General features: G+C 38.7%; 2 protein-coding genes across 4 annotated transcripts; both read right to left on the bottom strand.

The window, feature by feature from the left end:
• Positions 1 to 2,981: 2,981 nt before the first annotated feature.
• Positions 2,982 to 57,076, bottom strand: cop1 (COP1 E3 ubiquitin ligase). Of its 3 annotated transcripts, none has more exons than XM_062070643.1 (20): positions 56,450 to 57,074; positions 53,862 to 53,921; positions 53,111 to 53,208; positions 46,283 to 46,347; positions 46,106 to 46,225; positions 33,462 to 33,530; positions 33,277 to 33,336; positions 29,283 to 29,362; positions 26,967 to 27,021; positions 26,776 to 26,890; positions 23,691 to 23,826; positions 23,466 to 23,609; positions 9,677 to 9,785; positions 9,526 to 9,607; positions 9,343 to 9,459; positions 7,650 to 7,767; positions 7,408 to 7,532; positions 7,169 to 7,329; positions 5,272 to 5,316; positions 2,982 to 3,227 (listed from the first exon to the last, which is right to left on the bottom strand). In XM_062070643.1, exons 1-20 carry the CDS (start codon positions 56,734 to 56,736, stop codon positions 3,210 to 3,212), a joined length of 2,064 nt encoding a protein of 687 aa, XP_061926627.1. In that variant the 5' UTR covers positions 56,737 to 57,074; the 3' UTR covers positions 2,982 to 3,209. The 3 variants fall into 3 exon arrangements, with proteins under 3 accessions (XP_061926627.1, XP_061926628.1, XP_061926626.1); XM_062070644.1 differs by lacking the exon at positions 56,450 to 57,074 and adding an exon at positions 56,087 to 56,100; XM_062070642.1 differs by having other exon boundaries at positions 46,106 to 46,347; positions 56,450 to 57,076.
• An 8,845-nt stretch (positions 57,077 to 65,921) lies between these two features.
• LOC133664281 (golgin subfamily A member 6-like protein 22) lies at positions 65,922 to 67,343 on the bottom strand. Its single transcript, XM_062068793.1, is given in 3 exon segments — positions 65,922 to 65,968; positions 66,130 to 67,187; positions 67,189 to 67,343. Coding segments are annotated over 3 exon segments (1,260 nt in total).
• Positions 67,344 to 67,420: the final 77 nt, after the last annotated feature.

Below are 67,420 nucleotides of genomic sequence, written 5' to 3' on the forward strand. Positions count from 1 at the left end.
CCTGGTCGTGGAACTATGGACCAGCGCTATACTCTCGGCAGGGTCCTTGAGGGTGCATGGGAGTTTGTCCAACCAGTCTACATGTGCTTTGTGGACTTGGAGAAGGCATTGGACCGTGTCCCTCGGGAAGTCCTGTGGGGAGTGCTCAGAGAGTATGGGGTTTTGGACTGTCTGATTGTGGCGGTCCGCTCCCTGTATGATCAGTGTCAGAGCTTGGTCCGCATTGCCGGCAGTAAGTGGGACACGTTTCCAGTGAGGGTTGGACTCCGCCAAGGCTGCCCTTTGTCACCCATTCTGTTCTGAACTTTTATGGACAGAATTTCTAGGCGCAGTCAAGGCGTTGAGGGGATCTGGTTTGGTGGCTGCAGGATTAGGTCTCTGCTTTTTGCAGATGATGTGGTCCTGATGGCTTCATCTGGCCAGGATCTTCAGCTCTCACTGGATCGGTTCAAAGCAGAGTATGAAGAGACAGGGATGAGAATCAGCACCTCCAAGTCCAAGTCCATGGTTCTCGCCCGGAAGTTGGGGAGGAGATCTTGCCCCAAGTGGAGGAGTTCAAGTGGTTGGAGTCTTGTTCACAAGGGAGGGAAGAGTGGATGGTGAGATCGACAGGTGGATCGGTGCAGTGTCTGCAGTGATGTCGACCCTGTATCGATCTGTTGTGGTGAAGAAGGAGCTGAGCCGGAAGGAAAAGCTCTCAATTTACCGGTCGATCTACGTTCCCATCCTCACCTATGGTCATGAGCTTTGGGTTGTGACCAAAAGGACAAGATCACGGGTACAAGATCTACGTTCCCATCCTCACCTATGGTCATGATCTTTGGGTTGTGACCAAAAGGACAAGATCACGGGTACAAGATCTACGTTCCCATCCTCACCTATGGTCATGATCTTTGGGTTGTGACCAAAAGGATAAGATCACGGGTACAAGTGGCTGAAATGAGTTTCCTCCGCCGGGTGGCGGGGCTCTCCCTTAGAGATAGGGTGAGAAGATCTGTCATGCAGGAGATCAGAGTCAAGTCACTGCTCCTCCACATGGAGAGGAACCAGGTGAGGTGGTTCTGGCATCTGGTCTGGATGACCTCGGATGCCTTCCTAGGGAGGTGTTTAGGAGGAGACAATGGGGTAGTCCCAGGACATATTGGGGGGACTATGTCTCCCAGCTGGCTTGGGAACACCTCGGGATCCCCAAAGAGAAGCTGGACTAAGGGAAGTCTGGACTTCTTTGCTTAGGCTGCTGCCCCGCGACCCCACCTCGGATAAGTGAAGAAGATGGATGATATTCTTTCAACAATGACAGTTTTTTTTAAACTCACACTATCCCTCCTTAGACAGACAAGGACACACAAGTCATAGATTATTTTTAAACAGCTTCAGACCTTTACAAACATTTGTCATATATTTGTAATGTTTTATGTTCTTTTTGTGACAGCAAGTAAACATGATGTCATACTTCTTCACTAAGTCACAAGTCAGTGTAAGGATGTAAACATCATGTCATACTTCTTCACAAGTTAACATGATGTCATACTTCTTCACAAGTAAACATGATGTCATACTTCTTCACAAGTAAACATTATGTCATACTTCTTCACAAGTAAACATGATGTCATACTTCTTCACAAGTAAACATGATGTCATACTTCTTCACTCAATCACAAGTCAGTGTAATGATGTAAACATGATGTCATACTTCTTCACTCAGTCACAAGTCAGTGTAATGATGTAAACATGATGTCATACTTCTTCACAAGTTAACATGATGTCATACTTCTTCACAAGTAAACATGATGTCATACTTCTTCACAAGTAAACATGATGTCATACTTCTTCACTAAGTCACAAGTCAGTGTAATGATGTAAACATCATGTCATACTTCTTCACTCAGTCACAAGTCAGTGTAAGGATGTAAACATGATGTCATACTTCTTCACTCAGTCACAAGTCAGTGTAATGATGTAAACATGATGTCATACTTCTTCACAAGTTAACATGTCATACTTCTTCACACGTAAACATGTCATACTTCTTCACTCAGTCACAAGTCAGTGTAATGATGTAAACATGATGTCATACTTCTTCACAAGTCAGTGTAATGATGTAAACATGATGTCATACTTCTTCACTCAGTCACAAGTCAGTGTAATGATGTAAACATCATGTCATACTTCTTCACAAGTTAACATGATGTCATACTTCTTCACAAGTAAACATGATGTCATACTTCTTCACAAGTAAACCTGATGTCATACTTCTTCACTCAGTCACAAGTCAGTGTAATGATGTAAATATGATGTCATACTTCTTCACTCAGTCACAAGTCAGTGTATTTATTGATGTAAACATGTCATACTTCTTCACAAGTAAACATGATGTCATACTTCTTCACAAGTAAACCTGATGTCATACTTCTTCACTCAGTCACAAGTCAGTGTAATGATGTAAACATGATGTCATACTTCTTCACTCAGTCACAAGTCAGTGTATTTATTGATGTAAACATGATGTCATACTTCTTCACTCAGTCACAAGTCAGTGTAATGATGTAAACATGATGAAATACTTCTTCACAAGTAAACATGATGTCATACTTCTTTACTAAGTCACAAGTCAGTGTAATGATGTAAACATGTCATACTTCTTCACTCTGTCACAAGTCAGTGTAATGATGTAAACATGATGTCATACTTCTTCACTCAGTCACAAGTCAGTGTAATGATGTAAACATGATGTCATACTTCACAAGTCAGTGTAGTGATGTAAACATGATGTCATACTTCTTCACAAGTCAGTGTAATGATGTAAACATGATGTCATACTTCTTCACTCAGTCACAAGTCAGTGTAATGATGTAAACATGATGTCATACTTCTTCACAAGTCAGTGTAATGATGTAAACATGATGTCATACTTCTTCACAAGTCAGTGTAATGATGTAAACATGATGTCATACTTCTTCACTAAGTGATGGAGTCACAAAAGAGTTGAAATAATTTATTCACTTGCACAAATAGAAAACACTATGATAAAATAGATCTGCTGCAGGGGGCGGGGCATCTAGAAAAGTCTCCAATCAGCAGCAGGCAGAGTGTGACATCACCAGCAGTAATATGAGGAGGAGGAGGAGGAGCTAACACATTGATGATTGTTCTATTGATACTGTCACCTTTATTGCTGAGTCACCCGATATCATCCTGCCTGGATCACTTCACACCAGCTCAAGGACCTGCAGGACGACACAACATTCACACGTCTTGATATCATCTTGATATCACAAGTCACTTCTACTGCATCTAAGGATGTCCCCATCTACATCTTTGTCCTCACAGCTGATCCCGTATCAGTCCTGCTCCCATCTTCTGACTCAAGACGATACATGTTGTCTACCTGAGGCTCAAGTCGATACATGTTGTCTACCTGAGACTAAAGACGATACATGTTGTCTACCTGAGACTAAAGATGATACATGTCGACCTGAGACTAAAGACTATACATGTTGTCTACCTGAGACTAAAGACGATACTTGTTGTCTACCTGAGACTAAAGACGATACATGTCTACCTGAGAATAAAGACAATACATGTTGTCTACTTGAGACTAAAGACGATACATGTCTACCTGAGACTAAAGACGATACATGTCGACCTGAGACTAAAGACTATACATGTTGTCTACCTGAGACTAAAGATGATACATGTTGTCTACTTGAGACTAAAGACGATACATGTCTACCTGAGACTAAAGACGATACATGTTGACCTGAGACTAAAGACTATACATGTTGTCTACCTGAGACTAAAGACGATACTTGTTGTCTACCTGAGACTAAAGACGATGCATGTCTACCTGAGACTAAAGACGATACATGATGTCTACCTGAGACTAAAGACTGTACATGTTGTCTACCTGAGACTAAAGACGATACTTGTTGTCTACCTGAGACTAAAGACGATACATGTTGTCTACTTGAGACTAAAGACGATACATGATGTCTACCTGAGGCTAAAGACGATACATGTTGTCTACCTGAGACTAAAGACGATACATGTTGTCTACCTGAGACTAAAGACGATACATTTCTACCTGAGACTAAAGACGATACTTGTTGTCTACCTGAGACTAAAGACGATACATGTCTACCTGAGACTAAAGACAATACATGTTGTCTACTTGAGACTAAAGACGATACATGTCTACCTGAGACTAAAGACGATACATGTCGACCTGACACTAAAGACTATACATGTTGTCTACCTGAGACTAAAGATGATACATGTTGTCTACTTGAGACTAAAGACGATACATGTCTACCTGAGAGTAAGACAATACATGTTGACCTGAGACTAAAGACTATACATGTTGTCTACCTGAGACTAAAGACGATACTTGTTGTCTACCTGAGACTAAAGACGATACAAATCTACCTGAGACTAAAGACGATACATGATGTCTACCTGAGACTAAAGACTATACATGTTGTCTACCTGAGACTAAAGACGATACTTGTTGTCTACCTGAGACTAAAGACGATACTTGTTGTCTACCTGAGACTAAAGATGATACATGTTGTCTACTTGAGACTAAAGACGATACATGTTGTCTACCTGAGACTAAAAACGATACATGATGTCTACCTGAGGCTAAAGACGATACTTGCTGTCTACCTGAGACTAAAGACGATACATGTTGTCTCATTGAGACTAAAGACGATACATGTTGTCTACCTGAGACTAAAGACGATACATGTTGTCTACTTGAGACTAAAGACAATACATGATGTCTACCTGAGACTAAAGACGATACATGATGTCTACCTGAGGCTAAAGACGATACATGTTGTCTACCTGAGACTAGAGACGATACATGTTGTCTACCTGAGACTAAAGATGATACACAAAGTCTACCTGAGACTAACGACGATACATTTTGTCAACATAAGACTAAAGACAATACATGGTGTCTACCTGAGACTAAAGACGATACATGATGTCTACTTGAGACTAAAGACGATACATGTCTACCTTGGACTAAAGACTATACATGTTGTCTACCTGAGACTAAAGACGATACATGTTGTCTACTTGAGACTATTAATAAGAAGTATGGTAGAAGAGTGTGTAAATATAATGTATGATGATGATACCAAAAGTACAGTCATTAAGTATATTTGAAGAGTGTGTAAATAGAATATTTGATGATGATATCAAAAGTACACTCAAGTATTAATCAAGTATATTAGAAGTGTGTATTTCCAGAAGATGTTTCCTCACCTTGATAGTTCCTTGACTGTTGGCAGCAATCAGCACATTAGACTCCTGGACACAAGTAGAGGAGATGATCATGTCCATCACATGAGCAGTGATATCAATATTGATACACAAGTAGAGGAGATGATCATGTCCATCACATGAGCAGTGATATCAATATTGATACACAAGTAGAGGAGACGATCATGTCCATCACACACACACATCATCACATGAGCAGTGATATCAATATTGATACACAAGTAGAGGAGATGATCATGTCCATCTCACACACACACACACACATCACATGAGCAGTGATATCAATATCATATCCTGCTACTTTTTTATATTTCGTCAATTTACATTGAATATGGGTATGACGACATTTGAAGCCGACTAGATAATAAAGTGCACTTACTCCATGTGGCACACTGTGAATGTGTGGGGAGAAGCAGACTAGATAATAAAGTGCACTTACTCCATGTGGCACACTGTGAATGTGCGGGGAGAAGCAGACTAGATAATAAAGTGCACTTACTCCATGTGGCACACTGTGAATGTGTGGGGTGAAGCAGACTAGATAATAAAGTGCACTCACTCCATGTGGCACACTGTGAATGTGTGGGGAGAAGCAGACTAGATAATAAAGTACACTTACTCCATGTGGCACACTGTGAATGTGTGGGGAGAAGCAGACTAGATAATAAAGTGCACTCACTCCATGTGGCACACTGTGAATGTGTGGGGAGAAGCAGACTAGATAATAAAGTACACTTACTCCATGTGGCACACTGTGAATGTGTGGGGAGAAGCAGACTAGATAATAAAGTGCACTTACTCCATGTGGCACACTGTGAATGTGCGGGGAGAAGCAGACTAGATAATAAAGTGCACTTACTCCATGTGGCACACTGTGAATGTGCGGGGAGAAGCAGACTAGATAATAAAGTGCACTTACTCCATGTGGCACACTGTGAATGTGCGGGGAGAAGCAGACTAGATAATAAAGTGCACTTACTCCATGTGGCACACTGTGAATGTGCGGGGAGAAGCAGACTACATATTAAAGTGCACTTACTCCATGTGGCACACTGTGAATGTGCGGGGAGAAGCAGACTAGATAATAAAGTGCACTTACTCCATGTGGCACACTGTGAATGTGCGGGGAGAAGCAGACTAGATAATAAAGTGCACTTACTCCATGTAGCACACTGTGAATGTGCGGGGAGAAGCAGACTAGATAATAAAGTGCACTTACTCCATGTGGCACACTGTGAATGTGCGGGGAGAAGCAGACTAGATAATAAAGTGCACTTACTCCATGTGGCACACTGTGAATGTGTGGGGAGAAGCAGACTAGATAATAAAGTGCACTTACTCCATGTGGCACACTGTGAATGTGTGGGGAGAAGCAGACTAGATAATAAAGTGCACTCACTCCATGTGGCACACTGTGAATGTGTGGGGAGAAGCAGACTAGATAATAAAGTGCACTTACTCCATGTGGCACACTGTGAATGTGCGGGGAGAAGCAGACTAGATAATAAAGTGCACTTACTCCATGTGGCACACTGTGAATGTGCGGGGAGAAGCAGACTAGATAATAAAGTGCACTTACTCCATGTGGCACACTGTGAATGTGCGGGGAGAAGCAGACTAGATAATAAAGTGCACTTACTCCATGTGGCACACTGTGAATGTGCGGGGAGAAGCAGACTAGATAATAAAGTGCACTTACTCCATGTGGCACACTGTGAATGTGCGGGGAGAAGCAGACTAGATAATAAAGTGCACTTACTCCATGTGGCACACTGTGAATGTGCGGGGAGAAGCAGACTAGATAATAAAGTGCACTTACTCCATGTGGCACACTGAGAATGTGTGGGGAGAAGCAGACTAGATAATAAAGTGCACTTACTCCATGTGGCAGGGCCCTCCAGCAGACGGCGCTGACAAACTCGTTGGTGTCGTCCTCCTTCTTGTCCTTGTCCAGCACACTCTTCACCGTGTCAAACTTGAAGGTGAGCAGGGTCTTGGACAGTCCTTTGTAGTACAGGTAGAGGGAGTTGTTCTCACTTCCTGCGCAGACAGGAAGCAGACATTAGTACATAGTACAGGGGAGCAGCGTAAGGCAGGTAGGAAGGTAGGAGTGTTTACCACAGGCTACATAGTCTCCATTGGAGGCCAGGCCTACAAAGTTCTTCTCGTTGATGTGACCTTTGAAGGAGCGCAGGCAGTGAGGCTTGTTGACGTTCCACAGCTTCAACTGGCTGTCAGTAGACCTGACATGATCACATGACCACACACTTCAAGGAGCCAGCACACTCAACACAACACCTACCTGTCATCAACATTATATATATATATATATATATGTTTAGTAAGATGAGCAGACTCACGCAGAAACGATCTCCTCCCCGTTGACAAACTTGGCGTAGGACACGGCCTTCCTGTGGCCCTTGAACACCATGATGGGCTGCTTGGTGTTGCGCAGGTCGTAGTAGTGGACACAGTGGTCTGCAAGGACAACACGCCTCATCTCAGTCACCTTCAATAAAGAGTATTCATGACTCTTGTCTTCAAACCTGCACTGATTATAGCAGACACTAAAACCAGTCACTATATGCTAAACATAACATCCACGTCACCAACTAAACATGTTCTACATAACTATGTCCTAAACAAAGACCACACCAAAACTATCACAATCACTATCCTGGCTCAGCCTCAGCCAGCATTACTAACACCAGCATGCTACCTTCACTGCTTGTGGACCACCGTCTGTGTACAAACTACACAAGCAGTCAAGTTGTCACCTTGTGTAAATGCTCAATAAAAAGAGAATCATTTTCAACTTATATTCAATTGAATAGACTGCAAAGACAAGATATTTCATGTTCACACTGACAAACTTTGTTCTTTTTGGCAAATAATCATGAACTTGGAATTGAATGGCAGCAACACATGGCAAAAAAGGCATTTTTACCAGTGTGTCACATGGCCTTTCCTTTTAACAACACTCAGTAAAGGTTTGGGAACTGAGGAGACATTTTTGAAGTGGAATTATTTCCCATTCTTGCTTGATGTACAGCTTAAGTTGTTCAACAGTCTCCCTTCTCATATTTTAGACGCCACACATTTTCAATGGCAGGCCAGTCTAGTACCCACACTCTTTTACTATGAAGCCACGCTGTTGTAACACCTGGCTTGGCATTGTCTTGCTGAAATAAGCAGGGGCGTCCATGGTAACAACATATGTTGCTGTATGTACCTTTCAGCATTAATGGTGCCTTCACAGATGTGTAAGTTACCCATGTCTTGACCACTAATACACCCCCATACCATCACACTTTCACCCTAGAACATGTCTTGACCACTAATACACCCCCATACCATCACACTTTCACCCTAGAACATGTCTTGACCACTAATACACCCCCATACCATCACACATGCTGCCTTTTACACTTTCACCCTAGAACATGTCTTGACCACTAATACACCCCCATACCATCACACATGCTGCCTTTTACACTTTCACCCTAGAACATGTCTTGACCACTAATACACCCCCATACCATCACACATGCTTCCTTCTACACTTTCACCCTAGAACATGTCTTGACCACTAATACACCCCCATACCATCACACATGCTGCCTTTTACACTTTCACCCTAGAACAGTCCCCATGCTTCTTTTCCTCTTTGGTCCACAGTTTCCAAAACCAATTTGAAATGTGACCACAGACCACAGAAGACTTTTCCACTTTGCATCAGTCCATCTTCGATGAGCTCGGGCCGAGCCAAGCGTTTCTGGGTGTTGTTGATAAATGGCTGTGGCTTTGCATAGGAGAGTTTTAACTTGCATTTACAGATGTAGCGACCAACTGTAGTTACTGACAGTGGTTTTCTGAAGTGTTCCTGAGCCCATGTGGTGATATCCTTTACACACCGATGTGGCTTTTTGATGCAGTAGCGCCAAGGTGTGTAATATCATGGCTTATGTGCAGTGATTTCTCCAGATTCTCGGAACCTTTTGATGATATTACGGAGGGGGGGGGGCGCAAGCATAAGGAGGTGTGTGGGTTTACCTGCGCAGCCAAAGGCCAGGTGATAGCGGGAGGCTGGACTGAACTTGACACAGCAGACGTTGGCCTTGGCTTCGATGCTGGCCACAGAGTTGTCCAGGTTGGTGGACCACAGCTTGACTACAGTGCAGACATCTGGTGTGAGACACCTGAACAACATGGCTGACACCACCACTGGCTCGTTACCTTTGGCATCATCAGAACCAGACGCCAGCAACTTGGGGTCCATCAGGTTAAAGTCCACACTCCAGCAGCGCTTTTCATGTTCCTGTCAATCAAAGACAAGATCTTCTCCTCACGTCCTCAAACACAAAGTGTCAGCGACTCGGGCAAGTACCTGGTAGACTTTGGACCTCTGGCCGGTAAATCCATCCCATAATATGACCGTGCCCTCGTAGTCGCTGCTGGCCAGGAGGTTCTTGTGATAGCTGCTCCAGCTGATACAGCTGCAGCCACATGACATCATCATTAGTATTTACACATGAATATTGTATGACATCATCATTAGTATTTACACATGAATATTGTATGACCACAAGACATCATCATTAGTATTTCCACATGAGTATTATATGTCTTTAAGGTAGACCACATGACATCATCATTAGTATTTCCATATGAATATTGTACGACCACATGACATCATCAATAGTATTTACACATGAATATTGTATGACATCATCATTAGTATTTACACATGAATATTGTATAACCACATGACATCATCATTAGTATTTACACATGAAATATTGTATGACCACATGACATCATCATTAGTATTTACACATGAATATTGTATGACCACATGACATCATCATTAGTATTTACACATGAATATTGTATAACCACATGACATCATCATTAGTATTTACACATGAAATATTGTATGATCACATGACATCATCATTAGTATTTACACATGAATATTGTATGACCACATGACATCATCATTAGTATTTACACATGAATATTGTATGACCACATGACATCATTAGTATTTACACATGAATATTGTATGACCACATGACATCATCATTAGTATTTACACATGAATATTGTATGACCACATGACATCATCATTAGTATTTACACATGAGTATTATATGTCTTTAAGGTAGACCACATGACATCATCATTAGTATTTACACATGAATATTATATATCTTTAAGGTAGACCACATGACATCATCATGAGTATTTACACATGAATATTATATGTCTTTAAGGTAGACCACATGACATCATCATTAGTATTTACACATGAATATTATATGTCTTTAATGTGTTTATGTACATGATCTTGTAGACCACATGACATCATCATTAGTACATGAATATTATATGTGTTTGTGTTTATGTACATGATCTTGTAGACCACATGACATCATCATTAGTACATGAATATTATATGTCTTTAATGTGTTTATGTACATGATCTTGTAGACCACATGACATCATTAGTACATGAATATTATATGTCTTTTATGTGTTTATGTACATGATCTTGTAGACCAGCCATGTTGTGTTTAATTGATCATCAAACACCTTCATTAGGTGTGTCTAAGAGGAGCGTCAACATTTACATGTCTAAATATGGAACATCTCCTGGGAAAATAGGTCAAAACATGACATTTGTCTACTTCATAATAACTATACACTTTATGGATGAAATACATTGGAAGGTTTCCTCCCGGGGAACATTTCAATAAAACAATTCATGTAGATTATAATTCACTTCTTCCTGGATGTTACAGAAAGTATGAGAATGTGTGAGCTGCTGCCTGCTCTTCTTTACTCATATCATCATCTGATATCTTTTCTGTCGTCTTCATTAGTCATGTGTGGATCAATACTGAAATATTGACACCACCGATCTTTGTACTGTAATATCCATTCTCAAATCAAAGTATTGCTACTTAAGTTCAGGGGTGTCCAACCCTTTTCCACCCAGGCCACATACTCAACATGTGTTTTAAAACACATATTGTGTCAGCTATGTATTATAGCTGTATATTATTATTATTATTTCAGCTTTTGCTCATTACATGCCCATGTTTTACTCCCTTTTCTAACATTATTACTGCTGTCTGCTGCCATGTAAGAATACAACTATAACAACTAGATGAGTGTGCTGAATGGAAGAATAGTTGGAATGTAGAAGACAGAGGTGGGACCAAGTCATTGCTTTGCAAGTCACAAGTAAGTCTCAAGTCTTTGCCCTCAAGTCTCGAGTCAAGTCCCGAGTCAAGACAGGCAAGTCCCGAGTCAAGTCCAAAGTCAAGACTGGAAAGTCTCAAGTCAAGTCACAAGTCCTGCATTTTGAGTTTCGAGTCCTTTCAAGTCCTTTTAACCACAGACTAATATTTTTACACAGATTGTGTATGCTTTTAAACCGCTGTATTTATTTATTAAAACAAGTGCATTTGAAATAGCAGGAAAAAAAACAGTACTGACATTGCAATTCATAATAGCACTATTAACCAGTCATTTTAATAGTTTAAACAATTTTAAACATTTAACTCATTCCTTTACAGAATAAACACATTTGCAAAAACAAGTGCAACTGTACTTATTTGTACAAAAGTGTTAACATTGTATTTCCATGGCATATTGCATTTGAACTAGTTCCACAGCACTTTCTATCCTGTTCTTACCTTATCTCATCTCATACTGTATGTGTGTTGATGTGTGCATACACATGAAAAACATAACAAAAACATGAACATAACAATGAACAGAGTTGTACTTTTTACATGTCAGGGCCCTATGCAATATGTACACATATTCTTAATATAGTATACATTTTACTGACCTTTATTTGACTATGTTTGTCTTTTTGTAGGTGGCTAAAATACGCGGTGCTGCTGACCGCCGTCTAACGTTACGTTACTGTGTGTGATACATTGACTAACGTTACGTTACTGTGTGTGATACATTGACTAACGTTACGTTACTGTCTGTGATACATTGACTAACGTAACGTTATGTGCAGGTACCTCATGCCAGAGGTGTGGACTCGAGTCACATGACTTGGACTCAAGTCAGACTCGAGTCATGAATTTGATGACTTTGGACTCGACTTGACAAAATGTAAAGAGACTTGCAACTCGACTTAGACTTTAACATCAATGACTTGTGACTTCACTTGGACTTGAGTCTTTTGACTTGACATGACTTGCTACTTTCCCCAAAACCCAAAGATTAAAAAGTTATTTGGGAGCGCGCCGCTCCGTATTTTTCCTTTTCTTCGTCTGTGTCTACCAGCGTGTTGTTCCTGTCAGCTGGTGTGCTCTCAGTACAACAGCCAATCAAATTAGATCTACGCTGTTTTCATCCCACAGCTCTCATCCAATCAAATTGCAGGACAACCAATGAAGAAGAATTGTCAAACAATGCGGCAGTGAGAAACAATTATGCCAAAGTTAATTTCGTTCGGGTATTAAAACTACGACTCGGTCAACAAAAAACGAATAGCCCTATGCAAATCATGCAGTTCGAATATTATAGACGGAGACGTAACAACTTCCAACTTCGTTCGACATTTGAAGATGCACAAAGAAGGGTAAGTTTTGAATGTAAGCTAACGTTTATTGGCTAAGTAACGTGACTTTTATTTGCTGTGTAGTTAAATCAGTGAGGCTGTAAACTCACTGCTAACGTTATAACCATAGACATCTTATAAGTCAGACCTGGGCATTGTACGGCCCGCGGGCCGCATCCGGCCCTTTGCGCATCCCTGTCCGGCCCGCGTGAGGCCAATCATAAATTACAAAATAAATTTAAAAAAGTATCTATGTCGAGTGTGCAATACAACGGTGCTGCTTTTGTTTTGAAAAGCGTTATTTGTATTACTTCCGTGTGGACGTATGCGCGTGTGCGATTGTGAGTGAATTGAACGGTGCAATTACAAATTACAAAATAAAGTTTAAAAAACATCTATGTCGTGCGCGCAATACAACTGTGCTGCTTTTATTTTGAAATGTGTTATTTATGCCGTATGTCCGGGGGGAACCTGTGAGTGAAGGTGCATAGAGACAAGTGATGAGACGCTAAAAAGAGAAAAGTTGATGAGGAATGGCGTGTTTCCAACAAGAGATGGACTGCCAAGTATTTCTTTACATAAATTAATGGTAAAGCCGTGTGCTTAATGTGTGGTACACAGGTTGCTGTGTTTAAATATCATTTTAATCGCCACTACACGAAGAAACACGAGGGAAAATACCGGAATGTGTCTAATGAAGCGCGCGCAAGGGAGGCTGATGCGTTGATGGTAAAACTGCAAACCCAACAAGGACTTTGTGCCATATTTCACACCCCCAGAGATGCAGCCGTCAGGACAAGTTTCGTCATTTCTCACAAAAGCGCCAGAAAAAGTAAGGCGTTTTCTGACGGAGAGTTTATTAAGGAGTGCTTATTGGACTTTGTTGCGCTGATAATGCCCGGAGACTTGGACTGTTTTTCGCTAACTTTGGATGAGAGCTCTGATGCAGTCAATTAAAGAGACAACCACAGGTAATGACTTGTTCACAGAGGTAAATGCGTGTTGGGACACGCTGGCAGGTGTGACAATCCAATCCACTTTATTTATATAGCACATTTAAACAACAAAATGTTTCCAAAGTGCTCCACAACAATATTACAAACAATATTCAAATATTATCCTTAGCTCCACCAATGACTGCATAAAAAGAAAAAACAATTACATATAAAACCAATATAAAAAACAATATAAAATAAATATGATTAAAAACTATTTTTAACAACAGATGGTTGTCCAAATCTGATGGGGAAAAATGTTGGATAATGCAGGATAAAGTGACCATCAAAAGCAATCTGCTTTTGTATAAAGTTAAGTTAGGTTAAATTAAATTATTATTAATTATTATTATTATTATCATCATTATTATTTATCTTACGGTATATCAAAAATAATATTGAGCAAAATTTAATTGAAATATTGTCGTGTGGCCCTCCAGCAGTGCTCGGGTTGCTTATGCGGCCCCCGGTGAAAATTAATTGCCCACCCCTGTTATAAGTAGACGCAGCATCGCGCGCTACTGCCTACAGGCGCAGACGAGACGCGGGGCCGCCATCTTGGAGTGGTGATCCGCTCCACTAGTGCAATTCATTTGGCAGGAGCAATGAACTGTCAGCGCATTTAATTCATTTTACCTCACTGAATACCACTCATTTTCACGCGCTTTTTTGTTATACGTGTAGCTATGATAAAGGACACATGTTTTGGCGTGTTTTATTATTCATAGTTTGCTTAACAGTAATATAATATTCTTATACGCTATAAGTGACCAGACGTCCGAGATCAAAACTGGGAATATAATCCCAGAGAAAGGGGAAAAAAACGGTCAGCTATTTTTAAATTGAAGAAATAATATGATTAGGTTATATATACATGCGTATATCCTACATAAACAATGTATGAATACATTAGATATCTATATATCTTATAGACTGTATCTCTGTTGCTGCAGCAGCAGAGAGTTTATTCTGTCTTGACACTTTGTATTGATATTTTGTATTACATTCTTCCCTTAAATGATCATGTTTACAGTGATTGTTTTATATGTATTTTTTATCTATGTCGCTTTGGATAAAAGCGTCTGCCAAATACTTCAACATAAACATATATAAACACCTGTAAGTCTTTATATCAGCTAAAACCACCAATCTGTTTCACTGGATTCAGAATAAAACCAAATTCTGTCTTACCCAACAATGTTAGTATTTGAATATTGTTACTTGAAGACGTATTCCTGGTTACAATTATACTGTTAAGAAAGTATTGTCTTATATTTTGCCTAAAATGAGAATGCATCATAATCAGTGGCGGCTGGTGAATTTTGTTTTAGGTGGGGCTGAAAGTTTGTAAACCAAACCCCTGTAGGGGCGTCATCCTCCCCCAGGTGATTTTCACATACAAATATTAAAGATCTTTGCTCCTTCTCAACTCTGTGGTAATATTATTTTCATAAAATACAACCAATAGTACATTAATGTTAAATCTTACTTGTGAAAAGTAATCACCCGATTTCTATTTTCAACAGTCCGCTCATTTGAGTTGGAAAACGCTGAACACCATCTTTGTTTTCTACCTGTCAACTGTCAGATTAGGCTGCTCGCCGGCTCCTCATCACCACTTCAAGATGGCGGCCAAATTGCTCGTGTCACAGCAGCCAATGCTGCGTCTACTTATAAGATGTCTATGGTTATAACGTCATTGCAAACACGGCAATATGTTGCGTCCACTGCAGTTCGCTACCTTATTCATACTTTTTGTCAAGTGATTTTTTTTAAGCAGGGTTGCATGAGGTACCTATACATAACGTTACGTTAGTCAATGTATCACACACAGTAACGTAACGTTAGACGGCGATTAGCAGCACCGCGTATTTTAGCCACCTACAAAAACACAAACATAGTCAAATAAAGGTCAGTTAAAATGTATACTATATTAAGAATATGTGTACATATTGCATAGGGCCCTGACATCTAAAAAGTACAACTCTGTTCATTGTTTTGTTCATGTTTTTGTTATGTTTTTCATATGTACGCACACATCAACACACATACAGTATGAGATGAGATCAATGAGATAAGGTAAGAACAGGATAGAAACTGCTGTGGAACTACCGGTAGTTACAATGCAATGTGCCAAGGAAATACAATGTTAACACTTTTCTGCAAATAAGTACAGTTGCACTTGTTTTTTCAAATGTGTTTATTCTGTAAAGGAATTAGTTAAATGTTTAAAATGACTGGATAATAGTGCTATATGAAGTGCAATGTCAGCACTATTTTTTTTCCTGCAATTTCAAATGCACTTGTTTTAATAAATAAATACAGCGTTTTAAAAGCATACACAATCTGTGTAAATATATTAGTCTGTGGTTAAAAGGACTTGAAAGGACTCGAAATTCAAAATGCAGGACTTAGGACTTGTCTTGAGACTTTCCAGTCTTGACTTTGGACTTGACTCGGGACTTGCCTGTCTTGACTCGGGACTTGACTCGAGACTTGAGGGCAAAGACTTGAGACTTACTTGTGACTTGCAAAGCAATGACTTGGTCCCACCTCTGCCTCATGCAACCCTGCTTAAAAAAATCACTTGACAAAAAGTATGAATAAGGTAGCGAACTGCAGTGGACGCAACAGATTGCCATGTTTGCAATGACGTTATAACCATAGACATCTTATAAGTAGACGCAGTATTGGTTGCTGTGACGTGAGCAAATTGCATCTTGAAGTGGTGATGAGGAGCCGGCGAGCAGCCTAAACTGACAGTTGACAGGTAAAAAACAAAGATGGTGTTCAGCGTTTTCCTGCTCAAATGAGCGGACTGTTGAAAATAGGAATCGGGGGATTACTTTTCACAAGTAAGATTTAACATGAACATGAATGGTTGTATTTTGTGAAAAGAATATTAGCACAGAGTTGAGAAGGAGCAAAGATCTTCAATATTTGTATGTGAAAATCACAAATAAATCTTCTGGGGGAGGATGACGCCCCTACAGGGGTTTGGTTTACAAACTTTCAGCCCCACCTAAAACAAAATTCACCAGCCGCCACTGATTATGATGCATTCTCATTTTAGGCAAAATATAAGACAATACTTTCTTAACAGTATAATTGTAACCAGGAAGAAGTCTTCAAGTAACAATATTCAAATACTAACATTGTTGGGTAAGACAGCATTTGGTTTTATTCTGAATCCAGTGAAACAGATTGGTGGTTTTAGCTGATATAAAGACTTTCAGGTGCTTATATATGTTGAAGTATTTGGCAGACACTTTTATCCAAAGCGACATACATACGAAATACATATATAACAATCAGTATAAACATGATCATTTAAGGGAAGAATGTAATAGAAAATATCAATACAAAGTGTCAAGACAGAATAAACTCTGCTGCTGCAGCAACAGAGATACAGTCTATAAGATATATAGATATCTAATGTATTCATACATTGTTTATGTAGCATGTATATATATAACCTAATCATATTGTTTCTTCAACTTAAAAATAGCTGACCGTTTTTTTCCCCCTTCTCTGGGATTATATTCCCAGTTTTGATCTCGGACGTCTGGTCACTTATAGCGTATAAGAATATTATATTACTGTTAAGCAAACTATGAATAATAAAACATGTGTCCTTTATCATAGCTACACGTATGACGTGAAAATGAGTGGTATTCAGTGAGGTAAAATGAATTAAATGCGCTGACAGTTCATTGCTCCTGCCAAATGAATTGCACCGAGTGGAGCGGATCACCACTCCAAGATGGCGGCCCCGCGTCTCGTCTGCGCCAGTAGGCAGTAGCGTTCGATGCTTCGTCTACTTATAAGATGTCTATGGTTATAACGTCAGCAGTGAGTTTGCAGCCTCACTCATTTAACTACACAGCAAATAAAAGTCACGTTACTTAGCCAATAAACGTTAGCTTACATCCAAAACTTACCCTTCTTTGTGCAACTTCAAATGTCCAACCAAGTTGGAAGTTGTTGCGTCTCCGTCTGTAATATTCCAACTGCGTGATTTGCATACGGCAATTCCTTTTTTGTTGACCAAGTCGTAGTTTTTATACCCGAACGAAACCAACTTTGGTATAAATCTTTCTCACTGGCGCGTTGTTTGACAACTCTTGTTCATTGGTTGTCCTGCAATTTGATTGGCTGAATGCTGTGTGATGAAAACAGCGTGGATCTAATTTGATTGGCTGTTGTACTGAGAGCACACACGCTGACACGCAGCACACACGTACAAAATGAAAGCTACGGAGCGCTCCCAAATAACTTTTTAAACTTTAGGTTTTGGGGGAAGTAGCAAGTCATGTCAAGTCAAAAGGCTCAAGTCCAAGTGAAGTCACAAGTCATTGATGTTAAAGTCTAAGTCCAGTTGCAAGTCTCTTTACATTTTGTCAAGTCCAGTCTAAAGTCATCAAAATCATGACTCGAGTCTGACTCGAGTCCAAGTCATGTGACTCGAGTCCACACCTCTGGTAGAAGAGTTTGAAAAGGGGAATTAGGTTTGGAACTTGTGAAAGTGTTAGTTGGATGAGTGGAATGTGTTGATGTTGGAATGGTTTGAATAGTTTGAAAAATGTGGGAATTGTGCAACTTGGAAAAATGTCCCATTCATTTCAATGGCAACTTCCTGGAAATTTTGGGAAAAGCGGGATTTTTGTGAAAATGATTAAGAGCATGAATGTTCTGAAAGAGCTGAATCGGTTGGTGTTGGAATTGGTCAAGAAATGTTGAAGCAGTAACAGTTTTCTAATTGGAAAATGGTATAACGGAATTTGGGGAAAACTGGGAATTTTTCAAGTTCTTAAACCAACTTGTTTTTTTTGTCCTGACTAAGAGGAATGTTTTGACGGTGGAACGCGTGAAGTGGGATGAAAAGGTTGGAAATAAGGTTAGAAAAAACCAGGAATTCCTGGAAATTTAATGAACGTGGAAAAACACACCACATGACTTTACCACCATCTACTATGTCATTATACACACATACAATGTTTGAATTTCCAGGATGAGTTGAATGTGTTGAAGGGGGGATGGTTTGAAAAATGTTGGAATTGTGGACATTTGAAAAATGGCCAATTCATTTTGAATGGGGAAAATGTACCCTTAAAACTGGGAATTCTAGGAAATCTGGAATTTCTTTTTAGAATTGGTGAAGTAGAGCACACAATTCCTGAAAAGGCTGAATATTTTGAAGTTGGAACAGTTTGACATGGATGAAAAATGTGGGAGTTGTGCAACTTGGAAAAATGTCCCATTCATTTCAATGGCAACTTCCTGGAAATTTTGGGAAAAGCGGGATTTTTGTGAAAATGATTAAGAGCATGAATGTTCTGAAAGAGCTGAATCGGTTGGTGTTGGAATTGGTCAAGAAATGTTGAAGCAGTAACAGTTTTCTAATTGGAAAATGGTATAACGGAATTTGGGGAAAACTGGGAATTTTTCAAGTTCTTAAACCAACTTGTTTTTTTTGTCCTGACTAAGAGGAATGTTTTGACAGTGGAACGCGTGAAGTGGGATGAAAAATGTGAAAGGAGTCTTTGCACTAAAAAAGGTTGGAAATAAGGTTTAAAAAAAAAACCCCCCAGGAATTCCTGGAAATTTGTTGAACGTGGAAAAACACCACATGACTTTACCACCATCTACTATGTCATTATACACACATACAATGTTTGAATTTCCAGGATGAGTTGAATGTGTTGAAGGGGGAATAGGTTGAAAAATGTGGGAATTGTGGACATTTGAAAAATGGCCAATTAATTTTGAATGGGGAAAATGTACCCTTAAAACTGGGAATTCTAGGAAATCTGGAATTTCTTTTTAGAATACTTGAAGTAGAGCACACAATTCCTGAACAGGCTGAATATTTTGAAGTTGGAACAGTTTGACATGGATGAAAAATGTGGGAGTTGTGGAACTCTGAAAAATGTCCCATTCATTTCAATGGGAATTTCATGGAAATTTGGGGAAAAGCGGGATTTTTGTGAAAATGATTAAGAGCATGAATGTTCTGAAAGAGCTGAATCGGTTGGTGTTGGAATTGGTCAAGAAATGTTGAAGCAGTAACAGTTTTCTAATTGGAAAATGGTATAACGGAATTTTGGGAAAACTGGGAATTTTTCAAGTTCTTAAACCAACTTGGTTTTTTTGTCCTGACTAAGAGGAATGTTTTGACGGTGGAACGCGTGAAGTGGGATGAAAAGGTTGGAAATAAGGTTTAAAAAAAAAAAACAGGAATTCCTGGAAATTTGTTGAACGTGGAAAAACACCACATGACTTTACCACCATCTACTATGTCATTATACACACATACAATGTTTGAATTTCCAGGATGAGTTGAATGTGTTGAAGGGGGAATGGGTTGAAAAATGTGGGAATTGTGGACATTTGAAAAATGGCCAATTCATTTTGAATGGGGAAAATGTCTCTAAAAACTGGGAATTCTAGGAAATCTGGATTTTTTCTTTAGAATTGGTGAAGTAGAGCACACAATTCCTGAACAGGCTGAATATTTTGAAGTTGGAACAGTTTGACATGGATGAAAAATGTGGGAGTTGTGGAACTCTGAAAAATGTCCCATTCATTTCAATGGGAATTTCATGAAAATTTGAGGAATTTCGGGAAAAGCAGGAATTTTTTGTGAAAACGCTAAAAAATTGGAATGTTCTGAATGGTGTTGGAATTTTTCAAATCGGTCAAGAAATGTTAACATTTTTAATTGAGAAATGGTATTGTGGAATTCCAGGAAAACAGGGAATATTTCCACTTTAAAAAAAAAAATACAGTTTTTTGTTCTGATTAAGAGGAATGTTTGGACAGTGGATCGGTTGAAGTGGGTTGAAAAATGTGGGAGGAGTAGTCCATAGAAAAAAGGGTTTGAAAAAAGGGAATTCCTGGAATTGTTTTGAACTTGGAACAATGATAGTTTGAATGTCCAGGATGAGCGATATGTTGAAGGAATGGTTTGAATCGCTTGAAAAATGTGGAAGGTAGAGTGTAGAGTGCGCCAAAACCTGGAGAATAATAATAATAATAATAATAATAAATAGATGAATTTTGCTGTAGAAAACCATGTGTGAATGTTTTGGAACATTCACACAATAATAATAATAATAAATACAATAATTTTGCTGTAGAAAAGCATATGTGTGAATGTTTTGAAACAGTCACACAATAATAATAATAATAATAATAATAATAATAAATACATTAATTATGGTGTAGAAAACCATATATGTGAATGTTTTGGAACAGTCACACAATAATAATAATAATAATAATAATAAATAGATTAATTTTGGTGTAGAAAAGCATATGTGTGAATGTTTTGGAACAGTCACACAATAATAATAATAATAATAATAATAAATAGATTAATTTTGGTGTAGAAAACCATATATGTGAATGTTTTGGAACAGTCACACAATAATAATAATAATAATAAATAGATTAATTTTGGTGTAGAAAAACATATGTGTGAATGTTTTGGAACAGTCACACAATAATAATAATAATAATAATAATAATAATAATAATAAATAGATTAATTTTGGTGTAGAAAACCATATGTGTGAATGTTTTGGAACAGTCACACAATAATAATAGTAATTAATTAATTAATTTTGGTGTAGAAAAGCATATGTGTGAATGTTTTGGAACAGTCACAGAATAATAATAATAATAATAATAAATAGATTAATTTTGGTGTAGAAAACCATACGTGTGAATGTTTTGGAACAGTCACACAATTATAATAATAATAATAATAAATAGAATAATTTTGGTGTAGAAAATCATGTGTGAATGTTTTGGAACAGTCACACAATTATAATAATAATAATAATAAATGGAATAATTTTGGTGTAGAAAACCATATATGTGAATGTTTTGGAACAGTCACACAATAATAATAATAATAATAAATAGATTAATTTTGGTGTAGAAAAACATATGTGTGAATGTTTTGGAACAGTCACACAATAATAATAATAATAATAATAATAATAAATAGATTAATTTTGGTGTAGAAAACCATATGTGTGAATGTTTTGGAACAGTCACACAATAATAATAGTAATTAATTAATTAATTTTGGTGTAGAAAAGCATATGTGTGAATATGTGTGAATGTTTTGGAACAGTCACAGAATAATAATAATAATAATAAATAGATTAATTTTGGTGTAGAAAACCATATGTGTGAATGTTTTGGAACAGTCACACAATTATAATAATAATAATAATAAATAGAATAATTTTGGTGTAGAAAATCATGTGTGAATGTTTTGGAACAGTCACACAATTATAATAATAATAATAATAATAAATAGATTCATTTTGGTGTAGAAAACTAAATATGTGAGGGTTTTGGAACAGTCACACAATAATAATAATAATTATAAATATAATAATTTTGGTGTAGAAAAGCATATATGTGAATGTTTTGGAACAGTCACACAATTATAATAATAATAATAATAATAAATAGAATAATTTTGGTGTAGAAAATCATGTGTGAATGTTTTGGAACAGTCACACAATTATAATAATAATAATAATAATAAATAAATTCATTTTGGTGTAGAAAACCAAATATGTGAATGTTTTGGGACAGTCACACAATAATAATAATAATAATAAATAGATTAATTTTGGTGTAGAAAACCATATGTGTGAATGTTTTGGAACAGTCACACAATAATAATAATAATAATAATAAATAGATTAATTTTGGTGTAGAAAACCATATGTGTGAATGTTTTGGAACAGTCACACAATAATAATAATAATAATAATAATAATAATAAATAATAGATTAATTTTGGTGTAGAAAAGCATATGTGTGAATGATTTGGAACATTCACAAAATAATAATAATAAATAGAATAATTTTGGTGTAGAAAAGCATGTGTGAATGTTTTGGAACATTCACACAATACCGTAATAATAATAATAAATAGAAGAATGTTGGTGTAGAAAAGCAATGTTTTGGAACATTCACACAATAATATTGTGTAACTGCATAAGGTTGTGTGTGAAAAATGTTACATGTACAAAAATACGAATGTTCAGTTACTTAACATTGTTTAATGTGGTTGTACTTTTTCTAATGATTTTAATAATCAGTTAGTATTTTATTTGTAATGAACCAACTAAACTTTGTTTATATTAGATTTTGATTTTGAGAGCTTGTAATATTTTGGATCAGGGATGTCTAAACTTATTACACCAAAGTCAAGTATGGGGGAGAATTCTGATATTTTTTAAAAATAATGTAAAAACAAAACATTGTGACTAAGTATTATCATTATTAGTATTTACCTCGTGTACATTCCCATTGGGTTCTTACATTTGACTGTTGTTTTTACAAGATAAATGTGACGGCAAGAAAATCATTGAGTCTTCATGTCCATCATCTCTGTCACCTTACTGATTGAATGATGGATCATGAAACTGGTGGCGCTCCTTGAATTAATGAGCCCACGCTGCCAGTGTTGCAGACAGAGGCTTGTCGAGCGACCCCATCATCCAAAACGCCAGGAAAGAAGGACAAAAACTGGATTTCCTGGCAAAACTTGGAACTCTTACCTGATTTTGGAATTGCAGGTCATTTCATTGACAGGATAGTGGATGTCCACCGCGTCTTGGATCACCGTGCCGTACTCAAACACCTTGATCTTCTTTGTCACGCCGGCAATGGCAAAGTAGTCACAATCTCGGTCAAACTCGATGCTGCAACATAAAAAGTAGGTAGAAGGGTTGATCTGCTGCATCATTCTTATGCTCGCCAATGAGAGCCGATGTCTTTGATACCTGGACACGATACTGGAGCCATTGTAGAGGTCGCTGGCGTAGGAGAGCGTGGCCAAGGGCCTGACAGAGTTGTAGCGCGTGAACTTGGACAGACACTCCTTGAAGTCATCCAGCTGATTCAAGGTCCTGCCTTCATCTGACACACACAAGTCACAGTAGTAGTGCACACCTTCAAAACACTAGCCATCGTTTACAAACAACTAGGAAATGAAGTGTCGCCGGGAATTTCCTGTCAACGCTGAAGAGCCAAAGCCAAAGTAGCGTCAAGTAACAAAAAAATATGAGGAAAATGAGCTAAAAGGGCTAGCATGCTAACAGTACTATGCTAATAATAGCAAATACCAAAATATATGACACTGTAGTTTATACCTGCTAAATTAGTCAGAATGTTTTTTGTGAGCAACAAGTATGAGCTCCAATCACTCTATCACAAAAAAATAAGAGTTGTAGACATTTTTGGAAACTCAAGACAGCCATGACATGATGTTCTTTACAAGTGTATGTACACTTTTGACCACCACTGTGTATATATACTGTGGAACGCCCTCCCTGACCACCTGAGGGCACCACAGACTGGGATGCTTTTAAAAAAGGCTTAAAAACCCTTCTTTTTAAAAAAGCCTTTTTTTAGATATATGCGTGCTAGTTCTACTTTTTAATTTGTATTATCTTTTTATTTATTTTTTAATACACTGTAGCACTTTGAGGTTGTTTGCTCAATGGAAAGTGCTTTTTACAAATAAAATCTATTATTATTATTATTATTACTACATACACAAACATAGTAGGGGTGTAACAGTACGTGTATTTGTATTGAACCGTTTCGGTACGGGGGTTCCGGTTCGGTTCGGAGGTGTATCGAACGAGTTTCCACACGGACATAATAAGTAGCGTAACGCACGTTGTGTAAACAATGCACACCGAGGCACAACACACGGCATGCTAGCAGCTAACGGGCTAGAATAGACTGACCATACGTCCTCTTTTCACCGGACATGTCCTCTTTTGCGGAGCTGTCAGGGCGGAGTTTCTTAAATGCCTCAAATGTCCGGCATTTTGAGTTAGGCTTGCGTGTATTTTCAATGTACGTTCAGGGTTAAGAAGGGGTTAAAAACAAAACAAACAGCAGCATTGGTGAGGGAGGGGCAGAGACAGAGAGAGAGAGAGAGAGAGAGATATGATAAACGCGCATCTGCTTTTTATCCATAGATTTATCACATTTCATTTGTTATTATCTATAGCAGGGGTGTCAAAAGTGTGCCCCGGAGGCCATTTGCGGCCCACAGCTAATGTTTTAAAGGCCCACGGCACATTCTAAAAAGACTAATCAAATAAACAAAAACATAACAAAAGTGAAATAAAAAAGCTTTCAAGGTTAAATGTCATTTAGACAAAGTTGCAATGTTGACTAATAAAACAAAGCTGTTTTTTTTTTCCTTTCAAACTGTCATTGCTCAAAACATAATATTGAATCAAAATCAATGTTATTGTGAATTATTGACCTATCCAAGGTTCCCATTACTTCACATCAAATATTACACTAAGACAAATATTTTTGGTGGAAGATTTTGCAAATTTGGTAAATAAATAACCCAAAAATGTATATTTTGTTGTTTTCTTACTGTACCGAAAATGAACCGAACCGTGACCTCTAAACCGAGGTACGTACCGAACCAACATTTTTGTGTACCGTTACACCCCTAATACATACACATACATACATATATATACTGTACATACACATATATACATATACCGGTACATATATATACACACACATATATATACATATATAAGTATATATACATATATATACATATATATATATATATAAGTATACATATATAAACACTAGGGATGTCCGATAATGGCTTTTTGCCGATATCCGATATTCCGATATTGTCCAACTCTTTAATTACCGATACCGATATCAACCGATACATGCAGTCGTGGAATTAACACATTATTATGCCTAATTTGGACAACCAGGTATGGTGAAGATAAGGTCCTTTTTAAAAAAAATAATAAAATAAGATAACTAAATTAAAAACATTTTCTTGAATAAAAAAGAAAGTAAAACAATATAAAAACAGTTACATAGAAACTAGTAATTAAAGAAAATGAGTAAAATTAACTGTTAAAGGTTAGTACTATTAGTGGAGCAGCAGCACGCACAATCATGTGTGCTTACGGACTGTATCCCTTGCAGACTGTATTGATATATATTGATACATCATGTAGGAACCAGAATATTGATAACAGAAAGAAATGGGGGGAGGGAGGTTTTTTGGGTTGGTGCACTAATTGTAAGTGTATCTTGTGTTTTTTATGTTGATTTAGTAAAAAAAAACAAAAACAAAAACAAAAAAAACCAGATACAGATAATAAAAAAGCCGATACCGATAATTTCCGATATTACATTTTAAAGCATTTATCGTCCGATAATATCTGCCTGCCCTAATAAACACACATACATATATAAGTATATATACATGTACATATATACTGTAAGTATATACATATATAAGTATATATATATATACAGTGGGGCAAAAAAGTATTTAGTCAGCCACCCATTGACAATCAATGGGTGGCTGACTAAATACTTTTTTGCCCCACTGTATATAAGCACACACACACACACGCACACACACACACACACACACGCACACACACACAGAAAGGGTATGAATAAGAATAGTGATTGGGATGTGGATGAAAGTGTGTGTGCAGCTACTATTTCACTGCATTTATCTTTGATATATTTATAAACATTTATATTGTCTTTTAAAAGTCTTAAAAAAGACTGTTATTATACATTATTATGATCATGTCAGTCTTTTCCCATGCCATGATGCCTTTATCATTGAGATGTGTGTGACATGCCAGGGGCCAAGAGGGGCTACATGTGGCCCCCCGCACCACACTTTTGCCTCGATGCTAGTATTAGCTGGTGGACGTGATGTTAACTATGGAAGCAAGCACACTTGTTGACCAAGACAATGACAGAGAGGAGTGTTATTGCAGCTGGAACCAGAAGGCAAGAGTGGGAGAATGACTGGTGTCGGACAGGAAGTGAAAGTACCTGAGATGCGTGACATTTTGTTGGAGAAGTAACACTGCTCGAGATCTTCAAAATGTGCCGTCAACCTTTTCCTGCGTGATGCTAGAGTGCTGTTGTACCACGTCTGTCTCTTGCCCTGCATGACACACGCCACATGACTTTACATATACACATACATGTATACATACATACATACATGCTGCATGATTTACCTGTGTTGTTGCACCAAATCCTGGAGGCGGGTTATAGTCCGGTGACTCAATGATGCTACAGTATAGGAACATATACTATTTTCACATCATGTATATCATTCATACATGTACAAATACACAACATTTCAAGCAAACTTGGTTGACTGAGGCCACACACTGAAGAATGAAGTCATGCGGGGGACATTTGCTTCATTCTACATTTCAAAACCAATCAAATATGTACATTTCTCTAACATTTAGGGCTCCCTTCCAGTTTGGTCCTGGGGACCCGGAAAGTCATACAAATGTTAAAAATATGTCATAATATTGTATATATTTAATTATAACTTCAGGGGCCGTACTTATCAAGCTTCTTAGAGTGCCATTTTACACTTAAGTCCTGAGAATTTGCGAAATGTAGTCCTACTCTCAAACTTAAGAATAAAAGCTTTTTATCAACGTTCTTAAGTCTAAGAATCACTCCTACTCTCCACGATATTTAAGAGACCTTCAGAGGTGTCTTAAGTGGTTAGGAGTTGCCAGCAGGGGATGGCACTGAGGCGAGAGAGACGTGCGCCAACGTTCAGGGAACGGAACAATGTTTTTTTTTTTTTTGATGACGAGCAGCTGATCAAACGGTATCGTTTAGACAGAGCGGATATTATTTTTGTCACAGATTTAATACTTTTCGATTCCTTGTTGATTTCTGCATGTGGCTGCAGTGGGCTAGTATATATAGAGCCACCCACACCAGTTTCAAATTAGTTGCCTAATTAATGAATTGGAAAGAAAATGTTATGACAGTAGCGTATGTGTGTGGCCGTGAGGTGAGTGACGTCAGTGAGTGTGTGGGCGAGAGAAGAGAGGGAGCAGTAGCGTGAGTGCCGGCGGGGACTAGTTTGTTTTGTATTATTTTGTAGTTTGTCAAAATATACACTCCCATTGTCCACTTCAATATTTCCAAGATATTTCTTTATTCTTAGACAAGGGATTCCCTTCCGTGATTGGTCATTTCTGTGGACACAGAAATGACGTCACCTAAAATTGCGTTTACGGCACATAGTAATGTCGTAATTCAGCTCTGAGTGTGACACTTAAGATTCAGTCCTACACTTCGCTGAAAGTGTGAGTAAGACGCTTGATAACTAACTTTTAAGTGCAGCTTTCAGCGAAGAATTTATTTACTCTTAAGTCAACTCTTAGCAGACTTCTTAGGAGTAATTCTAAGAAGCTTGATAAGTACGGCCCCAGATCTTTCTGTTGATTTGAAGTTGTATTCCATTTTCTTGATGTTTGAAGAACATTTTTTTTATTGACAAAAACACAAATACTTTCCCCTAAATAAATTCAAGGTGGAATATTTGATTGGAGCATTAAATATGTCAAACATAACATAACAAAATAGATTTTTATTCTTTTTTATTTTTTTCAGCAATGACAGTTTGATCATTTTGCAATGCAGTCTGTTAAAAATGATGGAAAGCGCCACTGTGACGCTGTGGTCAAAGTTGGAATTGCCACAAAACACTTTTGAAGCTATTTAACACACTGCTGCCGTCTCATGGCTAAAGTGGATAGTGCACCCCCAATGTGTCATGTTTCATGTGTCAGGTGAAGCCCGACAAATGGGGCCCTAAGAAACCTCTCCCTGCTCTATATAGTATTGGGTTTGAAAAGGAAAATATCAAAAAGGCCCCCCCGCATCATTTCATTTTTCAGTGTGCGGCCCTCAGTGGAAAAAGTTTGGACAGACCTGATTTTATATACATACATACTTACAGTACATAAATATACACACATATATACATGCATAGATATAGATATATATACACACAAATATATACTGTATATACATACACATATATATATATAGACACATATATATATATATATATTAGGGCTGTAACAACTAATCGATTAAATCGATTAAAAAAATAGTTGCCGATTAATTTTTTTTATATATAAACCTTTATTTATAAACTGCAACATGTACAAACAGCTGAGAAACAATAATCAAAATAAGTATGGTGCCAGTATGCTGGTTTTTTTCAATAAAATACTAGAAAGGATAGAAATGTAGTTTGTCTATTTTATCCGATTATTAATCGATTAATCGAAGTAATAATCGACAGATTAATTGATTATCAAATTAATCGTTAGTTGCAACCCTAATGTGTATATATATATATACACATACATGTACATATATATGTATGTATATAGATACATACACACACACATATACATATATATATATATATAAAATGGTATAAATATGAGATATTGTGGTTATGGATATTCTACATAGTAGTGCATGATATGATGTATGTAGTGTACCTGCGTGAAGGTGAGGGAGCTTCCACATTGGGCACAGTACACTCTGCCTCCATCTTTGGAGAGTACAGCCCGCTCATTTCCTTGGAAGATACACATATACATCAAATATTACTGCATACATATACATCAAATATTACTGCATACATATACATCAAATATTACTGCATAAATATACATCAAATAATACTGCATACATATACATCAAATATTAGTGCATACATATACATCAAATATTACTGCATACATATACATCAAGTATTACTGCATACATATACATCAAATAATACTGCATACATATACATCAAATATTACTGCATACATATACATCAAATATTACTGCATAAATATACATCAAATAATACTGCATACATATACATCAAATATTAGTGCATACATATACATCAAGTATTACTGCATACATATACATCAAATAATACTGCATACATATACATCAAATATTACTGCATACATATACATCAAATATTACTATCAGATGGGAAGTGATTAAAAACCTCTCAATTACAGCAAATGTTTTTCATCAACATTTAATAATAAAAGCATCTTCTTTATTAATGATATTCATTAGATGTATTACATGGTGGACACACATCATTTACCACAAGCCTTTACTCTGTCAAAGTATTCAACATGGAGGGACTTTGTGTTTGTTTCTTTCTGTTAGTTGGCTATGAAGACTTCCACTTGTGTGACAATGTGGTAGTGAGCAGTACACTGAGTACTAGTTAACAACACAGTGATTTAGTTGTGTGACAATGTGGTAGTGAGCAGTAGACATGACAATACATTTAACTAGTAGTATCTACATGTCTGAGTACTAGTTAACAACACAGTGATTTAGTTGTGTGACAATGTGGTAGTGAGCAGTAGACATGACAATACATTTAACTAGTACTATCTACATGTGTGAGTACTAGTTAACAACAGTGATTTAGTTGTGTGACAATGTGGTAGTGAGCAGTAGACATGACAATACATTTAACTAGTAGTATCTACATGTCTGAGTACTAGTTAACAACACAGTGATTTAGTTGTGTGACAATGTGGTAGTGAGCAGTAGACATGACAATACATTTAACTAGTACTATCTATATGTCTGAGTACTAGTTAACAACAGTGATTTAGTTGTGTGACAATGTGGTAGTGAGCAGTACACATGACAATACATTTAACTAGTAGTATCTACATGTCTGAGTACTGGTTAACAACAAAGTGATTTAGTTGTGTGACAATGTGGTAGTGAGCAGTAGACATGACAATACATTTAACTAGTACTATGTACATGTCTGAGTACTAGTTAACAACACAGTGATTTAGTTGTGTGACAATGTGGTAGTGAGCAGTAGACATGACAATACATTTAACTAGTACTATCTACATGTCTCAGTACTAATTAACAACACAGTGATTTAGTTGTGTGACAATGTGGTAGTGAGCAGTAGACATGACAATACATTTAACTAGTACTATCTACATGTCTGAGTACTGTGGTTGTTTTTAAAGGGCTTTATAAATAAAGTTGGTATGGTATGGTATGGTATGGTTAACAACAAAGTGATTTAGTTGTGTGACAATGTGGTAGTGAGCAGTACACATCACAATACATTTAACTAGTAGTATCTACATGTCTGAGTACTAGTTAACAACAGTGATTTAGTTGTGTGACAATGTGGTAGTGAGCAGTAGACATGACAATACATTTAACTAGTAGTATCTACATGTCTGAGTACTGGTTAACAACACAGTGATTTAGTTGTGTGACAATGTGGTAGTGAGCAGTAGACATGACAATACATTTAACTAGTACTATCTACATGTCTGAGTACTGGTTAACAACAAAGTGATTTAGTTGTTTGACAATGTGGTAGTGAGCAGTAGACATGACAATACATTTAACTAGTACTATGTACATGTCTGAGTACTAGTTAACAACACAGTGATTTAGTTGTTTGACAATGTGGTAGTGAGCAGTAGACATGACAATACATTGAACTAGTACTATGTACATGTCTGAGTACTAGTTAACAACACAGTGATTTAGTTGTGTGACAATGTGGTAGTGAGCAGTACACATGACAATACATTTAACTAGTACTATCTACATGTCTGAGTACTGGTTAACAACAAAGTGATTTAGTTGTGTGACAATGTGGTAGTGAGCAGTACACATCACAATACATTTAACTAGTAGTATCTACATGTCTGAGTACTAGTTAACAACAAAGTGATTTAGTTGTGTGACAATGTGGTAGTGAGCAGTACACATGACAATACATTTAACTAGTAGTATCTACATGTCTGAGTACTGGTTAACAACACAGTGATTTAGTTGTGTGACAATGTGGTAGTGAGCAGTAGACATGACAATACATTTAACTAGTACTATCTACATGTCTGAGTACTAATTAACAACACAGTGATTTAGTTGTGTGACAATGTGGTAGTGAGCAGTAGACATGACAATACATTTAACTAGTACTATCTACATGTCTGAGTACTGGTTAACAACAAAGTGATTTAGTTGTGTGACAATGTGGTAGTGAGCAGTACACATGGCAATACATTTAACTAGTACTATCTACATGTCTGAGTACTAGTTAACAACACAGTGATTTAGTTGTGTGACAATGTGGTAGTGAGCAGTACACATGACAATACATTTAACTAGTACTATCTACATGTCTGAGTACTACCTAACAACACAGTGATTTAGTTGTGTGACAATGTGGTAGTGAGCAGTACACATGACAATACATTTAACTAGTACTATGTACATGTCTGAGTACTAGTTAACAACACAGTGATTTAGTTGTGTGACAATGTGGTAGTGAGCAGTAGACATGACAATACATTTAACTAGTACTATCTACATGTCTGAGTACTAGTTAACAACACAGTGATTTAGTTGTGTGACAATGTGGTAGTGAGCAGTAGACATGACAATACATTTAACTAGTAGTATCTACATGTCTGAGTACTAGTTAACAACACAGTGATTTAGTTGTGTGACAATGTGGTAGTGAGCAGTAGACATGACAATACATTTAACTAGTAGTATCTACATGTCTGAGTATTTGTTAACAACAGTGATTTAGTTGTGTGACAATGTGGTAGTGAGCAGTAGACATGACAATACATTTAACTAGTACTATCTACATGCCTGAGTACTAGTTAACAACACAGTGATTTAGTTGTGTGACAATGTGGTAGTGAGCAGTAGACATGACAATACATTTAACTAGTACTATCTACATGTCTGAGTACTAGTTAACAACACAGTGATTTAGTTGTGTGACAATGTGGTAGTGAGCAGTAGACATGACAATACATTTAACTAGTAGTATCTACATGTCTGAGTACTAGTTAACAACACAGTGATTTAGTTGTGTGACAATGTGGTAGTGAGCAGTAGACATGACAATACATTTAACTAGTACTATCTACATGTCTGAGTACTAGTTAACAACAGTGATTTAGTTGTGTGACAATGTGGTAGTGAGCAGTAGACATGACAATACATTTACTCTACCAGTACTAGTAGTATGTACTAGTACTGGTAGACCTACTCAGTGGCCTAGTGGTTAGAGTGTCCGCCCTGAGATGGGTAGGTTGTGAGTTCAAACCCCGGCCGAGTCATACCAAAGACAATAAAAATGGGAGCCATTACCTCCCTGCTTGGCACTCAGCATCAAGGCTTGGAATTGGGGGTTAAATCACCAAAAATTATTCCCGGGCGCGGCACCCGCTGCTGCTCACTGCTCCCCTCACCTCCCAGGGGGCGATCAAGGGTGATGGGTCAAATGCAGAGAATAATTTTGCCACACCTCGTGTGTGTGTGTGTGACTATCATTGCTACTTGAACTTTTTTTTAATCTACATGTCTGATTAGCAAGACTCATCCCTCCTGCTCCATCTTCTTATTGTCTGGCAGAGCTAACATCTATGGAAGACACAAATAAATGAAGAATCATGTTACCTCAACACGCTTGATGTCCTCCTCAAGGAAGTTGAGCTCCTTCTGGAGCTGCTCCAGTTGCTGCCGACAAACCAAAGTGGCCTCATTTCTTACTCATTCAGAAGCAGGTAACATTTCATATTCATAAGTAGCAGTAATATTGTTTCATAATCATAAGCAGCAGTAATATGGTTTCATATTCATACCTCTCTTTTGTTCCTCCGGGCCTCGTTAAGAAACTCCATGAGGATCTGTCTCTGAGCGGCTTGTGACTCCTGCAGGACACAAAGATGGTGGATGACATCATCATTCTAAACACACTAACATGACATACTGTATATACAACTTGGGACTCCTGCATGGTGGATGACATCATCATTCTAAACACACTAACAGGACATACTGTATATACAACTTGGGACTCCTGCATGGTGGATGACATCATCATTCTAAACACATTAACATGACATACTGTATATACAACTTGGGACTCCTGCATGGTGGATGACATCATCATTCTAAACACACTAACAGGACATACTGTATATACAACTTGGGACTCCTGCATGGTGGATGACATCATCATTCTAAACACACTAACATGACATACTGTATATACAACTTGGGACTCCTGCATGGTGGATGACATCATCATTCTAAACACATTAACATGACATACTATATACAACTTGGGACTCCTGCATGGTGGATGACATCATCATTCTAAACACACTAACAGGACATACTGTATATACAACTTGGGACTCCTGCATGGTGGATGACATCATCATTCTAAACACACTAACAGGACATACTGTGTATACAACTTGGGACTCCTGCATGGTGGATGACATCATCATTCTAAACACACTAACATGACATACTGTATATACAACTTGGGACTCCTGCATGGTGGATGACATCATCATTCTAAACACACTAACATGACATACTGTATATATAACTTGGGACTCCTGCATGGTGGATGACATCATCATTCTAAACACACTAACATGACATACTGTGTGTACAACTTGGGACTCCTGCATGGTGGATGACATCATCATTCTAAACACACTAACATGACATACTGTGTATACAACTTGGGACTCCTGCATGGTGGATGACATCATCATTCTAAACACACTAACATGACATACTGTATATACAACTTGGGACTCCTGCATGGTGGATGACATCATCATTCTAAACACACTAACATGACATACTGTATATACAACTTGGGACTCCTGCATGGTGGATGACATCATCATTCTAAACACACTAACATGACATACTGTATATACAACTTGGGACTCCTGCAGGACACAAAGATGGTGGATGACATCACAATATTGTGTGTTTGTACATGTGAATATTTACCAATAATGTTGTGTATTTGCTAATATTGTGTGTGTAAATGTGAATATTTACCAATAATGTTGTGTATTTTCTAATATTGTGTGTGTAAATGTGAATATTTACCAATAATGTGTGTGTATTTCCCAATATTGTGTGTATATGTGAGTATTTGCTAGTATTGTGTGTGTGTATATGTGAGTATTTACTAATATTGTGTGGGTGTATATGTGAGTATTTACTAATATTGTGTGTGCATGTGAATATTTACAATTATCATGTGTGTGTATACTTGAATTTCTGTTAATAGTGTGTGTATATGTGAGTATTTGCCAACAGTGTGTGTGTATATGTGAAAATGTACCAATAATGTGTGTGTGTTTGCTAATATTGTGTGTGTATATGTGAATATTTGCTAGTATTGTGTGTGTATATGTGAGTATTTGCTAGTATTGTGTGTGTATATGTGAGTATTTGCTAGTATTGTGTGTGTGTGTGTAGGGGTGTAACGGTACGTGTATTTGTATTGAACCGTACGAGGGTTTCGGTTTGATTCGGAGGTGTGCCGAACGAGTTTCCACACGAACATATTAAGTAGCTGCCTAAGCCAAAGTCTTAACAAGCTGCTCCGCTTTGTTCTGCCTGTCTCTGTCAGTCCTCTACACAACATCCGGCATTGTCACACCCACACAACCATCTGATTGGTTACACGCAGAGCGGTAACAGCCAATCAGCAGTGCGTATTCAGAGCGCATGGAGTCTCGCGTCGGCATGAGCAGGTAGGTGTTTAGCAGGTAATCATCAGGCAGCGGACTCTCCCCAAATGATAATAAACACCTCCCAGTCAACTACTAGTAACATCACTATGAGCCCGTTGACCTTCTAGAAATACAAACTGCAGCTCAACTCGCTCGCAGTCCTGGCTTGAGGTGAAGGCTAATTAGCTTTTAGCGTAACGTTAGCTCATTTTGCTCTGTGTGTGTGTGTTACGAACAGCAAAGCCCTGACTGTCTGTTATTTCACTTGACCTTTTTCTGTGTTGATTGAGCTGTATTGAAGCAGCAAAAAAGGACATTATGTTAAAGGAAGAGTTTCTGTCTCTGATAGTTGATATAATAATGTAAGTGCATCATTAAGCCTACATGAACTCCATGGTGTTCAGGGATGAATAGTCTCTCCTATTGCTATTCTACTATTTTTTCAGCTATAGTTACATGAATCATTAGTAATGCAGCAGCCTAGTTTTGAATGGCAGGGTCCCTGCTATCACATGTTGATAATAATATAACATTTACATCATAAAAATCAACTACAGGCTTCCCAAATGCTGTAATAAATTAAGCAAGATGAGTTGACTTGAAACTGTTTAATGTTGCACTTTTTATATGTAGAAGAAAAGTTGTGTCATTATATTTAATCTGAGCAACAACTTGAGGCAGTTTAATGTTGATTAACGTGGGCAGAATTATTATAGTGTTCCCAATGTTAAAAGGATGAAGCCATTGTTTACAAATTTGGTAAATAAATAACCAAAAAAATTATATTTTGTTGTTTTCTTACTGTACCGAAAATGAACCGAACCATGACCTCTAAACCGAGGTACGTACTGAACCAAAATTTTTGTGTACCATTACACCCCTGTGTGTGTGTATACGTGAGTATTTACTAATATTGTGTGTGCATGTGAATATTTACAATTATCGTGTGTGTATACTTGAATTTCTGTTAATAGTGTGTGTATACGTGAGTATTTGCCAACGGTGTGTGTGTATATGTGAAAATGTACCAATAATGTGTGTGTATTTGCTAACAGTGTGTGTGTATATGTGAATATTTGCTGAGGTGTGTGTATTAGCTGCTATTCTATCCTAATATGAACGTGTGTGAGGTGTGTGTATTAGCTGCTATTCTATCCTAATATGAATGTGTGTGAGGTGTGTGTATTAGCTGCTATTCTATCCTAATATGAATGTGTGTGAGGTGTGTGTATTAGCTGCTATTCTATCCTAATATGAATGTGTGTGAGGTGTGTGTATTAGCTGCTATTCTATCCTAATATGAATGTGTGTGTATTAGCTGCTATTCTATCCTAATATGAATGTGTGTATTAGCTGCTATTCTATCCTAATATGAATGTGTGTGTATTAGCTGCTATTCTATCCTAATATGAATGTGTGTGTATTAGCTGCTATTCTATCCTAATATGAATGTGTGTATTAGCTGCTATTCTATCCTAATATGAATGTGTGTATTAGCTGCTATTCTATCCTAATATGAACGTGTGTGAGGTGTGTGTATTAGCTGCTATTCTATCCTAATATGAATGTGTGTGAGGTGTGTGTATTAGCTGCTATTCTATCCTAATATGAATGTGTGTGAGGTGTGTGTATTAGCTGCTGTTCTATCCTAATATGAATGTGTGTGAGGTGTGTGTATTAGCTGCTATTCTATCCTAATATGAATGTGTGTGAGGTGTGTGTATTAGCTGCTATTCTATCCTAATATGAATGTGTGTGAGGTGTGTGTATTAGCTGCTATTCTATCCTAATATGAATGTGTGTGAGGTGTGTGTATTAGCTGCCATTCTATCCTAATATGAATGTGTGTGAGGTGTGTGTATTAGCTGCTATTCTATCCTAATATGAATGTGTGTGAGGTGTGTGTATTAGCTGCCATTCTATCCTAATATGAATGTGTGTGAGGTGTGTGTATTAGCTGCTATTCTATCCTAATATGAATGTGTGTGAGGTGTGTGTATTAGCTGCCATTCTATCCTAATATGAATGTGTGTGAGGTGTGTGTATTAGCTGCTATTCTATCCTAATATGAATGTGTGTGAGGTGTGTGTATTAGCTGCCATTCTATCCTAATATGAATGTGTGTGTATTAGCTGCTATTCTATCCTAATATGAATGTGTGTGAGGTGAGTGTATTAGCTGCTATTCTATCCTAATATGAATGTGTGTGAGGTGAGTGTATTAGCTGCTATTCTATCCTAATATGAATGTGTGTGAGGTGAGTGTATTAGCTGCTATTCTATCCTAATATGAATGTGTGTGAGGTGTGTGTATTAGCTGCTATTCTATCCTAATATGAATGTGTGTGAGGTGTGTGTATTAGCTGCTATTCTATCCTAATATGAATGTGTGTGAGGTGTGTGTATTAGCTGCTATTCTATCCTAATATAAATGTGTGTATTAGCTGCTATTCTATCCTAATATGAATGTGTGTATTAGCTGCTATTCTATCCTAATATGAACGTGTGTGAGGTGTGTGTATTAGCTGCTATTCTATCCTAATATGAATGTGTGTGAGGTGTGTGTATTAGCTGCTATTCTATCCTAATATGAATGTGTGTGAGGTGTGTGTATTAGCTGCTGTTCTATCCTAATATGAATGTGTGTGAGGTGTGTGTATTAGCTGCTATTCTATCCTAATATGAATGTGTGTGAGGTGTGTGTATTAGCTGCTGTTCTATCCTAATATGAATGTGTGTGAGGTGTGTGTATTAGCTGCTATTCTATCCCAATATGAATGTGTGTGAGGTGTGTGTATTAGCTGCTATTCTATCCTAATATGAATGTGTGTGAGGTGTGTGTATTAGCTGCTATTCTATCCTAATATGAATGTGTGTGAGGTGTGTGTATTAGCTGCTATTCTATCCTAATATGAATGTGTGTGAGGTGTGTGTATTAGCTGCTATTCTATCCTAATATGAATGTGTGTGAGGTGTGTGTATTAGCTGCTATTCTATCCTAATATGAATGTGTGTGAGGTGTGTGTATTAGCTGTTATTCTATCCTAATATGAATGTGTGTGAGGTGTGTGTATTAGCTGCTATTCTATCCTAATATGAATGTGTGTGAGGTGTGTGTATTAGCTGTTATTCTATCCTAATATGAATGTGTGTGAGGTGTGTGTATTAGCTGCTATTCTATCCTAATATGAATGTGTGTGAGGTGTGTGTATTAGCTGTTATTCTATCCTAATATGAATGTGTGTGAGGTGTGTGTATTAGCTGCTATTCTATCCTAATATGAATGTGTGTGAGGTGTGTGTATTAGCTGCTATTCTATCCTAACATGAATGTGTGTGAGGTGTGTGTATTAGCTGCTATTCTATCCTAATATGAATGTGTGTGAGGTGTGTGTATTAGCTGCTATTCTATCCTAATATGAATGTGTGTGAGGTGTGTGTATTAGCTGCTATTCTATCCTAATATGAATGTGTGTGAGGTGTGTGTATTAGCTGCTATTCTATCCTAATATGAATGTGTGTATTAGCTGCTATTCTATCCTAATATGAATGTGTGTGAGGTGTGTGTATTAGCTGTTATTCTATCCTAATATGAATGTGTGTGAGGTGTGTGTATTAGCTGCTATTCTATCCTAATATGAATGTGTGTGAGGTGTGTGTATTAGCTGTTATTCTATCCTACTATGAATGTGTGTGAGGTGTGTGTATTAGCTGTTATTCTATCCTAATATGAATGTGTGTGAGGTGTGTGTATTAGCTGCTATTCTATCCTAATATGAATGTGTGTGAGGTGTGTGTATTAGCTGCTATTCTATCCTAATATGAAAGTGTGTGAGGTGTGTGTATTAGCTGCTATTCTATCCTAATATGAATGTGTGTGAGGTGTGTGTATTAGCTGCTATTCTATCCTAATATGAATGTGTGTGAGGTGTGTGTATTAGCTGCTATTCTATCCTAATATGAATGTGTGTGAGGTGTGTGTATTAGCTGCTATTCTATCCTAATATGAATGTGTGTGAGGTGTGTGTATTAGCTGCTGTTATATCCTAATATGAATGTGTGTGAGGTGTGTGTATTAGCTGTTATTCTATCCTAATATGAATGTGTGTGAGGTGTGTGTATTAGCTGCTATTCTATCCTAATATGAATGTGTGTGAGGTGTGTGTATTAGCTGTTATTCTATCCTAATATGAATGTGTGTGAGGTGTGTGTATTAGCTGCTATTCTATCCTAATATGAATGTGTGTGAGGTGTGTGTATTAGCTGTTATTCTATCCTAATATGAATGTGTGTGAGGTGTGTGTATTAGCTGCTGTTATATCCTAATATGAATGTGTGTGAGGTGTGTGTATTAGCTGCTATTCTATCCTAATATGAATGTGTGTGAGGTGTGTGTATTAGCTGCTATTCTATCCTAATATGAACGTGTGTGAGGTGTGTGTATTAGCTGCTATTCTATCCTAATATGAATGTGTGTGAGGTGTGTGTATTAGCTGCTATTCTATCCTAATATGAATGTGTGTATTAGCTGCTATTCTATCCTAATATGAATGTGTGTGAGGTGTGTGTATTAGCTGTTATTCTATCCTAATATGAATGTGTGTGAGGTGTGTGTATTAGCTGCTATTCTATCCTAATATGAATGTGTGTGAGGTGTGTGTATTAGCTGCTATTCTATCCTAACATGAATGTGTGTGAGGTGTGTGTATTAGCTGCTATTCTATCCTAATATGAATGTGTGTGAGGTGTGTGTATTAGCTGCTATTCTATCCTAATATGAATGTGTGTGAGGTGTGTGTATTAGCTGCTATTCTATCCTAATATGAATGTGTGTGAGGTGTGTGTATTAGCTGCTATTCTATCCTAATATGAATGTGTGTGAGGTGTGTGTATTAGCTGCTATTCTATCCTAATATGAATGTGTGTGAGGTGTGTGTATTAGCTGTTATTCTATCCTAATATGAATGTGTGTGAGGTGTGTGTATTAGCTGCTATTCTATCCTAATATGAATGTGTGTGAGGTGTGTGTATTAGCTGTTATTCTATCCTAATATGAATGTGTGTGAGGTGTGTGTATTAGCTGCTATTCTATCCTAATATGAATGTGTGTGAGGTGTGTGTATTAGCTGTTATTCTATCCTACTATGAATGTGTGTGAGGTGTGTGTATTAGCTGTTATTCTATCCTAATATGAATGTGTGTGAGGTGTGTGTATTAGCTGCTATTCTATCCTAATATGAATGTGTGTGAGGTGTGTGTATTAGCTGCTATTCTATCCTAATATGAATGTGTGTGAGGTGTGTGTATTAGCTGCTATTCTATCCTAATATGAATGTGTGTGAGGTGTGTGTATTAGCTGTTATTCTATCCTAATATGAATGTGTGTGAGGTGTGTGTATTAGCTGCTATTCTATCCTAATATGAATGTGTGTGAGGTGTGTGTATTAGCTGCTATTCTATCCTAATATGAATGTGTGTGAGGTGTGTGTATTAGCTGCTATTCTATCCTAATATGAATGTGTGTGAGGTGTGTGTATTAGCTGCTATTCTATCCTAATATGAATGTGTGTGAGGTGTGTGTATTAGCTGCTGTTATATCCTAATATGAATGTGTGTGAGGTGTGTGTATTAGCTGTTATTCTATCCTAATATGAATGTGTGTGAGGTGTGTGTATTAGCTGCTATTCTATCCTAATATGAATGTGTGTGAGGTGTGTGTATTAGCTGTTATTCTATCCTAATATGAATGTGTGTGAGGTGTGTGTATTAGCTGCTATTCTATCCTAATATGAATGTGTGTGAGGTGTGTGTATTAGCTGCTATTCTATCCTAATATGAATGTGTGTGAGGTGTGTGTATTAGCTGCTGTTATATCCTAATATGAATGTGTGTGAGGTGTGTGTATTAGCTGCTATTCTATCCTAATATGAATGTGTGTGAGGTGTGTGTATTAGCTGCTATTCTATCCTAATATGAACGTGTGTGAGGTGTGTGTATTAGCTGCTATTCTATCCTAATATGAATGTGTGTGAGGTGTGTGTATTAGCTGCTATTCTATCCTAATATGAATGTGTGTGAGGTGTGTGTATTAGCTGCTATTCTATCCTAATATGAATGTGTGTGAGGTGTGTGTATTAGCTGCTATTCTATCCTAATATGAATGTGTGTGAGGTGTGTGTATTAGCTGCTATTCTATCCTAATATGAATGTGTGTGAGGTGTGTGTATTAGCTGCTATTCTATCCTAATATGAATGTGTGTGAGGTGTGTGTATTAGCTGCTGTTATATCCTAATATGAATGTGTGTGAGGTGTGTGTATTAGCTGCTATTCTATCCTAATATGAATGTGTGTGAGGTGTGTGTATTAGCTGCTATTCTATCCTAATATGAATGTGTGTGAGGTGTGTGTATTAGCTGCTATTATATCCTAATATGAATGTGTGTATTAGCTGCTATTCTATCCTAATATGAATGTGTGTGTATTAGCTGCTATTCTATCCTAATATGAATGTGTGTATTAGCTGCTATTCTATCATAATATGAATGTGTGTGTATTAGCTGCTATTCTATCCTAATATGAATGTGTGTGAGGTGTGTGTATTAGCTGCTATTCTATCCTAATATGAATGTGTGTGAGGTGTGTGTATTAGCTGCTATTCTATCCTAATATAAATGTGTGTGAGGTGTGTGTATTAGCTGCTATTCTATCCTAATATGAATGTGTGTGAGGTGTGTGTATTAGCTGCTATTCTATCCTAATATGAATGTGTGTGAGGTGTGTGTATTAGCTGCTATTCTATCCTAATATGAATGTGTGTGAGGTGTGTGTATTAGCTGCTGTTATATCCTAATATGAATGTGTGTGAGGTGTGTGTATTAGCTGTTATTCTATCCTAATATGAATGTGTGTGAGGTGTGTGTATTAGCTGCTATTCTATCCTAATATGAATGTGTGTGAGGTGTGTGTATTAGCTGTTATTCTATCCTAATATGAATGTGTGTGAGGTGTGTGTATTAGCTGCTATTCTATCCTAATATGAATGTGTGTGAGGTGTGTGTATTAGCTGTTATTCTATCCTAATATGAATGTGTGTGAGGTGTGTGTATTAGCTGCTATTCTATCCTAATATGAATGTGTGTGAGGTGTGTGTATTAGCTGCTATTCTATCCTAATATGAATGTGTGTGAGGTGTGTGTATTAGCTGCTATTCTATCCTAATATGAACGTGTGTGAGGTGTGTGTATTAGCTGCTATTCTATCCTAATATGAATGTGTGTGAGGTGTGTGTATTAGCTGCTATTCTATCCTAATATGAATGTGTGTGAGGTGTGTGTATTAGCTGCTGTTATATCCTAATATGATTGTGTGTGAGGTGTGTGTATTAGCTGCTATTCTATCCTAATATGAATGTGTGTGAGGTGTGTGTATTAGCTGCTATTCTATCCTAATATGAATGTGTGTGAGGTGTGTGTATTAGCTGCTATTCTATCCTAATATGAATGTGTGTGAGGTGTGTGTATTAGCTGCTATTCTATCCTAATATGAATGAGTGTGAGGTGTGTGTATTAGCTGTTATTCTATCCTAATATGAATGTGTGTGAGGTGTGTGTATTAGCTGCTATTCTATCCTAATATGAATGTGTGTGAGGTGTGTGTATTAGCTGCTGTTATATCCTAATATGAATGTGTGTGAGGTGTGTGTATTAGCTGCTATTCTATCCTAATATGAATGTGTGTGAGGTGTGTGTATTAGCTGCTATTATATCCTAATATGAATGTGTGTATTAGCTGCTATTCTATCCTAATATGAATGTGTGTATTAGCTGCTATTCTATCCTAATATGAATGTGTGTGTATTAGCTGCTATTCTATCCTAATATGAACGTGTGTGAGGTGTGTGTATTAGCTGCTATTCTATCCTAATATGAACATGTGTGAGGTGTGTGTATTAGCTGCTATTCTATCCTAATATGAATGTGTGTGAGGTGTGTGTATTAGCTGCTATTCTATCCTAATATGAACGTGTGTGAGGTGTGTGTATTAGCTGCTATTCTATCCTAATATGAACGTGTGTGAGGTGTGTGTATTAGCTGCTATTCTATCCTAATATGAACGTGTGTGAGGTGTGTGTATTAGCTGCTATTCTATCCTAATATGAATGTGTGTATTAGCTGCTATTCTATCCTAATATGAATGTGTGTATTAGCTGCTATTCTATCCTAATATGAACGTGTGTGAGGTGTGTGTATTAGCTGCTATTCTATCCTAATATGAACGTGTGTGAGGTGTGTGTATTAGCTGCTATTCTATCCTAATATGAACGTGTGTGAGGTGTGTGTATTAGCTGCTATTCTATCCTAATATGAACGTGTGTGAGGTGTGTGTATTAGCTGCTATTCTATCCTAATATGAATGTGTGTATTAGCTGCTATTCTATCCTAATAGGAACGTGTGAGGTGTGTGTATTAGCTGCTATTCTATCCTAATATGAACGTGTGTGAGGTGTGTGTATTAGCTGCTATTCTATCCTAATATGAATGTGTGTGAGGTGTGTGTATTAGCTGCTATTCTATCCTAATATGAATGTGTGTGAGGTGTGTGTATTAGCTGCTATTCTATCCTAATATGAACGTGTGTGAGGTGTGTGTATTAGCTGCTATTCTATCCTAATATGAACGTGTGTGAGGTGTGTGTATTAGCTGCTATTCTATCCTAATATGAACGTGTGTGAGGTGTGTGTATTAGCTGCTATTCTATCCTAATATGAATGTGTGTATTAGCTGCTATTCTATCCTAATAGGAACGTGTGAGGTGTGTGTATTAGCTGCTATTCTATCCTAATATGAACGTGTGTGAGGTGTGTGTATTAGCTGCTATTCTATCCTAATATGAATGTGTGTGAGGTGTGTGTATTAGCTGCTATTCTATCCTAATATGAATGTGTGTGAGGTGTGTTTATTAGCTGCTATTCTATCCTAATATGAATGTGTGTGAGGTGTGTGTATTAGCTGCTATTCTATCCTAATATGAATGTGTGTGAGGTGTGTGTATTAGCTGCTGTTATATCCTAATATGATTGTGTGTGAGGTGTGTGTATTAGCTGCTATTCTATCCTAATATGAATGTGTGTGAGGTGTGTGTATTAGCTGCTATTCTATCCTAATATGAATGTGTGTGAGGTGTGTGTATTAGCTGCTATTCTATCCTAATATGAATGTGTGTGAGGTGTGTGTATTAGCTGCTATTCTATCCTAATATGAATGAGTGTGAGGTGTGTGTATTAGCTGTTATTCTATCCTAATATGAATGTGTGTGAGGTGTGTGTATTAGCTGCTATTCTATCCTAATATGAATGTGTGTGAGGTGTGTGTATTAGCTGCTGTTATATCCTAATATGAATGTGTGTGAGGTGTGTGTATTAGCTGCTATTCTATCCTAATATGAATGTGTGTGAGGTGTGTGTATTAGCTGCTATTATATCCTAATATGAATGTGTGTATTAGCTGCTATTCTATCCTAATATGAATGTGTGTATTAGCTGCTATTCTATCCTAATATGAATGTGTGTGTATTAGCTGCTATTCTATCCTAATATGAACGTGTGTGAGGTGTGTGTATTAGCTGCTATTCTATCCTAATATGAATGTGTGTGAGGTGTGTGTATTAGCTGCTATTCTATCCTAATATGAATGAGTGTGAGGTGTGTGTATTAGCTGTTATTCTATCCTAATATGAATGTGTGTGAGGTGTGTGTATTAGCTGCTATTCTATCCTAATATGAATGTGTGTGAGGTGTGTGTATTAGCTGCTGTTATATCCTAATATGAATGTGTGTGAGGTGTGTGTATTAGCTGCTATTCTATCCTAATATGAATGTGTGTGAGGTGTGTGTATTAGCTGTTATTCTATCCTAATATGAACGTGTGTGAGGTGTGTGTATTAGCTGTTATTCTATCCTAATATGAACGTGTGTGAGGTGTGTGTATTAGCTGCTATTCTATCCTAATATGAATGTGTGTGTATTAGCTGCTATTCTATCCTAATATGAATGTGTGTGAGGTGTGTGTATTAGCTGCTATTCTATCCTAATATGAATGTGTGTGAGGTGTGTGTATTAGCTGCTATTCTATCCTAATATGAATGTGTGTGTATTAGCTGCTATTCTATCCTAATATGAATGTGTGTGTATTAGCTGCTATTCTATCCTAATATGAATGTGTGTGAGGTGTGTGTATTAGCTGCTATTCTATCCTAATATGAATGTGTGTGAGGTGTGTGTATTAGCTGCTGTTATATCCTAATATGAATGTGTGTGAGGTGTGTGTATTAGCTGCTATTCTATCCTAATATGAATGTGTGTGAGGTGTGTGTATTAGCTGCCATTCTATCCTAATATGAATGTGTGTGAGGTGTGTGTATTAGCTGCTATTCTATCCTAATATGAATGTGTGTGAGGTGTGTGTATTAGCTGTTATTCTATCCTAATATGAATGTGTGTGAGGTGTGTGTATTAGCTGCTATTCTATCCGAACATGAATGTGTGTGAGGTGTGTGTATTAGCTGTTATTCTATCCTAATATGAATGTGTGTGAGGTGTGTGTATTAGCTGTTATTCTATCCTAATATGAATGTGTGTGAGGTGTGTGTATTAGCTGCTATTCTATCCTAATATGAATGTGTGTGTATTAGCTGCTATTCTATCCTAATATGAATGTGTGTGAGGTCCTTGCTTACCGCCTCAAGCTGCTTCTTCCTCTGAACCAGCAGCTCCAGCATGAGGTTGACATTGGCTAGGTCCAGGTTGTCCTGGTCTGGACTCAACACGTCCTGGAACACCTGCCACCTGGATCCGTTCTGCAGGGTGAGAGGCGGACTAGAGAGGTCCTGCAGATGTGGATGTGGTCTACTTACAGGATGGTCCAACTTCAGTCTCTTCTCTTCACATCGCTGCTTCTGTTTCAGGATCAGTTCGTTGACTGGGGAGGAGGAAGAGGGAGACCACAGTACCAGGTCAAAGTCCGTGTGTGTCACATAAAACATGATTCTGAGTAATACACAAAAATAGACTCATTTCTGTAAACAAAATATTAATAAATATTGAAAATCTTAAAGTGCATTTTTCCCCGATCACAGCATTCTCACTCCTTCATCTGTGTTGATGGGCTCATATTGCCCATCCATTTTAAGGATGAAATATTACCACACCACTTTAGATCAATGCAAATATTATATCTAAAATACATCCTGTAATAACTTTAAACTACATTTTATATCTAAAATACATCCTGAAAGAACTTTGGATCAAACTAAATACATTCTGAAAGAACTTTAGATAAAAGAAAATATATATAAAATAAATCCTGAAAGAACTTTAGATCAAAGTAAATATCATATTTAAAATATATCCTGAAAGAACTTAAGATAAATCTAAATATTATATCTAAAATACATCCTCAAATAACTTTAGATCAAACTAAATTTATATTTAAAATACATCCTGAAAGACCTTTAGATAAAACTAAATATTATATCTAAAATATATCCTGAAAGACCTTTAGATAAAACTAAATATTATATTTAAACTACATCCTGAATGAACTTTAGAAAAAACTAAATATATCTAAAATACATCCTGAAAGAACTTTGGATAAAACAAAATATTATATTTAAAACACACCTCGAAACAACTTTAGATCAAACCTAATTACATATTTAAAATACATCCTGAAAGAACTTTAGATAAAACTCAACTTTATATTTAATACATTCTGAAAATAACTTTAGATCAAACTAAATATTATATTTAAAATACATCCTGATAGAACTTTAGATACAACAAAATATTATATTTAAAATACATATTGAGAGAACTTTAGATAAAACTGAATATTATATTTAAAATACATCCTAAAATAACTTTAGATAAAACAAAATATAGTATTGAAAATACATCCTGAAAGAACTTTAAATAAAACAAAGTATTGTATATAAAATACACCGTGAAAGAACTTTAGGTAAGTGTTATTAAGTTTTGTGTAAATAAATGACATAAAACATTTCAAAAGTGACATTGTGTACAAATATTGGCCTCTTTTATTCACATCATTTTAATTGCACCATCACTTGTGTTTAATCAGGACTCATGCAATTTTAAGCTGTGATGAAACAAATCAATAATACTAATAATAAGACATAATGTGTATTTAAATACATGTATATGATGATGTCATCTGGACACACACATAGATTTATACTAATAATAAGACAGAATGTGTATTTAAATACATGTATAAGATGATGTCATCTGAACACACACATAGATTTATACTAATAATAACACAGAATGGGTATTTAAATACATGTATATGATGATGTCATCTGGACACACATATTTATACTAATAATAAGACAGAATGTGTATTTAAATACATGTATATGATGATGTCATCTGGACACACACAGATTTATACTAATAATAAGACAGAATGTGTATTTAAATACATGTATATGATGATGTCATCTGAACACACACATAGATTTATACTAATAATAAGACAGAATGTGTATTTAAATACATGTATATGATGATGTCATCTGGACACACACAGATTTATACTAATAATAAGACAGAATGTGTATTTAAATACATGTATATGATGATGTCATCTGAACACACACATAGATTTATACTAATAATAACACAGAATGGGTATTTAAATACATGTATATGATGATGTCATCTGGACACACATAGATTTATACTAATAATAACACAGAATGTGTATTTAAATACATGTATATGATGATGTCATCTGGACACACACATAGATTTATACTAATAATAAGACAGAATGTGTATTTAAATACATGTATGTGATGATGTCATCTGGACACACACATAGATTTATACTAATAATAAGACAGAATGTGTATTTAAATACATGTATATGATGATGTCATCTGGACACACACACAGAATTATACTAATAATAAGACAGAATGTGTATTTAAATACATGTATATGATGATGTCATCTGGACACACATAGATTTATACTAATAATAAGACAGAATGTGTATTTAAATACATGTATATGATGATGTCATCTGGACACACACATAAATTTATACTAATAATAAGACAGAATGTGTATTTAAATACATGTATATGATGATGTCATCTGGACACACTGTAAAGCAAATAGAACTAGATGTTTCAATCCCTTTGGTAAGTAGGAACAATCTTGACGATAGCAGTCGGTGTGGAGTGGTGAAAGGGAGGGTAAGTATGTCATTGGGGTCTTCGGGTGGGCACCCTGCTTCATCGACGTTTCGTTGATTGAAGCCCACGACGTCTCCAGAGGGCTCAACGATGTACCTAGCGTCCCAGGTACACCCCCCTCCATGCCATACCCTCCTCATCCTGTTGGACTCTGCATGGCAGGGTCGTCCTTTTCCCTGAGTCAGGCCTAAGCCTGACCGCATACCATTGTCTCTCATTTTACTGCCCAATTGGGGTCCTTGCGCTTAATCCAGAGCCAGTTGCTGGCTTTTTCGGCAGCTCTTGACATGGACTTGATAGTCTGTTGGAGGGAGCGTCCTTTCATCCCCATTTTTCTCAACAGACTGATGGTAGATGTGGCAATAAATCCCCTGCATCCCACCTCTACTGGGAAAATGCTGGTCTTCCAGCCGTTCTGGGATGCTTCAGCTGCCAGGTCAGAATATTTGGTTTTTTTCCTTTCGTAAGCCTCTTCAACCCCTTCTTCCCATGGTACTGTCAGTTCCACGACATAAGCCAGTTTTGCTGTTGGAGACCACAGGACCATGTCTGGCCGGAGTGTTGTAGCCATTATTTCTGGGGGAAACACAAGCTTTTTATCAAGGTCCACTTCCAATTTCCAATCTCGAGCCGACTGCAGGATGCTTGCATTATTTGGTGTTGTTTGACACTCTTGATGTTTGCCAGCTGGTACAAATTGTGTGAAGTGGACCTTTCCTGCTGGTGTTAGTGGGAGATTGTTTGTGGTGGTTCGCCTCTGTTCCAGTGTTGATGCAAGCTCTCTGAGTACTTGGTTATGCCGCCAAGTATAGCGTCCTTGGGTGAGACTTATAGTACACCCTGATAGGATATGCCTTAGAGATGCAGGTACTTGACACAGGGAACAGGCGGGATCTTCTCCGTACCAGGTTTTCAGATTTATAGGGGACGGTAGCAGGTCGTACGTGGCTCTGATGATAAAACTCAGTCGTGCTCCCTCCATCTGCCAGATGTCATACCAGTTGAGCTTTTTCTTCTCCAGGCTTTCCCAGTTGGTCCATCTCCCCTGCTTGGCCATTGAGACGGCTTTAGCATGTCGCTCTCCCTCCTCCTGTCTCCTGACTTCCTCTACTACTAGCCGTCTCTTCTGCTCTGATGTTGCTTTGTGCCATAGGGGAGGTTTTGGGATGAGCCCGAGCCCTGCTCTCCCATGCTGTACTTGCCCAACCACATCTCTGAATTGAAGAGCAGACTTTGCACTCTGAACAGCTTCTGATGGAATCCACTTCCTTCCCGCTGTTACTCGGGGGGCCGCTGTTCGAATGACTGCATCCTCAGTTTCAGTTAGCGTCATGACCAGCCTTGCTTTGGTGCATTTGAATTCTTCCACCAGTCCTGAGATTGGTAATTCCAATTTGCCATGCCCATATAGTCCAATAGAACTGAAGCATCTTGGAACTCCAAGCCACTGTTTCAGCTGTGTGCTTATCACACGTTCCAATTTTTCAACCTTGGTGATGGGGATTTCGTACACAGTTAAAGGCCACAAGAGTCTTGGGAGTATGCCAAATTGAAAACACCACAACTTAAGTTTTCCTGGCAACAAGGTTTTATTGATGCGATCCATGTAAGTGATGGTATCCTTTTTTAGTTGCTCAAACTGTTCGGTGTCTTTGAGCCTTGCGTCGTACCACCTTCCCAAGCTCTTTACTGGCATTTCTGAAACAGTTGGTACTGGTGTTCCGCTGACATGAAATCTCTGGTCTGTGACTTGGCCTTTCACAATGGAGATACTTCTGCACTTGCTGGGCTTTAACTTCATCCGTGCCCATGTTATATTTGAATGAAGTTTCTCCAGCAGTCTCTTGGTGCAGGGGACAGTTGTTGTGAGTGTTGTTATATCGTCCATATAGGCTCGAATTGGTGGTAATCTCTGACCACATTGTAGTCGTTCTCCTCCAACCACCCATTTCGATGCTCTAATAATGATTTCCATTGCCATCGTAAAGGCCAATGGGGAGATGGTGCACCCAGCCATGATGCCTACTTCCAGAGATTGCCACTTTGTGGTGAAGCTTGATGTTGTGAGGCAAAACTGCAAATCCTGGAAATAGTGTTTCACGAGATTTGTGATTGTAGTTGGCACTTGGAAGAATTCAAAGGCAGTCCACAGCAATGAATGAGGGACTGATCCATAGGCGTTGGCCAGATCAAGGAACAAGACATGAAGATCTTTTCCTTCTTTTTTCGCAGTCTGGATTTGATGCCATATGATGCTGTTATGTTCGAGGCATCCAGAGAAGCCTGCTATGCCAGCCTTTTGGATCGATGTATCAATGAAGTGGTTTTGCTTCAGATACTCTGTTAGTCGCTGTGCCAATACGCTGAAGAAAATCTTGCCTTCGATGTTCAGAAGGTTTATTTGGCGAAACTGTTCAATGGTGGTCGAGTTCTTTTCTTTTGGGATAAGCACTCCTCCCGCTCTTCGCCAGGCTTTCGGGATGATCTGCTTGTTCCACACCACTCTCATGTTTTTCCACAGGAATTTCAGAACCTCCGGAGCGTTCTTGTAGACACTATACGAAACACCATTAGGGCCTGGGGCAGATGCCGATCTTGCCTTTTTTACTGCCTGCTTCACCTCGCTCAGCTTGGGAGGGCTGACATCAACCTGATGTTGTGCGGGTGATATAGGAGGGATGTCAGTGGGGACAATGACCGGTTCATGTTTCTTCTCATCAGTATAGATGGTTCTCAGATATTCTTCAACCTGGTCTTTTGATGTTTTCAGAGATCCACTCTTCTCTTTTGTGAAAATCCCTTTCACAAATTTAAAGGGGTCTTTGTAGAAGTCGGTTCTGGCTTTTTCTTTCTTCTTCCGACGCATCCTTAGGCTTTCCGCTCGACGGAGTTTTGAGAGCCTCTGTTTTAATTCCTCTTGAAGGAGGTCGATGCCTTCCCTTTCTTCTGCTGTTGCCTTTCTCCACACCTTCCTTAGCTGTCGCCTTTCTTTTACAAGTAGATGGATTTCTTGAAGCCGACGAGATTTGGGGGCGGGAAGCATGTCTTCCTTTCTGACTTTTTCCTTCACTCCACATCTCTTCTCTCCGTAGCTGTAGATTAGGTCACCCATCTTCTCCAGCTTCTTTTCGGCTGATCCTTTGATGTTACTTAGGATAAGGCTTAAGTCTATGTTGATGGTTTCCCACTCCTTGCTGTTAGACTTTGGCCATTTCACCAACGGCTTACGTCCTTGCATGTTTTCCTTTTTGCGGTGTACTGGGTATGGTCTTGGACTGGTGGTTCTGCCTGATGCTTCCTCCTCATCCTGCGGGGTGCTGATGCTCTGCGGACTGTGGGTTTCTTCCTGCCGCTGAGTTTCATCCGACTGATTTAACCTTCTTCTTAACAGAAGCCGGTCAATGCGGGGCCCTGGGTTAAGGGTTTTCAGGCATTTCTTCCGTCCTTGGTGAACTTTAAGACCATGGGTTGATGTTACTTTAGCCCATCCACACACACACATCTGAAGAACATGTCCAACTGCTGGTTTCTCAAGAGTATTACTACTACCTTCATTCATTGTCGTGTCCATTCCAAGGGTCGTTACCGGGAGATCAGCCTGTGAGTATTCTTGCGCCCCTGCTCTCGCAGACTCTAGGGGTATTCTTCTTCTTGAACTTTCTGTAGCCAGATATGGTGGCTCTTGTGCCCTAATAGGGTGACGGAGCCTGCTGCTGTGGGTAGCTAGCCCATAACAGCCCCGTTGGGGTCTATTTCCTCCTGTCAGCTGTCTCTCCAAGCTGTCACAAGGTCTTTCCCTTGTTGTCAGCTGCCCTTTCACAACAGTCACTGGGTTTTTCTTCCAGAAGATCAGTAAAGCAAATAGAACTAGATGTTTCAATCCCTTTGGTAAGTAGGAACAATCTTGACGATAGCAGTCGGTGTGGAGTGGTGAAAGGGAGGGTAAGTATGTCATTGGGGTCTTCGGGTGGGCACCCTGCTTCATCGACGTTTCGTTGATTGAAGCCCACGACGTCTCCAGAGGGCTCAACGATGTACCTAGCGTCCCAGGTACACCCCCCTCCATGCCATACCCTCCTCATCCTGTTGGACTCTGCATGGCAGGGTCGTCCTTTTCCCTGAGTCAGGCCTAAGCCTGACCGCATACCATACACAGATTTATAATAATAATAAGACAGAATGTGTATTTAAATACATGTATATGATGATGTCACCTGGACACACATAGATTTATACTAATAATAAGACAGAATGTGTATTTAAATACATGTATATGATGATGTCATCTGGACACACACAGATTTATACTAATAATAAGACAGAATGTGTATTTAAATACATGTATATGATTATGTCATCTGGACACACATATATTTATACTAATAATAAGACAGAATGTGTATTTAAATACATGTATATGATGATGTCATCTGGACACAAACAGGTGTGTTCACCTACCTAGAAAGTTGGGGTAGAGCTGGTCCACGTTGTCAACTACGTAGTTGCACTTGGGACACCTGTTGCTGTCCTCCAGACTCTGGCGGATGCATTTGAAGCTGCCATGGATAGGACAGTCATGTGTTTAATGTATGTATGTATATATCAATGTATATATATATATATATATATATGTATATACAGTATGTATATACAGTATGTATATATATATATATATATATATATATATATATATATATATATATATATATATATATATATATATATATATATATATATATATATATATATATATATATATATATTAGGGCTGCTTCTAACAATTGATTGGATAATCGATTAATCTGTCGATTATTACTTCGATTAATCGATTAATAATCGGATGAAAGAGACAAACTACATTTCTATCCTATCCAGTATTTTATTGAAAAAAAAAACAGCATACTGGCACCATACTTATTTTGATTATTGTTTCTCAGCTGTTTATAAATAAAGGTTTATTAAAAAAATAAAAATAAAATAAAAATAAATTGTTTTTTTTAATTAAAAAAAAAACAAAAACAAAACCTCTGCGCATGTGCACAGCATAGATCCAACGAATCGATGACTAAATTAATTGGCAACTATTTTAATAATCGATTAGTTGTTGCAGCCCTAATATATATGTATATACAGTATGTATGTATGTATATATAAGTATGTATATATGTATATATGTAATGTATGTATGTATGTATGTGTGTGTACTTACCAAAAACTGTGTCCACACTTGGTCATGTGTGCCTCTTCTATCATCTCGAAGCAAATGGGGCTGAAACAAGTAGAAATTAAACATTAACTGTCTCGTTAGGAACATCCTGAAACTCTCGTTCACTCAAAACAGGCCAGAAAAGTCATGTGGACGTTTGATTGACACGTAACATAATGGAGTAGAAAAACATGTCCATGTTTACTACGTCTCTCGCTTCAAACAGGAAGTACAGACAGAGAAGCTCACTACTCCAACATTAGTAGGAAAGAACAGCCAAATGTGGTAATGATTCAGCTTCAAATCAGATGGGCAATATGAGCCCATCAACAAGCAAAAAAGGGTGAGGGTTGATGTAAACAAAGCTCAGTCTGTCTGCATAAAGTCAAACATTTTGACAGTAAATATTGTTGTAAAGTGTGGCACCTTGACACTGCAATGTTGATTGACGCTTTTTTGCCGTTTTATTAAAGCATATTAAAAAAAAACCCCGTCACTTTTTATACGGGAAAAAATGATGCCATGTTTTTTTTTTAACGATAAATCTACAGTTTTTAACAGCATATTACTGTCAATTGGAAAACAAACGGGACCACTGTTTTATAAAAAATAAAAATACAATTTATTGTAAAAACACAGTGCTTTTACAGCATATTACTGTGAATTGGAAAAGCACAAACACTGTTTTTTTTAATTCTGGTGACTGAGCTGCCATTTTTTTTTTTTACTGTAAAATCTAGGCTGGTTGTTTTAATAGTGTATTACTGTAAATAGAAAAAGGTACCAACATTTTTTAGGGTAAAATTCTGGCGACTGAGCTGTCGTTTTTTTTACCGTAAAATTTACAGTTGATTTTTTGACAGCATATTAATGTAAATGTAACACTTTAATGGTACAATTCTGGTGATTGACCCCATGAAACCTAAGGATGCATTTTTTACAGTGTGTTACTGTAAATGGAATACAGTTGGTGTATTATAGTAACATTCTGGCACCTGCTTTTTCATGGTTAAATCATAAGTAAAGCCGATATTTACAGTAAGTACTCATTTTTATTTGAACAAAAACATTTGGAATACGTTGTACTGTATTTGTTGAAATATTAGATATTTGGTAAAGCAGGGCTCAAATTGAACCATGTCATCCAATTGAATTCAGGCTGTGAAGATTGTGTATTCGATGTGAGAGGTGTCACTCCTGTTTTTTTTTTTGCTGTTGGCCAAACTGTTGTACTGAACCACAAGGGGGCGTTGGAGAAGAACACGTCTTGTTTAATAGACTTTATCTTCATCAGCCAAACTGCTTTGTGTTTAATTTTGATATCAAAAAGTAAACACCACGTTTTTTGTTTTCATTTCACAAAAGGTATTACTTTAAAACCCATTTGAAACATCATTTTGTTAATGTTTTATTGTGTATAGTTAATTCCTATACGACATATTTCTGCTCAAACTCTTAATGGATCTGTCCCGATACAGTATCTACATGTACATATAAATGTACACAACCTAAAAAATAAATAATAAAAAAATTACTTCCCTCTATTAAAATGTAAAAAAAATTAAAATAAAATAAATATGTTGATGTTTGGAGACACTAATCAGACAAAGTTATTGCTCTTCTAGCAGCTACACAACAGATAAGCACACAATAGCACGCAAGCTAGTGTTGATGTTGTCGTTGTGATATTGTTGTGTTGTTTCGAGACACTAACCAGTTTGGCACCTGTGGGCTCCTAGCAGCTACACAACAGCTAAGCACACAATAGCATGCGAGCTAGTGTTGATGTTGTCGTCGTGATATTGTTGTGTTGTTTCGAGACACTAACCAGTTTGGCACCTGTGGGCTCCTAGCAGCTACACAACAGCTAAGCACACAATAGTTTGGCACCTGTGGGCTCCTAGCAGCTACACAACAGCTAAGCACGCAATAGCACGCGAGCTAGTGTTGATGTTGTCGTCGTGATATTGTTGTGTTGTTTCGAGACGCTAACCAGATTGGCACCTGTGGGCTCCTAGCAGCTACACAACAGCTAAGCACACAAGCTAGTGTTGATGTTTGGAGACACTGACCAAACAAAGTCGTTGCTCTTCTAGCAGCTACACAACAGCTAAGCACACCAGCTAGTGTTGATGTTTGGAGACACTGACTAGACAAAGTCGTTGCTCTTCTAGCAGCTACACAACAGCTAAGCACACAAGCTAGTGTTGATGTTTGGAGACACTGACCAGACAAAGTCGTTGCTCTTCTAGCAGCTACACAACAGCTAAGCACACAAGCTAGTGTTGATGTTTGGAGACACTGACCAAACAAAGTCGTTGCTCTTCTAGCAGCTACACAACAGCTAAGCACACCAGCTAGTGTTGATGTTTGGAGACACTGACCAGACAAAGTCGTTGCTCTTCTAGCAGCTACACAACAGCTAAGCACACAAGCTAGTGTTGATGTTTGGAGACACTGACCAGACAAAGTCGTTGCTCTTCTAGCAGCTACACAACAGCTAAGCACATAATAGTTTGGTACCTGAGGGCTCCTAGCAGCTACACAACAGCTAAGCACACAAGCTAGTGTTGATGTTTGGAGACACTGACCAGACAAAGTCGTTGCTCTTGTCCTCGTAAGAGTTGAGCAGGCCGTTATAAAGCGGTGCTTGCTGCATGGATCTCTTCCTGCTGCCGGAGGACGAAGAGGGCCTGCTGAGGGAGGTCAAGCCGCCTCGGGATGACGACATGGCGGCCAAGTTGGGCACCGGCGAGCCGCCGTCTGCGGGCGTCCGTGAAGGCACGACGTTGGCGGGGTTGTTGTCGTTGTTAGCCACGCCGTTGCTGCTACTTGTGCTGGGCACCGAGCTCGCCTGCTGGGGGCGGTTGGTCGACATCTTGCAAACCTTCTTTAAAACATTTGGACCACACACTTTGTCCGCTTAGCTGCTAGCTGCCTATGCTAGTTAGCTGTTAGCTGCCTATGCTAGTTAGCTGCTAGCTGCCTATGCTAGTTAGCTTCACATGCTAACATCCTGCTAGCATAGCAGAGCATTGAGAGCGTTTCATCAACGTGTTGATGTTCGCCGCTACGTCCGCGGAGTCTGAGTGGAAGAAAAGCGACGTCATAAAGAGTCAATAACCGAGAAGTAACCAGAAGTGTTTAGCCGGCTATCCACTTTTAGCTTTAGGCAGCTACAGCTCCAATTTCCGCCTTTGTGCTGTGACGTCACATCCGCTTAGCTCCCCACTTCGCGCCACTGGTGGTTAGGAGGAGCAACCGCACAATAGAATAGAATACAATAGAATACAATAGAATAGAATAGAAAGTACTTTATTGATCCCTGGGGGAAATTCAGCACCACAGTTCGCTCACAATAGACAATATACACGTAGGTATTTTTACATGTGAATAATATAAATACAGTCTATTATACAGCATTATTCACATGTGAATAATATAAATACAGTCTATTATACAGCATTATTCACATGTGAATAACATAAATACAATCTATTATACAGCATTATTCACATGTGAATAATATAAATACAGTCTATTATACAGCAATATTCACATGTGAATAACATAAATACAGTCTATTATACAGCATTATTCACATGTGAATAACATAAATACAGTATTATACAGCATTATTCACATGTGAATAACATAAATACAGTCTATTACACAGCATTATTCACATGTGAATAATATAAATACAGTCTATTATACAGCATTATTCACATGTGAATAACATAAATACAATCTATTATACAGCATTATTCACATGTGAATAATATAAATACAGTCCATTATACAGCAATATTCACATGTGAATAACATAAATACAGTCTATTATACAGCATTATTCACATGTGAATAACATAAATACAGTATTATACAGCATTATTCACATGTGAATAACATAAATACAGTCTATTATACAGCATTATTCACATGTGAATAATATAAATACAGTCTATTACACAGCATTATTCACATGTGAATAATATAAATACAGTCTATTATACAGCATTATTCACATGTGAATAATATAAATAGTCTATTACACAGCATTAGTCACATGTGAATAATATAAATACAGTCTATTATACAGCATTATTCACATGTGAATAATATAAATACAGTCTATTACACAGCATTAGTCACATGTGAATAATATAAATACAGTCTATTACACAGCATTAGTCACATGTGAATAATATAAATACAGTCTATTATACAGCATTATTCACATGTGAATAATATAAATACAGTCTATTACACAGCATTATTCACATGTGAATAATATAAATACAGTCTATTGTACAGCATTATTCACATGTGAATAATATAAATACAGTCTATTACACAGCATTAGTCACATGTGAATAATATAAATACAGTCTATTATACAGTATTATTCACATGTGAATAATATAAATACAGTCTATTACACAGCATTAGTCACATGTGAATAATATAAATACAGTCTATTATACAGCATTATTCACATGTGAATAATATAAAAACAGTCTATTATACATCATTATTCACATGTGAATAATATAAATACAGTCTATTATACAGCATTATTCACATGTGAATAATATAAATACAGTCTATTACACAGCATTATTCACATGTGAATAATATAAATACAGTCCATTATACAGCATTATTCACATGTGAATAATATAAATACAGTCTATTATACAGCATTATTCACATGTGAACAATATAAATACATTATACATTTACGGTACATGTACAGTCAAAAGGAACATATGCATTATACAGTCTGATGGCTGTCAATGTTATCTAATATTGCAACAAATATTATAGTAGGTGCATTCCAAACATGTTTTTTTTGTGAAAATAAAATTAAATACTAACTGTAAATATCTACTTTAATTATGATTTTAAAGCAAGTTATACATTGTATTTATATTATTCACATGTGAATAATGCTGTATAATAGACTGTATTTATATTATTCACATGTGAATAATGCTGTATAATAGACTGTATTTATACTATTCACATGTGAATAATGCTGTATAATAGACTGTATTTATATTATTCACATGTGAATAATGCTGTATAATAGACTGTATTTATATTATTCACACGTGAATAATGCTGTATAATAGACTGTATTTATATTATTCACATGTGAATAATGCTGTATAATAGACTGTATTTATGTTATTCACATGTGAATAATGCTGTATAATAGACTGTATTTATATTATTCACATGTGAATAATGCTGTATAATAGACTGTATTTATGTTATTCACATGTGAATAATGCTGTATAATAGACTGTATTTATGTTATTCACATGTGAATAATGCTGTATAATAGACTGTATTTATATTATTCACATGTGAATAATGCTGTATAATAGACTGTATTTATATTATTCACATGTGAATAATGCTGTATAATAGACTGTATTTATATTATTCACATGTGAATAATGCTGTATAATAGACTGTATTTATGTTATTCACATGTGAATAATGCTGTATAATAGACTGTATTTATATTATTCACATGTGAATAATGCTGTATAATAGACTGTATTTATGTTATTCACATGTGAATAATGCTGTATAATAGACTATTTATATTATTCACATGTGAATAATGCTGTATAATAGACTATATTATTCACATGTAAATAATGTTGTATAATAGACTGTATTTATGTTATTCACATGTGAATAATGCTGTATAATAGACTGTATTTATATTATTCACATGTGAATAATGCTGTATAATAGACTGTTTTTATATTATTCACATGTGAATAATGCTGTATAATAGACTGTATTTATATTATTCACATGGGAATAATGCTGTATAATAGACTGTATTTATATTATTCACATGTGAATAATGCTGTATAATAGACTATATTATTCACATGTGAATAATGCTGTATAATAGACTGTATTTATGTTATTCACATGTGAATAATGCTGTATAATAGACTGTATTTTTGTCATTCACATGTGAATAATGCTGTATAATAGACTGTATTTATATTATTCACATGTGAATAATGCTGTATAATAGACTGTATTTATATTATTCACATGTGAATAATGCTGTATAATAAACTGTATTTATGTTATTAACATGTGAATAATGCTGCATAATAGACTATTTATATTATTCACATGTGAATAATGCTGTATAATAGACTATATTATTCACATGTGAATAATGCTGTATAATAGACTGTATTTATGTTATTCACATGTGAATAATGCTGTATAATAGACTGTATTTATATTATTCACATGTGAATAATGCTGTATAATAGACTGTTTTTATATTATTCACATGTGAATAATGCTGTATAATAGACTGTATTTATATTATACACATGTGAATAATGCTGTATAATAGACTGTATTTATATTATTCACATGTGAATAATGCTGTATAATAGACTGTATTTATATTATTCACATGTGAATAATGCTGTATAATAGACTGTATTTATATTATTCACATGTGAATAATGCTCTATAATAGACTGTATTTATATTATTCACATATGAATAATGCTGTATAATAGACTGTATTTATATTATTCACGTGAATAATGCTGTATAATAGACTGTATTTATATTATTCACGTGAATAATGCTGTATAATAGACTGTATTTATATTATTCACATGTGAATAATGCTGTATAATAGACTGTATTTATATTATTCACATGTGAATAATGCTGTATAATAGACTGTATTTATATTATTCACATGTGAATAATGCTGTATAATAGACTGTATTTATATTATTCACATGTGAATGATGCTGTATAATAGACTGTATTTATATTATTCACATGTGAATAATGCTGTATAATAGACTGTATTTATATTACTCGCTGGCAGGCGTTCAAAGTACACTAAAGCTGCCACAAATGATTGGAGGATGCGGGCAGGACTGTGGACACTCAGACTTTTGTGATTTTGGACCGTCACCCTGCAGGATGAATTTCCATCCATCCATCCATCCATCTTCAACCGCTTATCCGGAATCGGGTCGCGGGGACAGCAGCTCCAGCAAAGACCCCCAGACCTCCCTCTCCAGAGCAACATTTGCGACTTCCTCCTGGGGAATCCCGAAGCGTTCCCAGGCCAGAGAGGAGATGTAATCCCCCCATCTGGTCCTTGGCCTGCCGGGGGGCCTCCTCCCAGTGGGACGTGCAACGAGGACCTCCCTAGGGAGACGCTCGTGAGGCATCCGCACGAGATGCCCGAACCACCTAAGCTGGCTCCTTTCCAAGCGAAGGAGCAGCGGCTCTACTCCGAGTCTCTCTCGGGTGACTGCACTTCTCACCCTATCTCTAAGGGAGATGCCAGCCACCCTTCTGAGGAAATTCATTTCGGCCGCTTGTATCCGCGATCTTATTCTTTCGGTCATTACCCACACTTCATGACCATAGGTGAGAGTAGGAATGTAGATAGCTCGGTAGACCGAGAGCTTTGCCTTCTGGCTCAGCTCCCGTTTCGTCACAACAGTGCGGCAGAGAGACTGCAATACTGCCCCAGCTGCTCCGATTCTCCGGCTGATTTCCTTCTCCATCTTTCCCTCACTCGTGAACAAGACCCCGAGATACTTAAACTCCTCCACCTGGGACAGAGTCCTGTCCCCTACCCGGACTGTACAAACCATCGGTTTCCTGCTGAGAACCATGGCCTCAGATTTGGAGATGCTGATCCTTATTCCAGCCGCTGAACACTCGGCTGCGAACCGATCCAGTGAGAGCTGAAGGTCACGAACCGAAGGTGCCATCAGGACCACATCATCTGCAAACAGCAGTGACGCAACCTTTAGCCCCCCGAGACGTATACCCTCTCCGCCATGGCCACGACTCCGCCTAGAAATCCTGTCCATGAAAATCACAAACAGGATAGGTGACAGAGCGCAGCCCTGGCGGAGACCAACCCCCACTGGAAACGGATCCGACTTACATCCAAGCACCCGGACACAACTCTCGCTTTGGTTGTACAGAGATTGGATGGCCCTCAGCAGGGTTCCCCTCACTCCGTACTCCCTCAGCACCTCCCACAAGATCTCCCGAGGGACGCGGTCATACGCCTTCTCCAAATCCACAAAACACATGTAGACTGGATAGGCATACTCCCAGGCCCTCTCCAGGATTCCCGCAAGCGTAAAGAGTTGGTCAGTTGTTCCACGACCAGGACGGAATCCACATTGCTCCTCTTGAATCTGAGGTTCGACTATCGGCCGGACCCTCCTTTCCAGTACCTTGGCGTAAACTTTCCCAGGGAGGCTGAGTAGTGTGATACCCCTGTAATTAGCACACACCCTCTGGTCCCCCTTTTTGAAAAGGGGAACCACCACCCCAGTCTGCCACTCCCTCGGCACTGTCCCAGACTTCCACGCAATGTTGAAAAGGCGTATCAACCAAGACAGCCCATCAACACCCAGAGCCTTCAGCATTTCTGGACGGATCTCGTCAACCCCCGGAGCTTTGCCGCTGTGGAGTTGTCTAACTACCTCAGTGACTTCACTCCGAGAGATCGACGTCGATCCCCCATCATCCTCAGGCCCTGCTCCTATCAGGGAGGGTGTGTCTGATGTATTTGGGTTCAGGAGTTCCTCAAAGTGCTCTTTCCAACGCCCTACGACTTCCTCACTTGAAGTCAGCAAAGTCCCATCCTTGCCGTACACAGCTTGGATGGTTCCCTGCTTCCCCCTCCTGAGGTGCCGTATGGTCTTCCAGAACAGCTTTGGTGCCGCCCGATAGTCCTTCTCCATGGATTCCCCGAACTGCTCCCAAACCCTCTGCTTAGCCTCGTCCACAGCCACGGCCGCTGCCCTTCGGGCCCGTCGGTACCTTGCAACTGCCTCCGGAGTCCCCTGGGATAACATACCCCGGTAGGACTCCTTCTTCAGTCGGACGGCTTCCCTGACCACCACTGTCCACCAGGGTGTTCGAGGGTTACCGCCCCTTGAGGCACCTAAGACCTTCTGGCCACAGCTCGCAGCTGCAGCTTTAGCAATAGAGGCTTTGAACATTGCCCATTCCTGTTCAATGTCCCCAACCTCCACAGGGATGGCAGAGAAGTCCCGCCGGAGGTGGGAGTTGAAGTCCTTCCGGACAGAGGACTCCTCCAAACGTTCCCAGTTCACCCGCACTACACGCTTGGGTTTGCCAGGTCTGTCCAGAGGTTTCCCCCGCCATCTAACCCAACTCACCACCAGATGGTGATCAGTTGACAGTTCAGCCCCTCTCTTCACCCGAGTGTCCAAAACATACGGCCTCAGATCAGCTGATACGATTACAAAATCGATCATTGATCTTTGGCCTAGGGTGCTCTGGTACCAGGTACACCTATGAGCATCCTTATGCTTGAACATGGTGTTTGTTATCGCAAGTCCGTGACTAGCACAGAAGTCCAATAACAATCCACCACTCAGGTTCAGATCAGGGAGACCGTTCCTCCCAATCACGCCAGTCCAAGTATCACTGTCATTGCCCACGTGCGCGTTGAAGTCCCCCAGCAAGACTATGGAATCCCCTGCCGGCGCCCCATACAGGACCCCATGCAAGGTATCCAAGAAGGCTGAATACTCTGAACTCCTGTTTGGTGCGTATGCACAAACAACAGTCAGAGTTTTCCCCCCTCCAACCCTAAGGCGAAGGGAGGCGACCCTCTTGTCCACTGGGGTGAACTCCAACGTACAGGCACTCACCCGGGGACTCGTGAGTATCCCCACACCCGCCTGTGCCCTCACGCCCTGAGCAACTCCAGAAGTGAACAAGGTCCATCCCTTGTCCAGGAGTGTGGTTTCAGAGCCCTTGCTATGCGTAGAGGTAAGCCCCACCAGATCCAACCGGTAGAGCTCCACCTCTCGCACCAGCTCAGGCTCCTTCCCCACCAGCGTAGAGACGTTCCACGTCCCGAAAGTCAGCCTCTGCTGCCCCGAATTGGTCCGTCTGGAGCCTCCACTTTCACTGCCATCCACTTGGCAGCGCACCCGACCCCACTGGTTCCGACCGCGGGTGGTGGGGCACGTGGCAGAGAAGATGGTGTGTCCACGTAGCTTCTTCGGGCTGTGCCCGGCCGGGCTCCGTGGCAAGCCCGGCCACCAGGCGCTCGCTGACGAGCCCTACCTCCGGGCCTAGCTCCGGAGGAGGGCCCCGGGCTTCCTCCGGGCCGGGTAACGCATCCTCTTTTAGTGTAGTTCATGGGGGGTATCGTAACCCTGATGGGGGGGGCATTCGGGTACTACACCTTGCCCAAGGGTGACTCTTGCAGGATGAATTTGAGGACCAGAAATAGACAATTAGAGTAAAAAGTTTGAATTTGTTTCGCCCAAACACAACCATTCTAATCTGAATTGTTTTCCCTGGCTGCGACCTGGCAAGATTCCTCTGGAGGATAGAAACCAACTCCTCCCCTGTCAACAACACCTGGAAAGATCAACTCTGTTCCTTTGCCACCGCCTGCAGAGTGACTCCTGGCCTACGGACTTAACACACACACTATGGACCATGGCTACATACCACCCGCTATGGAGGTGGAACGTGACCAATGAGGGTAGCTGATCAATGAAGGCTGGAGGTCTTCAACAATGAATGCTCCCGGTGCATTCTGTGGTGCCGGCGGATTGATCGTTTTTTGTGCACGCCTGAATCTACGGCCTCTTCCCTCTATGCGGTTGCAACGGCGATTAAGATGGTTTGGTCATGCGGCTTGACGGCCGGAGGGTTTGTTGGTTCATGATGTCCGCATCCTGCCTCACTGGCGCTAACATGTTGGCTGACAGCTGAAGACCTGGGCAATGATGATTAAGAAGGACCTCTTGGGTCCGCAGGTGGTCGGCCTACGTTGGTGGAACAGAGATTGGTTCTCAGTCTCCTGAGACCTCACACAGGACTGCCGTGCAACAGCCGCCACGGCTCGGGCTGTTGTCACGGCCAGAGAGGAAGCCGACTCAACCCGCCCAGGGAGAATGCTGCCCCAAGACTTCCTCTTATCAACTGATGGCTCCACTAGGGCGCCTCCTGATGGCCTTGTTGTACCACAGCCACCTGGACTACTATTCGTTAGTCTCAGCCCTGCGTTTGTGAGGACGGCTTTGGCCATGAACCATCAGAGAATTATTGATCGAGGCTCAGTTTTATTGGCAGTATCTGGCTGATTGACCAGTTCTGAATAAATGTTTCATCTTCCAGAAGGACGGAGATTGGTATCTCCAACCCTAACCCTGCCGTGCAACAGCCGCCACGGCTCGGGCTGTTGTCACGGCCAGAGAGGAAGCCGACTCAACCCGCCCAGGGAGAATGCTGCCCCAAGACTTCCTCTTATCAACTGATGGCTCCACTAGGGCGCCTCCTGATGGCCTTGTTGTACCACAGCCACCTGGACTACTATTCGTTAGTCTCAGCCCTGCGTTTGTGAGGACGGCTTTGGCCATGAACCATCAGAGAATTATTGATCGAGGCTCAGTTTTATTGGCAGTATCTGGCTGATTGACCAGTTCTGAATAAATGTTTCATCTTCCAGAAGGACCTGGTCTCTGACTGTTGGGTCCAAGAATGCGGGTGGAGTCTGACACGCCTTAGCAAGAAACAGACTTCAGCTTTGGTGCCAGTGTTGGACTTGTCTCCTTTCACTCTGGATTTTTCTAGGGTAAAAAAGTATGCGGGACCAAAAGTGCCTTTTGAAAAGGGGGTGAGGGGGCATGGCCCCCAACATGTGATGCAAGTCAGGAAAGTGAAGTGTGTGTGTGTGTATGTGTGTGTGTGTGTGTGTGTGTGTGTGTGTGTGTGTGTGAGTGTGTGTGTGTGTGTGTGTGAGTGTGTGAGTGTGTGTGTGAGTGTGTGTGTGTGAGTGTGTGTGTGTGTGTGTGTGTGTGTGTGTGTGTGTGTGTGTGTGTGTGTGTGTGTGTGTGTGTGTGTGAGTGTGTGAGTGTGTGTGTTGGTCATGGCAGACAAGCTGAGATGAAGGATCATGTTTGGGGGTCCATCACAGTAGGGGGGGGGTTAGGCCCCCATTCAGAACTTCTTACACACACTTCAACTTTCTTGTCCTCTTTTCTCTTCTCCCTCACCTTCTTCTTCCTCTCCACTCCTCCTCCTGCTCCTCCTCCTCCTGCTCCTGCAGTGGACTTGAGAGTCCATGAAAAAGAGTGAGTGAGAGTGAGGAATTCTTACCAGCCACCTTTCACTTCTGCTGCCCCTCTAGGGCCTCTTCACTGCCCTGCCTGCATGCCTGCTGCCAAACCCTCATTCTTCTTCTCCTTCTCCTCCTCCTCCTCCTCCTCCTCCTCCTCCTCCTCCTCCTCCTCCTCATTCTTCTTCTCCTCCTCCTCCTCCTCCTCCTCCTCCTCCTCCTCCTCCTCCTCCTCATTCTTCCTCTTCTTCTCCTCCTCCTCATTCTTCTCCTCCTCCTCCTCCTCCTCCTCCTCATTCTTCTTCTTCTCCTCCTCCTCCTCCTCCTCCTTATTCTTCTCCTCCTCATTCTTCTTCTCCTCCTCCTCCTCATTCTCCTCCTCCTCCTCCTCCTCATTCTTCCTCTTCTTCTCCTCCTCATTCTTCTTCTTCTTCTCCTCCTCCTCCTCCTCCTCCTCCTCCTCCTCCTCCTCCTCCTCATTCTTCCTCTTCTCCTCCTCCTCATTCTTCTCCTCCTCCTCCTCCTCCTCCTCCTCCTCCTCATTGTTCTTCTTCTTCTCCTCCTCCTCCTCCTCCTCATTGTTCCTCTTCTTCTCCTCCTCCTTATTCTTCCTCTTCTTCTCCTCCTCCTCTTCCTCATTCTTCTCCTCCTCCTCCTCCTCCTCCTCCTTATTCTTCTTCTCCTCCTCCTCCTTATTATTCCTCTTCTTCTCCTCCTCCTCCACCTCATTCTTCTTCTTGTTCTCCTCCTCCTCCTCCTCCTCCTCCTCCTCCTCCTCATTCTTCTTCTTCTTCTCCTCCTCCTCCTCATTCTTCTTCTTCTCCTCCTCCTCATTCTTCCTCTTCTTCTTCTCCTCCTCCTCCTCATTCTTCTCCTCCTCCTCCTCCTCATTCTTCCTCTTCTTCTCCTCCTCCTCCTCCTCATTCTTCTTCTTCTCCTCCTCCAGCTCCTCATTCTTCTTCTCCTCCTCCTCCTCCTCCTCCTCCTCCTCATTCTTCCTCTTCTTCTCCTCCTCCTCCTCATTCTTCTTCTCCTCCTCCTCCTCCTCCTCCTCCTCCTCATTCTTCTTCATCTCCTCCTCATTGTTCTTCTTTTCCTCCTCCTCATTCTTCTTTTCCTCCTCATTCTTCTTCTCCTCCTCCTCATTCTTCTTCTCCTCCTCCCTCCCCATTCTTCTTCTCCTCCTCATTCTTGTTCTCTTCATTCTTCTCCTCCTCCTCATTGTTCTTCTCCTCCTCCTCATTGTTCTTCTTCTCCTCCTCCTCATTCTCCTCCTTCTCCTCCCTCCTCATTCTTCTTCTCTTGATTCTTCTCCTCCTCCTCATTCTTCTTCTCCTCCGCCTCATTCTTCTTCTTCTCCTCCTCATTCTTCTTCTTCTCCTCTTCATTCTTCTTCTTCTCC

The sequence above is a fragment of the Entelurus aequoreus genome, linkage group LG14 (genome assembly GCF_033978785.1).
Source record: "Entelurus aequoreus isolate RoL-2023_Sb linkage group LG14, RoL_Eaeq_v1.1, whole genome shotgun sequence".
Classification (NCBI taxonomy): Eukaryota; Metazoa; Chordata; class Actinopteri; order Syngnathiformes; family Syngnathidae; genus Entelurus; species Entelurus aequoreus.

What these genes read in the sequence shown, in the direction of transcription:
- cop1 (XM_062070642.1), bottom strand. Translation starts at nt 56,736, where the DNA reads ATGTCGACCAACCGCCCCCAGCAGGCGAGCTCGGTGCCCAGCACAAGT. An exon ending in CCCGGAGGAACAAAAGAGAG is followed by an intron (nt 33,337 to 33,461) that starts GTATGAATATGA and finishes GTTTGTCGGCAG; the next exon opens with CAACTGGAGCAGCTCCAGAA. An exon ending in GGGGAGGAGATCGTTTCTGC is followed by an intron (nt 7,533 to 7,649) that starts GTGAGTCTGCTC and finishes TGATCATGTCAG; the next exon opens with GTCTACTGACAGCCAGTTGA.